Here is a 72,089-nt window from a genome sequence, read left to right on the forward strand (position 1 = left end):
GCCCTGGGAGCATTCTGATGCATATCGAGTGGCCAACTGGGGCCCACACTGCGCAGGCTCCCTAAGACTATGAACCTTTGGCCACTGGCTTTTATTTTGGCCCTGCTGAAGACACAGTTAGACTTTTTCCATGGCAGTATGGAGGGAGATGGGACATTGGAGCCTAGGGGCAACCATCACAAATCGTCTTGCCACATCCACATCACAGTCTCCCCTGAAAGGATCCTTGAAATGCTTTTCTCGCGATCCTGTGAAAGACCCTAATTTCTACCAACAACTTTGTGTTAGAGGCCTTTGCTCCACTATGGCCTCATCTTAACTAGTTACACCTGCAAAAAACCCATTTCCAAATAAAGTCACACTCAGAGATACCGGGGGTTAAGACATCAACACATGAATTTTGGGCGAACACAGCTCAAACCAAAACAGAGAGTGTACTGGGGACGAGGTGGGAAAAGCCTCTAGGGGAGGCAACCTTTATTTCAAGAGCTGAGTGGACAGCCTTTTAGGGGGAAGAGGTGGGCAGGCCTCAGCTGTAGGTACACATTTTATTACCTGAGGAGCAATTTCCAAAGCAAGGTGTGAGAACCACTAATGGTGGACCAGATTTGGAAAGCACTTGAACAAACTTTATTTTGTCGCGTATTTGTTTAGATGGGTAGAGAAGAAAATGTAACTAGCCCGTAACTCATGGATCTTTTGTCAATGAAGAGGATGTGAATAAAGTTGGTAAGTTTTATATATATATATATATATGTATGTATGTATGTATGTATATGTATATATATGTATATGTATATTTTATATATATATTTATATTTATATATTTTTTAATCCTCACCCAAGGATATTTTTTTCCATTGCTTTTCAGAGAGAGTGGGAGACACAGAGAGAGAAACTGACTTGAGAGACACACATCGATTGGTTGCCTCCTGCATGCACCCAACTGGGGGCTGGGGATGGAGCCTGAAACTGAGATATGTGCCCTTGACCAGAATCGAACCTGAGTCCCTTCAGTCCTTAGGCGAGTGCTCTAATCACTGAACCAAACTGGCTAGGACAAAAAGTAAACATATTTTAAGAAAAATATGAATAGCACCAATCTTACATGGATAAAAATCCACGTAGATGTGGTAAAAATTCACATAGAAGTGGTATCTGAATGACCAAAGTTTGGGAAATTGTTGCTATGGACTGAGTATTTGTGTGTCCCCAAAACTCATAACAATGTGATGCTACTTGGAGGTGGGCCTTTTGGAGGTGATTAGGGTTAGATGAGGTCAGGAGGGCGAAGCCCCCATGATAGAACTAGTGGCCTTATAAGAAGAGATATGAGAGAGATCTCTCCCTTTCCACCAAGTGAGGACACAGCAAAAACGTACCATCTGTGAATCAGGAAGAGGCTTCTCACCAAAACTCAACTGTACTGGCACCCTGATCTCAGACTTCCAGACTCCAGAACTGTGAGAAATACATTTCTGTTGTTTAAGCTACCCAGTCTATGGTATTTTGTTATGGCAGCCCAAACAGACCAAGACACTGTCCTTATGTACAATTTTAAGCAGATTTGCCTTCTTAAAAGATGGATCTGGGAACATAGTGGGAGATGGATGGGAGGAGAGAAAAGGCAGATGAGAGAACAGTAAGACTTTGGTCCCACTTTTAGGCCAGTGTGAAGGCACCATCACAGTGGGATCTCCCACTTCCCAGAATCAGGTGTAAGTTGGGTCTGGTTCTTCCTCAGAGCCCTACACCCTCCCCTTACCTAACGCCACAGCAAAGCCCCTCACTAGTCCAACATTTTCAGGAATTAAAGACAGCTCCTTAGTTTGGTGTATAACCTGGGGCCCTGGCCTCCTCTCCAATCTCATCTTCCACAACACTGTTCACTATGTCCAAGTGTAATAACAGCGTTCAGAAGAGGCCCACCAATGTCTACCAAGTATGTGGATACTTCTATGCATTTCTGACTGGGAAATTTCCTTCAACTGAGCTCTGCCCCACTTGAGCAATTCCTCACACAACATGATCCTTTTTTGGAAAACCACAGTGCTAATCCTAAACACAGGGTTTTGGGGTTTGGTTTTGATATGTTGAGTCGAGTCTTCCTGTTTTCTTTCATGTATATGAATCCTATCTTCAAGTACCCAAATTTGCTAGCTTAAAGAAAAAATTATTATTCGAACAATTAAAGAAGAAAATTGTTCAGTGACACTTGTTAAGGCATGGTAAAGTAGATTTTATTCAAGTGGGGCCATAACGATGGGTACAGGGACCACTGCAATGGGTAAGACCCCATTATTTCTTGTAGTGGGGAGAGAGATCAAACTCAATTCTCAATAAAGCATGGACAAGTTGGAATGTATAGCCACAACACAAGGTGGGTGTCCATGGATGGAAAATGGTTAAGAGGAAACATCAGCTAAATATCAGGGATTCTGACTAAACCAACCTAACAGGATTCTTGCTGAAGGCAGGCCAGCATGAGCAGATACCACCTGAGGGGTGTGGGTAATGAGGAACCTGATTGGACAGATCATATATGGGGGATGGGGGAATTCTAGCTAAACCAACTTAGTATTCTTGCTAAAATTGGACAATGCAGAGACAAACTCACAAGTCCATAAATCAAGGCCTAGCTGAAATTCAGGGGAGCAGAATAGAGTTTAGTCAAGGAGAGAATCTTTGTCACTTATTTATGGTTTCTTTGTCAAATAAAATCAAAGGATGTGAGTTATGAATCTACTTTTTAAAAAAATTTTTACTAGAACTTTTTAGAAACAAGAGTCCTAAAGAAAATCAAAAATTGGTAAAAATTATAAGAGTTGGGCAAAGCTTGGGACCAACCATTATGAACATTAGCACTTGGGAGCACTCAATTCTCATATCCACAGTTATCATGAGACATATCTTAGGGATCCATCATCATATACAGGGTGTCCCAAAAAAATGTATACACACTAACAGCTGATAGCTCAATTTTGAAAATGAAATGTATTTTAATAAACACTGCCTTTATAATTATTCAAAATGTGTGTATACATTTTGGGGGAACACCCTATATATGTTGGTCTATTTTTCTACAGTTACTAAATGTATAGTCCAAGAACCCTCAAAAAAACCAGAAAGTGATATTAATTGAGGAAGAATGAACTCTAAGAATCCTATCACTCACTATAACCTACTTTACTTTCCTCTTCATGCGAAATAAATTCCAAGGTTAAAAAAATTTAACAGTGGGTTAGAAACTAGGTTTGGATATTATTCTAACTTCTGTTAGAGGAATGCAGGAACTTCACCCTTGGGCAAGTTCCTTAGCTTATCTGTGTCTCAGTTTCATTCTTTTCAGACTGCAGGGTAATAAAGAGTAATGCCTCCCTCGCCTTATCATGAATCAGAAGGCAGGCTTTTGTCCTTTTGCAAAATGGGGTGCCTCTTTCCTCAGAAGTGTGGGAGTCATTATCAGGGTGTATATCTTAAATAGATAATTTTATTAATATCAGCATATTGTATACAAAGAAAAATGATTAAATTCTGGAGTGGATCAATCTTGAAATGCATTTATAGCATATTTCTACCTTTTTGGTCCAAACAAAAAAGTACTGCTTGAACCACTGAAATATTATTTTTTGCCTCATCAGATTATAAACTCCTTGACAGAAGACAGATTCTAAATTTCATTCATATTTCTCATTCATTAGTAATTGCTCACTGAATTGAAACACTTGCCATTTTTTCTCACTTACTTTATCTAGAGCATTTCCCAATGTGTTTCATTCACCATTGTACTCAACACATTTGTTGTATGAATAGAAAGTTGGCATTCCCTTTGTTAGGCACTGTTTCTAATTTCTTGTTTTATTAACTAATGCTGCAATGTGCTATCTTATGCATCAATATTTTCCCAGACATGTGGCTACCTAGTTACAGTTTAATTACTACGATTAGAATTCTGAAAAAGAAAAAAAAGGAAAGCAATATATACAAGGAAAATGAATATATACAAATCAAACCATATGGTTAGAAAAGTACTATAAGTAAAATATCCATAAACGTTAATAGTGGTTATTCCTTGATAGTGAAATTATCGATAATTTTCACATATTACTCATTTTCAGAAAAAAACACACACCCTACTTTTAAAAAAAACCCACGATTCTCAATCCTTGAAAAAGAATCCAGTATTTCTTTGCATGCAGCAATGTTTCTTTCTCATTATTTTTTGCTGTCAATTCTCAAAAACCACCAGCAGGCGCCCTAATTAAGACAGAAAGAGGGGGAACTGGTCCTTCGCTCCCGGACTGGGGTCTCAGATCTTAAGGAGCAGTCATCGCCCCCATAGGATAAACTGGGCGAATTACAGGCGCACGGCCGAAACCTCCCGGGGACCCGGAATCCCGCTTGCGGGGAGGTCACAAAACCCCAAACCTGAGACTCCGGGCGCTTTTTATTAAGGAGGCCGGGCTTCTCCCCAGTGGGCCCGCTGCTGGGCCACCCCCCGCCCCCCGAGGGACGATCAGGACACGGCCTGGCCAGAGACCCGGGCAGGGGGCGCGGCCAAGAGCCCCGGGCCTGCGGGGCCAGGCGGCGGCCCCGGCAGCCCCACCCGCCCCCGCTCCGAGCCGGGTCCTCCGTGCCGGGTCCTCCGTGCCCGCAGCCCAAGGCGTCTGCCCAGTCCCAGGCCGCGCCAGGCCCCGCCCACTACTCCGGGCTCCACCCACTGCTACTGGCTCCACCCCAGCCTCCTCGGCGCTGCCTCCAGCTCCCAGCCCCTCCCGCGGTCCCCGCCGCCTCAGCCCCCGCCGCGGCGGGCGTCTGCAACTTCTCCTGCCCCGCCGGCTCCACCCCCCACTGTTCCAGGCCTCCCTACAGACTCGGCGCTTCCAGCCGCCAGCCCCGGCCCGGCCGCCGCAGGTCCCGCCCCCAGCCCCGCCCCCGTGCGCGCTCGGCTCGGCAGCCGGCGGGACGCAGCGGCAGCGGCGGCGGCGGCAGCGCTGCTCTCGCTTCTTTGTGCTCGTGTGGCGGCGCCTGCTTCTGAGGTCCTCACCGGCGCGTCTCCTCGGCCCGCCAGCGCAAGCTCTTCCGTGACTGACCATGGCGGCGGCGGGAGCGTGTCCGGGCGTGGAAGCGGGCTTCTCTAGCGAGGAGTTGCTGTCGCTCCGCTTCCCGCTGCACCGCGCCTGCCGCGACGGGGACCTGGCCGCGCTCTGCTCGCTGCTGCAGCAGACGCCGCGCGCCCACTTGGCCGCTGAGGACTCCTTCTACGGCTGGACGCCCGTGCACTGGGCCGCGCACTTCGGCAAGGTGGGCGCGGGCGCTTTAAGGCGCCATTTTCGCGGCTTTCCTGTGGGGGGTCGGGGAAGATGGGGGCTGAGGCGAAGCGCTGGGGGCGCGAGGCGTGCCGGGAGCGCGGGGAGGGGCGTGGTCGGCAGCTCCGGCGCCCCTAGGGCCCGGGGAGTGCTCCGAGCGCGGGGCGGAAGCGGGCCCGGAGGCGCCCGCGGCGCTCCGTTCGGCAGCGTAAGTTTCAACCCGGGGCGGCCTCCTGGAGGCGCTGCCCCTGGCCGAGTAAGGATTTGTGCCTGCGGTTGCGAGGGAGATTCGGGCCCACCTCTGGTTGCCTGTGGTGAAGGCCCAGGCCTTTCGCTGCTGGCCAGCTTGGGTGTTGGTGAGGAGACGAGGCCCTCGTGGGGACACGCGGGCTGCCCGAGTCCCGGTGCCTCTGGGGAGAACCGTGGGGCCGCCGGGGCGCGAGCGCTGTGTGACTGCGGGCCCTAGAGGTCTTCTCGCTCCGGCTCTGACCCAGGGGAGGGTTACAGGCTCCGGCAGCGAAACCGTGCGAAATGCGGCGGATCGGTGGGCCGGGTTAACCTCCTTGAATGCCAAGGGTCGTCGGCGCCGAGCTGCGTCCGCGGGAGTCGAAAGGAGCCTGCGGTCTGCGGCCGTCGGAGCTCTCGCCCCGCGTGCTGGGAGGCACACCTCCTCCCCTCCCCCTGCTCCTCGGCTCGGGTCTGCGCCCTGGCCCGCGTGAACGATCGTGTGCACGAATTATCTGGAGACATCTGTTAGCTGAAGGTTGTATTTCAGGTGATTTCGGTGGTGGGATAACCTGATTGAATTGTAAAGTCATCAGACCGTTGTGTAAGGTGAATGGTGATACTCCTTGAAAAAACTGGTTTTAGGGTACAGTGTCCGTATGCTTCTGAGACTCTTAGCTTGTCCAGGTTTAGTAAAATCAGTGATGGTTGTATTATTTTGCATGTAAATTACTGTAAAGGTGTTAAGTTAGGTAAAATTATCTTCCTGTGATAACTTGAGAACAGATTGCTACTTTAAATTTTTTAAAGATTAGATAATATTTTCCTCGTCTGCGCTGTAAATGGGGTTATTTGATTAGAGAAGTAGTCATGAAGTGAAATTTTTCGGTGCATTTTAAAAGTAACTGATGAAGATTTATATGCCAAAATTCAGGGACATTTAAAAATGTTTCCCTCTGAAATGAGGTTAGATAGAAATGAACGTTTTTTGCAGAAATAGGTGCAAGATAATTCGAAATAAGTTATTTTATTTTAAGAGGACCTGAACATCTTAATACTTGCATTACCAGTTGCTGAATAGTGAAGTTGCTTTACTTTGCTCTTCTTGGTGCTGCATTCAGTAATACAGTTGTGTCTTTGGGGAACAGTTTCTGGTTCCTCTCATACACTGGAAAAGTCGGGGTTTTTTTATTGAAAGAAATGAAAGGGAGTTATGATTAGTGGGGCTATGAGGCAAGTAGCTTAATCACCAGTAAGATCCCATGGCACCAGTCTCTAAAGTTGTGTTACTATAGTACCAGTTGCTGAAAATGAGCACTTAAGGGAAATCAGCTTCTTAAACAGAAGCAGTAGAACCCTCTTTCCTGCCCTTCTCTTTCTATCCTTGAATGTAGATTTCCCAAGGCACTCAGTAACCTGAGGCATTATCTCCCTCCTGAGTGCATCTTGCTCTGGTTTATTTTTACATTAAACTGTAGATAACTCTCAAAGCATTGGTTCTCGACATATTTTTGTCCCTCTGTGTTTTGGGGAAAGGCACACTTGTAACAGGCAAGGACAGCTTTTTCGAAAAGCCTTCCCTGTTGATGCCTATCCTCCTTACTCTGGTAAAGTGACGTAGTATTGTAGGACAATCCAGTACATTCTGTAGAGTGCCTAACCCTCATTAAAAATGGTCATTTAGAATACTTATTTACCAACCCAAGGGTGCCTTCAGTTATCTCTAGGGATTACTAATGGCCATAACTGCTTTAAAATGGTAAGTTTCATGTCATGTGTATTTTATGACAATAAAACCGACTTTTTGAAAGTGTCTACTTTTATAGAATATGAGTAGTAGATTAACCTCAGACAGCACATGTTGTGACTAGAGGCAGTTACTCTAGTGTTTTCACCCATCTTTAATCGTTATGACTGTATAGTCTTCAATACAGAAGGGCCATAGAAAGCAGCATTCAGTCTTTGAGAAAAAGCTGTTACAACATATTAGACCAGGATTTAGTGCTATAGGTTCCCAATCCAGTCCCCCCTAAACACCTCCACGCCACTTGAAAATAGCCCTCTTTTTTTATATACATTTAATCCTACACAGTTCTTGGCCCAAGCAAGAGCCAATTTAACATTTAGCATATTATGAAGTATTTCCAACTTTCAAGTTTGTTTTCCTAGAAATGTGCCAATTGTGCACAGGTTACCTAACCTTTTATGAGGCTTATTTGTTCCCAGAGCACTACACATTTAAAATCTCTAATTATACCTTGCTTTTACAAGCTTTATTATTGAACAGTACTTTTTCAGAATTCCAAATCCAGTTTCCTAAATTGAACTGATAGGTAACAGATCTAAGTCCAGGGAGCTCTCAATTGATGTTAAGATGAACTGCTTTTGGCATGCCAATTGAGAAGAAGGGAGATTGGGGGGGGTATATCCATGATGAGAGAGTTATTGATCAGCTGCCTCCTGCATGCCTCCCCCTCTGGGGATTGATTGAGCCTGCAACCTGGGCATGTGCCCTGACCAGGAATCATAGGTCGATGCTCAACCGCTGAGCCATGCCAGCCGGTCTTATCCTTATTTCATTTTTGTTGGATTTAACGACTGTTCATTTTATCACTAGTATTGGCACTTTTCTTTTTTACTGAGTACATTAATAAAGGCAGTATATTAAAATATACCAAAGTTGTCTCTTTATCAGCCACAATTCCAATATTCAGGTTCCTTGAAGAGAGCGATCATATTTTAAATCAGTGAACTCCCGCCCGGCCGGGCGTGGCTCAGTGGTTAAGCATCGACCTAGGATCCAGGCGATCGGGGTTCGATTCCCTGTCAGGGCACATGCCCGGTTTGCCGGCTGTGGCCGATCAATGACTCTCTCATCATTGATGTTTCTGTCTCTCTCTCTCTCCCTCTCCTCTCCTCTCTCTGAAATCAATAAAGATATATTAAAAAAAAAAAAAATCAGTGAACTCCTAACTGTAAGAGTTCATCTCACAAAAATGTTGATTTTGGTAATAGCTGAAAGAGGATAAGAGACATGGGGTGAGATGGGAATGTAGCTATTTGTTCTTCATTTGAGGTCTTTCCTCTGGAAGAGAAAGAATTTTGGCAGTTAGAGCTTTTTCACTAATTGTGCATGGTGCTTCCTGAGCGGAAATGGGGCAGTCTGGAGTCCAGCATCTGAGGACACACCAGGTGGAAGAGTGTAAGTCTTGAGAACAACAGGCCTTCTTGGGCAGTGCTTGGCATGTGGTAGTCATTTGTTAAATGTTGAGTGTGATGAATTCTTTACCCAGAGAATAGTATAATATGGAACCTGGCTGCAAAGTCTTAGCTTGACTCCTGTGTTCCTTTTAGTCACCTGCTAGATACAGAGCTCAACTGTGCTTTCCCTTTTTTGCATTGTTGTTTTTTGGGGGGTTTCCCCCCATACAATCAGTTTGAAAAGACAAGTCCTACCCTCTCACTTTCTCTACACATCTTTTCCCTGAGAAAATAATCTGAAGGGTGGACCTCAATTGATTATTTATCAAATGCTGCATTGTATAAAGGTGTACAGTTGTGCAGACTGCAGAAAACAGCCTTTGACTATGAAGAGTTTACTATGGCTACCTAAACTTTTTTTAACCTACCAATCACTAACATTTTTATTCTTTAGAATAGTTTGTGAAAGTGGCAAAACCTAGTTTTGAGAGAAGTCTGAATAATCTTATTTTGTCTTTTTTCAACTGTAGGAAAAACAAAATATTTAAGTTTGGGTAGTGTCAGTCCTTTTTACTTTATATTTCCATGTGCCAATTTTTTAATAAAGAAAAATGTTCTTTTAAATGCCTTTTAAAATTTGTATAGTATTGGGAAGGAACGACTTACTTTGTTCCCTTGAACAAAAAAATATTGGCAACAAAAAATGCCACTTAATCTCCATTGTAGAATTAGATTATTTGTGTAACATTTAATAGTATACCGACATTTATGCATGTTTTATTTCTCCTGCTGTTTTCAAAGTTGGAGTGCTTAATACAGTTGGTGAGAGCTGGTGCTACACTTGATGTCTCCACTACTCGTTATGCACAGACCCCAGCCCACATTGCTGCTTTCGGGGGACATCCTCAGTGCCTCATCTGGTTGATTCAAGCAGGAGCCAGCATTAACAAACCGGTAAGGGAGTGCCAATGATTGACTTGGTTTGTTTTCTTTTTCCAGTTATAATTACATGATGTTGAGTTTTAAATTGAGGCCTTAATTAGAGTTTGATATTTTTACCTGTGGGCTAATTAGAATTTATGTTTATTGAGCTACTTGTGGATAATAGGCCTTTCATATAGCAATACTTTGTTTTATAGAGTACTCTCACCTGTTACATGACTTACTGTTGATCCGCAGTGACCCATAGTGATTTGCCCAAGGTTACAGCTGTGACTGAAGGAGTCTGGACTTAAGCCCAGCTTTCCTGGCTCTCCTGCTCACAGCTGCCTTAGCCTCATTTCCACTGATAACTGTGAAAACATATCCATGCTAGCAAAAAAATGGCTGTTAATTCATCTCTGCGGTTAAGTTAGTCTTAGCAGAATGACCAGTATGAGTTAATGTTGCTTTAGATACAAGTTGGGGATGATGTTGATGGAGATAAGGAGTCATTAGGAAGTGACTCCTGAACACCAAAAGCAAGGATTTTGTATGTAAGCTTACAAACACGAACATGAGAGTGCCAGTGTTTAATGGTGTGTTTTCAGTATTCTTTTTGCATGAGTGAGGGGGAAAAACACCCATAAGAAGAGTGCTTAGCTTATTGGGAACTCGCTTGAACCAGGCGCTTGGTTGTAGAATACTCCATGGTAGTCTGACAGGAGCGTCCCCAGTCTTAGCACCTTGCCCCAGGATGGATTTGTCGAAGGGACTTGTGCCACAGGCTTTGCAGCTATTCTGTATGTCTTCCTGGTTTTTTCCCCCTTTATCCTATTTTTATATTCTTTTCCTACTAATAATCATCAAGGGCCTACTGTGTGCAAAGGAACTTTCATTTCGTCTTTTCTGCTTTTTCTTTTCCTAAGTTCATCCCTTGATGATAACCAGGTATAAAGTAGTTGTGAGCTCCTCTCCTAAAGATAACACAGCTACCCGACCTACAAAACAAGTAATTGAGGAGGTGTTTTAGCAGTGATTTAACACAAGGATCGATGGGAAAGGGGAGCAAGGAATAAAAGGGTAATTTTTTCTCTGCACTAGACTTTTAGTAGAGAGGACGGTAAAATCCTTTACCTGTTTCTGTTACTCAGCTGGAACTCAGGAAGTGGCACAATTTTTAGGCTTACTGTGCTACCTACCCCTTTCTCTTCCTTCCATCTCTGCACATGGATGCCTTTATACAGACCTCTGTGCCACTTTGTTACTTTTTTTTGTTTTTTAAGAATTTTTAAAAATATGTTTTTATTGATTTTAGAGAGGGGAAGGGAGAAAAACATCAATATCGATTGGCTGCCTGCTGCACTGCATGCGCGCACACACAGACACACACACACACACACCCTTTTGCTGAAACCTGGGCAAATGCCTCGACTGGAATCAAACCAGCAACCTCCTGGTGCATGTGTCAACACTGAACCACACTGGCAGGGCGACTCTGTTACTTTTATCCACCTATTCGGGCGTTATAAGTTGGCAACTGTACACCATTGCTATGGGCATTGCTTGTCTGTCCACTTGTTTCATTACTGATCCTGCTTTCTCTTCTCCTCTCTCTTTCTCCCAGTAGAAGGGGCACTGGGGCTTGATTCCACCCTCTACTTCCTCATCTCTCTTGCCTAGGGCAAGTCATTTACTTTGTGGCTCAACCTTCTTGTCAATAAAATATGGACAATCCATGAATGGCAGTAATTAATGTTTAATATTAATATGGAATTTAAGTACAGAATATTCTGCATGTTAATTTTCATTAAATTGTTATGTTGCATCTAATTTACAGCTAAAGAAATTGTCTAACGCTGCTTTTCAAACCTTTTTAAAATAAACTTCCTGCCTGGCCGGGCGTGGCTCAGCGGTTGAGCGTTGACCTAGGATCCAGGCGATCGGGGTTCGATTCCTGGTCAGGGCACATGCCCCGGTTGCGGGCTCGATCAATGACTCTCTCATCATTGATGTTTCTATCTCTCTCTCCCTCTCCTTTCCTCTTTCTGAAATCAATAAAGATATATTTAAAATAAAGTTCCTTTTCCTATAACTTTTTTAGCAGCTCAGTATTTGTCATGGGTAAAAGTTGATGCCCCTCACCCCCTCCTCTGAGCTGCTCTAGATAGTATTGTGTGGAAATAACTCCTGAACTTTACTCCCAGGGCTAGAGTCTCTAGATCCCACTCTCTCCTTTAGCCCTCCCTGTGTTTTCATTGTTCATGTGGCTCAATATCTCCAAGTCCTCTCATGCACGTGGGTGTCACTTGGATTTCTTAAGCATCCTGGCATTGCTCCTGAAAGGATCTCAATTGGCTGTGGTCTCCTGCTGAGCTTTGGTCTGAATCTCAGATGTCATCTTGATCTGTTAGGTAACAGTGGGACTGCTATGATAGGCACCCAGTGACCCTTGAGGTCCCAGTAGCCCTTTTGCTGGCTCCTCCAACACACTGTTGACTCACCTTGAGGTAGATAGTTTTTCTCATTTTCCAGATAAACTATTATAAAGTGAGATCCAGGTTTTCTTAGGCTTTTATTTGTTTGTGTGTGTGTAACTTTTTTGAACCTAGCATAGTATTAATAACATTTTGTTAGTTTTAACTCATCTTCTGGTTTTGATCTTTCGACATGTTAATGACTAACCATTTTCTCAAGTTTAGTAGGTAATAACTCAGCCATCTTTAAGGTCAGCATAAGGGGTTTCTGAAACTTAGATGTACTGTCTGGAGGCTTAGTGTTCTAAGTTTACATAAAGGAAGTGAAGTTAGTTTTCAAGTGATTTATTTTGTAAGTCTAGAGCAGCGATTTTCAACCATTTTCATCTCACAGCACACATAAACTAATTGGTAAAATTCTGCGGCACACCAAAAATTTTTTTTTGCCAATCTAACCAGATGGCTGTTTTCATTTTTTTACTTGACAATCTAAGGGAAAAGAGGCTAGCCCCTCTGACTTGTCAGATATTGCATATTTTAAAAATTCTTGTGGCACATAGGTTAAAAATCACTGGTCTATCATGACTACCTATGGTTGTCATTTTTTGTGTTTGCAAGTCATCTCTTTAATACCCCTTCTAGAATTTTGCTGGCATTTGCTTATATAATTTTTTGTAACTAGATTAGAAATAAGATTTTTCTTTATTAAAATTCAAGGTAACTTGTTTGTCTACAGATTTCTGGTAACCTCTCCCACTTTCCTTTATTACTCAGAGTTTGCTAACAATACTTTCAGAATCAGACTACAAACTATTTGGTATTTTTGAAATGTGACTGATCTGAAATGTAACCTTAAAATGGCTCTTTACTCTTACTCTCTTGGCTGCAGTTTTCTTTAAATAGTGTTTATTCTGCCCTTCCCACTTTAATGATGTTCTCCTTGTATAACACAGAACAGGGGCAGGGTAGTTTTGCTTTTTCTCTGTATTCTGTTACTGTCCCATCCCACCATTTTCTGAAAATAGTAGTGAAAACCCTTACTTCTCCTTCTTCTTCTAAAGGTAGCGTTAAAAAAAAAACACTTTATTTTTCTTGAGAGTTTTTGTTGTTTTGCTTTGTTGTTTGTTTGTTTGCAAAAACTTATCTAAATCTGAGTTCTACTTTTCCTGGCAATACTTGTCTGTAATTTTTATTTGTCCTTATGTAGCCCCACCCACTTTGGGGGAGGATAGGGATATGTTTTTGTTCTTAAAAATCTGAGTTCAGTCAATAGTTACTTTTATAACCACATGGTTTTCTGTGTTTCTTCAAAAACGGGATTATTCTGTTTAGTACTTTATGGCATTTTTGAGCATATTTTAAAATAAATGTGCACACTTTTTCCTCCACTAAACTATCAGGTCTTTTATATTATATTTTTCTGTAAAATAACGTACCACTCTTTTTTTTAATTTTAGCCCCCACCTCAGTTTTTCCCCCTGTGAATTAATATGCGTTGGTGAGGAGCTCAAATATTGACCAAATTTATGAATGAACTGTTTTTTAAGTACTGTACCAGATACTATGCACAGTTGCCCCACTCCTGGTTTATATCTTTATCCCTTGATTATGTGGTACGGTTTTTCTGCCAAGTTCAGCTTCCAGTGACATTGAAGTGTTATTGATTCAGGAACTGTTCCTTAGCCACTTGAAATTTCCCAGGCAAAAAGTCCTCAATCAGTTTTTCTAGCAGAAATAACTTCTCTTGATTGCTGTATCTTTCTTTACCTCATTTATGTGAGAGCCTGTAAATGAAGTTGTGCTTCAGATTTTTCCATTCATGCACTGTAAACTAATTCATCTTTTTGAGGGGTGACTACATTAGTGTTCAGAGTTGTTTCCCAGAGTCTCCTCACTTCCTCTGCCTCTTCCAGCATTGTATTCTGCAGCATAAATCTGATTCGAATGCAGCCTTTCTAAAAGTCCTTGAACAGAGTTGCCCATCACAGACAGTCTGAGTTATATGCGAACTGTCTGTGTTTGACCCTCGTGTTCTCCCTTCCCATCATTTCTTGACCCTTTAACTTCAACCATGTTCTCTAAAGTGTAGTCCTAATTCAAGTTCAAGATTAAAAAAATCCAAGGGAGGAACTGGTGATGTCTTGAATCTAGCTAGTGGTGTGGTTAGTATTGATAAACTAGACCAGACATTAGATATTGGTGCTATTTCTTGGCCTTGATAACTTTTTTGTGACTTGTCAGAAGATAATTATTTCGGATTTTATTTGCAACATATTTGTGCTGAGATCCAGCATGAAATGATTTCTAAACCATCATCTCGAGTGTACATGTTATCATACATGCTATCATTGCTGTAGAGTCCCCACAGATTTTTTTTGTTCTTGATCAAAGCATTCCCTTTCCGTGGGCTGCTTTTGTTTTCTCCTCACGTCTACATTTCTTTGTGTTGTGCTTCAAATTTGGCTTACCATATTGTTTTATTTCAAAGATGAATGAGGTGGTGCTTGGTGCAGGGGAGCACATCTGCAGCTCACCCAGGCCCCCTGCTCCCTGGGAGATGTGGGTGAGCTGCTGTGGCCCCAGGCACTTGGTCTATGTTAATTATTTTTAAATGTGGAAATCTTGTTAGATCTGAATATTTGTGTGTGTTGCTTTTTGTGTTTTCAGGACTGTGAGGGCGAGACTCCCATTCACAAGGCGGCTCGCTCTGGGAGCCTAGACTGCATCAGTGCCCTGGTGGCTAACGGGGCTCACATCGAGTAAGTGTCTTTGTTTATTCTTCCCAACCAAGATGTAGTCAAGGGTGTTGTGTTTAGAAACAGAGTTTAGAGCAAGCAAACGTCCTGAACTTTGCTTTTAATGTTAGTAATATAATTTTGCTTTTTAGATCAGTTGGTGTTGGTGAGCAAAATTGTGTGGGTTAAATTGACCAACAGAAGGAGCCTTAGTTTCCACAGTACTATCAGAATCCTTGCCATGAGAGAGAACATATTAAGATGGAAAGAACAGTTAACTGATTAAATTTGGAACCTAGCATCATGGACTTTGCCACTCAGTTGTATCACTGTGGGCAAGTCTTCAAACTTTTCTTAGCCAAGCTGTAATTTTGAAACAAAGGCCTTGGATTGGACTTGAATATTTCCAGGCCTCTTGGCTCAAAAAAATCTTGCAGACAATTCCCTTTTCTAAATTTTTATTTCCTCATCTTAGATGTGAGAACATTGTTTTAAAGCCTATTATAACTTTTGATGATTTATAACTCCTTGTAAAATGTAACTACTTACGTTAAAGACTTCAAACTCTCTCTGAGCTTTTGATATGATGGCATTATTTTAGAATATCCTTGTTTTAGCCCAGTTTACATCAACTAGCTTATTTATAGTTTGGTAAAACAATATTAATATTTGAGTGTATTAATTTTTAAATGTTATTTTGTATGCAAATCATTAGCTAGTCATGGCATACATTTATTTTAGGTAGTAAATTCATTTGTATTTACTTTCTCTTAAAGATTTATATTATAAAAATTTTTCTTCTGCAGTTCACAGCATTAACAAAATGGATGCGGTTTTCACCCTTAAATGTTGAGTGTAAGCTATAGAGCTGTAATAACCAAAATAACTATGATATATCAGCCTTTTTGTTTTACTTTTAGTTTCTTGACTATTTCATAAAAATTAATTATAAGCCACTTTATTCTAATTGGAAATGTGAAATTTTAGACTTTGGGAGAAGTAAAACCCACAAAACTAACTTAGTTTAACCCTTTGGTTTCCACTTCATTGTTTGACTCTGTATCATAATAAATATTGAAAATGGACCCTGGAGAGCAAAACCATATAGGTTAATGCAAGACCTGTGTAATACCAGGGGCTGTCATTAGGCTCTTAGTATCTTAGCTTCTGTTTCATTAAGTATTATTGTTAAGAATAGTCATTAGTTTGGGCTTGGATCATTTACTTATGTAGTGATTTATTTTTGTAAATATGACTTGTATTAACTGTTACATTGCAGGGAACCTTGTGATTTCATATGTAGTTATGACTTCAGGTAATGTAAAAACAATTAAATATTATACAATGTTAAAACATTGAGAATTCTCAATGGATTGCTTCAAAGCAAAGATATATATGCAGTTTTCTTAGTTGTATTTAGATTAAAAACTCATCTTTAGTAACAGAAACTTTGCTTATAAAATACAGAGTCATATAAAATAATTGATTAAATTGCTTGTCATTTATTGAAATAATTAGAAGTTGATCTTTTTAATGACTTATTTTTCTAAACAATTTTCTTAATTGGTCCTGAACATTTTATTACTAAAATGTTAGTTTTATTCATTTTAATGACTAGCTTAATCCTTTAAGCCAATAAATATCTATTGCTATGTCCTTTTAATAGGTGTCTTTTAAAAATGAGATCATTTTATTTACAATTCTGTCCTTGGTTACAGGACCCTCGAGTATCTCTTTTCCACCAAGTGTGACTGAGCATGGCCTCAAGTGCCAGTCTGTTTTTTCTTCTCAGTATAAGAGCCACTCCCTCGAGACCCTGCATTATGGTGATTTCCCTTGACTGAACTTTCATATATTTTTTAGAAGAAATATTTAGCATGAGCCACCTAGCCAAAAGCAATTCTTAAAATTATAAGTCTTTGGCCTGGAGATGGAGCACAAGTAATCATTATTTATTGCAATTATATGTGGGGTTATTTAGTTTTAACACCTAGATAAATTGTCAGTTTTACTAGTAAGCTAAATTGTAAATTGCTTTTTGATATTTTTTTCTGCACATTTTTATAGTTTTAACAGTTTTAGTCTACCAACAGGTAATAGTTTGATTCCCCCAAATTATGATACTTAGATCTATTTTACTTGTTTCCTATAATACTGTTCATATGGTAAAGTGTAGTCCTAGCAAATAAAATGCCTTTTTCTATTTTAAGATCAAGGGATACATAATTAATTTACTTAAAGTTACTTTTCTTTTTTCAGCTCAGAACAGGCCAGATTATTACATTCCATAATACTTAGGAGATAATATAAATTTTTCCTTTTCCCATGAATAGATTAAAATTGTCTCATATCAGTATTTTATCACACTTGGTGGGATTTAATAATTTTGTTATTAATTTCTGCTTTGCTTTTTATATATCAGCTGCATAAAGTGGCCAAAGTCTTAAGTTGCTGCTTTTTGGTCATTGGGTAGATAGTGGTTAGGGCAGCTGTACCACACATCTGTAGCTAGAATGGTTTGTTATGTAACTTAACTTGTCAATGTAGGCTGCATCTGTAAGATAACGCATGTGAACTGCTGTGCATCGTATTACATTTTCTAGCACCACACGTGAGTATATTGATGGAGTTTCTTTTTCTTCTCTTATTTTACATCTTGAGTTTTGGTGCCAAGTTTTCTTTTTCATGTGAGGTTTTGTTTCTACTTGTTATATATGATGGTCATTATTATTTGTCATTGTTTAGACCTAAAAATAAAAATACACAATATTAAACATTAGTTCTATGACCAGACTAAGTGTGTACTTTAAATGATCTACACTTGTACAGATGCTTCTCATTCTCATTTTTTCTCAAGTATGACAAGTATGGAGTTTTCATTAAGTTGGTAGTCATCCTTAATTTTGCTTGTATGGCAGTTCAGTTTTTCAGTGCAGCAAATAGTTGAATGCTGCCTGATCCATATTTAGGATTTTTTGAGTGGAACAAGGGCCTACACTTGGCATGGAAAAGTTATTGCCTCATTTTTCTTTTGTGATCAAATTAGTAACAATATAAGATTTTCTTAATGTGATTTCAGAAAGAGATGCTTGAAAACTTAATATCTGCTGATAATTAAGACCTTTTTACTAACAATTTAAAGTGCAGATTTTGAGCCTTGTATTATCTTTTAGTATTTTTGCACCTATTAATTTTGGTTACTTTATATTTTCTTGAGAGATTGAAGTGGAGAATGTTTCCATATCAACCAGATATTAAAGTAGCTTTTCTTATGCCTTGGAGTAAAAAGAAGGGGGTGTGGGTTTAGCAGGATTTAGAGTAAAACCAGAATTACTTGCATTTCAGGCAAATTTGCTAGTCCATTTTAATACTACATTATACAGGTGCCAGTGTTTAGGTTATGACAAAGTCTCACAGCTTTTTATAAGAGAGCATTTCTGTAGAAGCCATTGATTCTGTCATAACCAGATCTTCAAATGGGCTATGTATATTTTAACATAATTATTTTGATCCCAAGAAGAACTTAACTGTAATTATCAGATAAGTGAAGAAGCTTCTATAGCCTTAAATAAACAAGTTTTCAGTGACTCACTCTAAAAAATCTTTCTTGCCTAATTTAGAAAACAGGCACAGTTCGCTATAATAACAAAAATGATCGTAATAGACTTCAGTGTTGCCAAAAAAAGTATGTTGCTGAACTTTTAGGAATTTTTCATTGAAATGCAGTTGGTTTAGTTCGGTTCATAGTTGGTGGCCATATTTTTATGACTCACATTTATTTATCCATAGAACCCTCTGGAAGCAAAATTTTTATTAGGGCAAATCATGTGATGAGTGCAAGAAATTTGTTCACAACTTTTACCCTTGGCAAAATAATCCAGGTTTACTTTATTAGCCATTCATTCATGTTTGAAATTTGTGGGGGTTTTTTTTTTTGTGTACTTTTGGTGGTTTCTTTTGTTCACTTATTCTTCAGAATAATCCAACTATGAAATATATTAGAATTATAACTCTAATTAGTAGTTTCTGATTTTGGATCCTCTGCATTCCAGTCATTCTACCTAGTGTTGCGTCCCTTACCTATTTGTCGCTGTGGCAAACTTGTCTGATCTTACTATTTCCTAGGTCTTTTTTTCTTTTATTAAAGTGTTTCGAGCAAGGTGGAGGAATGAACTTGCTGAGATAGCTATTAAAATTGTGCCTGCTGGGCAGGAGCAGTTGGTGGGCTGACAATATTGTAGAGTTGTTGACAAATTTAGTTTAGAATTTTGATTATTTTTCATGCTTGAGTAATATATAGGTTTTAGTAGTTGTTTAACCACTGCTTTTATAAATAGTGCTTTCACATAAAACCAAATTCAAAATATATTTCTAAATTCAAATATATTTTTCCGTTGCTAAAATATAGTGGGAGCATGTTAAATATTTCATCAGAGTATTTGAATAATACTCTTATATTTTAATGTATGCAAACATAATTGGGGTTCAGTTGCAGTGTAAAAACTGTCCTCAACAATGTTGAACTTAAAATGAAAACTTGGCACCAAATTAATTCAGGTAGAAACTTTAAAAAATAGTTTCTTCCTATTGTTACTTAAAGAATATATTTAAGAAAGTCTTCATAATTATTTAAGAGTTTGGATACCAAAGGGTTAAAAATACACATTTTTCTTTTACGGAAGAAATTTTATGATGTTTGCTAATGTTTTGTTTGTACAAATGGACATTTAGTAATGTTTTTAATCTTTTTTTTTTTAATGATTCCATGTATTTGCTTATTTCCATCTAGGAATAGTTACTAATGTATTTGAGATACAGCATACCAAATTTTAAAGTAACCAGAATCGTGAGTTAATGGTTTTTAGTCCATACTGTTAAATTTTGTTGAAATATTGACATAATTAAATTGGCTTCATGCTAAAAATTATTAGAAGTGATTGAGAAGGCAGTGTTATAGAACAATAGCTTTTGGTCAAGGAGGTCACATGACTGGCTTACGCTCAATAAATGTGCTTCTGCACTTCATGTATGTATATGTATTTTTAATCCAAATGTTGCCTGCAAATATGTGATCCCTTGTTATTTATAAGTTTCCTGTTTTATGAACCATTGCCCGTTTTAAATCACACAGAAGATTCTGAATCTGTAAAAACTACACATGTCAATGTTTTACAGCTACGTAATTCGAATTGACTTGATTTTTTCAAGTAATCCTAGAAAGGGGGAGCATTCCATATAGAAACTGCTGAAACTGCCACAGGTGCTTCTCCGAAAACCTTACAGTTGTGGCATTGAATGTTCAGTATGGCTTCCTTTCTTCACACGAGGCATACTGTTGAGGTATTTGTTGCGGTGATTGGTTTTAATGCTAATCTAGGAATTCAGATATAGATTCTTTAGATTTGCATGCTTTGCTTACCCTAATTTATGATATCTACCTTTTTATTTGTAAACTAACAATAGTTAAGTTGAGATCAGAATTTTAACAGAAATATTATTTATATAAAAATTGTGGTTATCTTTCATTGTCACATGGCATTAACAGAAAGAAAACATCCTGAAGGTGATGTGACAACTCAGATTCTAAAAATTATATTTCAGGTATTTCCTGATCCGTGGTTTTTCAAATTAAAAATAAAAACTGTTCTTATTAGAATGGCTTCTCATATATTCTAATTTTGTGACACTATAAGTGGAAAATAGATGGGGGATTGGCTGGCAGCAGAGTGGAATTTGTTTTAAAGTTCTTTGGAGAGGCATTCTTAGGTATAATAAACTTTATTCTATTTGGAATTTTATTACAGAAAATACAGTATTTTAGCATTTATGTTTTTAACTTTATTAAAGTTTAAAAAATACCAGTTTGATTTTTTTCCAGTTATTTAGCAGAGCAAATAATTCATAGTTACAGACTATTCCATGTCTTTCCATGTTTTCATATTCCAGTTTTGAAAGAATACTAGGAACCATTGGAAGAAAGTGGGTGGTCTACCCAAAGATAGTTTTTCATGTTCTTACTATTTCAGGAACTAGAACCTACAGATCACTTCCATAATAAATAGTAGCATATTGATTTTACTAGCCTAAAAAATCTGATCATGTCAACTTTCACTTCAACAAATCAGACCTGATTGGAACATCAAGTTGACAAATACCTGATTTCTTTAAATCTCTGCCCATTTTCAAAGATTTTTAAAGTGAATATTAGGACCAGAGAGGGTGAACTAGAGCTGTAGAGCAACTTAGTCCCATGTGGGACATCTCTTGTTTTCAGAAACGGACAAAGGAAAATTTTAGATTAGGCATAGTCTGTGTGCCCAAGTGTGTCAATTAAAGGCACTAAATTCAAAAGTGTATGTTTTAAAAATATTTTGTCTAATGTGTACACTTTCATTACTACAATTTTCATGCAAAATAACGTTTTTTGAGAGTAATTTTGAACATTTTCTTCCAGATACTATAAATTTCTCTTTGGACTAGTGTGTGTCAAGACTGCAGTTCATGTTAACGTTTGTCTTTACCAGTACCTCACTTGAGGTTAATAGGAGTGGCCAGCAGTTAGTGCAGTGTGACCTTATCACACACACAGTGAACACCTATGGATTGATTGAAAGATAAAGGCTTGACTGTTTAAAAAGTTTCAGCAGAACTAAGTACCATATTTGAATGTGAAATTATCACAGAACCTGTAAATCCTAAATCAAATTCACGTGCCCAGCTCCTGTTGAATTTTAGGAAAATAACGAGATAGCTTAGGTTTAACACCTACTTAAACTGGGAACACTAAATAGAGTTTGAAGGGTTAATGAATTGATGATACATTTTAACCAGGATTACTGTTTCAGCTCTTAAAACAGAATTTTAAAACATCAACAATGAAACATGCTTATCAAATAGGATAGCTTATATGAAAAAAGAATTTTAAGATTTGAGCTGCTTTTGTTAAACAATAAAGTGTTTTGAGAATGCTACCATGTAATGATTAGTCTAGTTTTTACCTGGAAATCCACGTGATTTTCAGGCTCTATAGTTCATATGAAAGTCCTCTCTACTTATTAAACTTTAAAAAGTGGCTTTTGAGGAATTAAGACCTATAAAGACAGTTTTTACATTATTCATATTAGAGACACTGCCTAACTGAATTGTAAGACACTTAGAATATTTAATAGGAAACACTCAAATGGAATAGAATAGTTATATTCTGCATGCTCTGTCAAGGTCTTTTAGTTTACATCCTTCTAAAGTTTGCCTTTAGATATTTTTCTTGGTATTTAACGTTTTGCTATTTAACAGATTCAACAACTTTTTAAAAGTTATCTTTTTGTTTGAATTGAATAGTTCATAAAAATACTAGAAAGACTTTTTCAAGAACTCATAGACAGCTGTTAATAGAGAGTACTAGTTACCAGTTTCGTCTATTGGCTGAATGTTAACAAACCCAGCCTGATGCTTGTTTTTGAATGGCCCATAAACTAAGAATGATTTTTACATATTTAAATGGTTGACCAGAAAACAAAAGAAGAATATTTTGTGGCTCATAAAGTCATACGAAATTCTAATTTCAATACTCACTAAGGTTTTTTATAGTACATGTTAAGCTCATTTGTTTATATATATTGTCTGAGGCTGCTTTCAGGCTACAATAACAGGGTAGTTATAATTGAAACTGTGGCTTCTAAGGCCTAAAATAATTATTTTCTAGCCCTTTACAGAAAAGGTTCTCCCTCTGAATTAGATGATCCCTAACATTCCTTTCCAGCCAATTTCTATATTGTCCATTCTGTGATTGAGCACCACTTGGAAGTTTTTAAATGTGAGCAGAGCAGAATTAGGGAGTTTAAACATTTCACCAGGGTAGAAAATGGAGGAATGAATGTAGGGAAGTCGGAGAGGAGATGGCAAGGAGAACATTTAGAGGCAGAAGAGGGGAATGGTAGTTTTGGTTGTTGTGTATCAGTGTTATTAACAGATCTTTTGCTTGAGAGGAATATAAAGGCTATTAAAGTAAACTATATAGTGTGTATATTCAGTCCTTAGTAACCTGGGAAATAATATACTATAGTTGAAATCTTCTATAGCTCCCTAGAAGTAGAGAAAGGATACTTCTATTCTGATAATACTATAGGAATATTGCCAATATTATTATCTCCTGATTAATTCTCCCACAGTTGTTGAATGTTCCAGATTCTGATATCTGTCCATATACTTTATAGAATGTTTAGTCTTCCCTTTTGGATCACTCTAATTTCCGGTACCCCAAAATTATGTAAAGAATCAGTTTGACTTGTGATTGTTCTCCCTTCCTTGGTTGGTCCATGCATAGGAAGTATATAGTATGAGTTGACTCTAGTTCTTTTGAATTTTGAAGATAATACCTCACACAACCTAGAAATTTGGTTGACTCTCAGTTGAGTGACGTGCAAGTGTTTGACTACTTTTGGGAAGGAAGGAGGCAGGGTAAGGTGATGTCTGGGTCTTAGATCTAGGCAGATAATTCCACACTCTCTACAGTCTGTGGATATTGGCATTAATTTGTTGCTTATTTTTCTTTAAGGTTATATTTCCTTTGAAGAAAAGCAAACTGCTATTCTAACCCATATTCAGTCTACTGTTCAATTTCTGAATGAAGAGTAAAGGAATTGGGTGTATTTGAATGTTAATCTTTTCAATAACTTCAGAACGTTGCCATGCTCCTTAAACAAGTTTTCCATGGTGAACTGGCATTTATGGTGGTAAATGCCATTTAAAAAAATCTGTGTGCTGTTCTTTTTTATTCTCTGATCCACTAAGGAGTAATCTTTACTGTCACCTTTATTTGTTTCAATTTTAAGCAACAACTTCTCATTTCTGTATTTGATTTTGGAGAGCAAGACATATTTAGCTGTAGAAACGATCATTGTGTAAAGTTTGTTTATGTTCTGGGTCTTCATCTTTTCAAATTTTGAAGAGCTAGAATTTTTTAAAAAAATTTCAGGTAGCAACTTTTACTTTTGTGTCTTCATTCTTGCAAAAGACCTTTTTGGACCGTCTTCACTTACGGTATCTTCTGAAAATGAAATTACACCATTTAAAAATCAGCCAGCTGTACACTCACTTTAATGTTACATTTGAATAACAAGCTGATATTAAAAATCAATGATCATTTTGTATACATGTAATTTGCTCTGCCCAAACTTTGGTGTTTGCTTTCCATTTAATTTATTATGTATTAAAATAAAAATATTAAGAATTCTAGAATAATCAGAATTCACACCCGTGAGGTAAAATTTAAAAATGTCAATTTTAGTCCTCAGTAGCTGCACACAACTGCCTTATATGTTTAAGAAAATATTGTTGGTTTCTGGGACTCTTAAATTTTGTCTTTTATATCTGATAAATTTTGTCTCTCTTATATCTGATAAAATTGAGTTTGGGCTTCTGCCTTTCTTCAAAATGTATGATATATTTCTTTATCTCATTTTCTAAGAAGTGAAGACACGTTTAGTGATTGTCCAAGAATATATATAGAGAGAGATTTTTCATTCCTGAGGTGGAGCTTTATGAGTATAATGGCTGGAAATATGAATTCAAGGCCTGTTATATTTAAAAATGAAAAATGCTTATTTGTCCCCAATTCTCCAGATTTCTCTCTGGGAAAAAAAATTATTTTCTTATTTATTTTTGTATTAATACTAACCTAGGAAACAAGAATCAAGGGTTCTGCATTGGTTATTTCACTTACACAAAATAAAGCCTTATTTGGCCGTTCCTTTGCTCTGTTCATAGCATAGCTTGCTGAGTAAGTATGGGAGGTATCTTTGCTGTTTGGTACTTCAGCAGTTTCAGTTTATCAACCTGTAGCTAACAACCTGTTCTGCTTTTTTTACAGATTTATTTCACAGAGCAGTGTATTTTCTTGTCCTCCAGGGGAACTTCAACATGGAATTGCTTTTGTTCTCTAAATTTTTATTGTTTTCGAATTATGATCTACAAGTTCAACTGGTTCTTTTATATTCATCTTACTCAGATCTTTCACTTAGGATCCGCCACCACTTCCTCCTTTAATTTGGATCTTAGCTACTGTAGAAGGCATCAGACCTTTACTTGTTAGTGCTGTTAGCCACGCAAAATGTTGATTCTGTTCTGTAGTAGGGCTCTCAGCCTAGGCCATGAGTTCCTAGAATAGTATTTGGCTTTCACAGGAAACATCCACTCAAATGCTCTAGAATGCCAATTCCTGCAAATTTTCCTAAGTAAGGCCAAAAAAAAAAAAAAACCCCCTCAGCTTTTCATATCTCCAGTCTAATGATAAATTATTTTAATGTCAGGACATCCTTCTGAACTTCCACTTATAGTGTCACATGTTAGCATAAAATCTGGCTTGTCCGTAAGCCATTGCACACCTTTGTTTTTAGGAAGCCAATTGTTATGAATGCCATGGACAATTTCAGTACATGTTTGTTTGTTAATGATTTTACTCAAGCTAAAGGAATGGATTATTAAAATTAAGTGCAGATAATATAGAATTCAGGTTAAGTCTGAAGTTAGCATAAATTTAAGTTCTTCAGACTAACAAAAAAATGATTTTGAGAAGTTAAATAGGAAGTTGCCTTTTTTTAAAGTTTACTATATTGATTTTTAAATTATCTCCCAAATCTTGCTTAGTAATCAAATGTGCATAAGAGAGAAGTTAGTTACAGAGCTAGGATGAGTAATTCCTTCTTTAATGAAGACTTGCTGTAAATCTGTATACTCTTTCATATCACCTTCAGATAGTTAGTCAGTTCGGCAGGAGCAGAGACCAGATGAAAATGCTAATGGGATGTAATTCAGTGTTTTTGTGTCATACAGCCTGAGAAATGCCAGTGGCCTGACAGCAGCAGACATTGCTCAAACCCAGGGTTTCCAAGAATGTACCCAGTTTCTCTTGAACCTCCAGAATTGTCATCTGAACCGTTTCTATAATAATGGCACCTTAAATGGGGGCCATCAGAATATATTTCCTAATCATGTTAGTGTGGGAACAAATCGCAAGAGATGCTTGGAAGATTCGGAACCCTTTGGAGTGAAGAAAGCTAGAACTGAAGGTGAGACCACTTTGTAGGGTGGGAAAGAGCAGACTTTTTTTTTTTAACGTGTTTTCTTTTTTATGGCTGAAAGCACCTCAAGATGAGACCTTCACTTAAGGTGGCACTGTGCCTGGAGGATTCTGGTGCAGTGATGGTGGAGTTTTTCCTGTGTTACTACTTTGAAGATTGGCCATTTACAGAAAGGGAGGATATCAGGGGGCATTGTTGACAGCTCACATGTGAACGTGTGTATATAACTGTTCTGCACACCGTGGTTTACCTGCCATGAATTAGAAAGAGTTTTCTTGTTTGTTGTACCTGTTGGAAATATAACTATTAAAAAAATTTTGCCCCTGTGCCTGATTTTTTTGTTTCATGTAAATGTCCCTGAGCTTACAACAATTGTTTGTCTGGTAGTAAAACATAGTTTCACATCTGGGAATGTAGGTGTTTGCTGTACTGTTCCACTTGCACTGTAATTTGGCCTCAGCTGGTCTCAGTGCCCCACAGTGTAGTGTGTATCATAAGACCTGGTATGTCACTTTGACATTGAGGACTTAAATCTCTAAGGTAAGTCAAGTTCTAGGTGTTATTCTGTTTTTTTTTATCTTTAGTTTTGAAGTTTGCAAATAATCAAAATCAGCTAGTAACTCTAAGTTGGGGAAAAAACCTCCCTTTTATCTAGGAAAAAGTTATATATATGTATATCTCTGTGTAAAATATCTTAATAGCTTAGCAGGACAAATTAATAGCTTGGCAAGAATATTTAGCAAACTTAGAAGGAAATTTAGAGGTGACAGTGAAAAGTAATTCTGAAGTTACACGCTCAGATAAGATTTGCTAAAAATACAAAGTTGTGCCCTTTGGCTTTAAAAAAAAAAAAAATCAACTATGCAAGTATAGTATTAGAAAACCCTGGCTGGCTAGAGGTTTTAGCTGATTTTAAATTTGATGTGGGTCAACATCTCTCTTCAGTGCTTTGTCTCTTTTTTTTTTTTTTTTTAATATATCTTTATTGATTTCAGAGAGAGGAAAGGAGAGGCAGAGAGAGAGATAGAAACATCAATGATGAGAGAGTCACTGATCGAGCCCACAACCCGGGCATGTGCCCTGACCGGGAATCGAACCCCAATCGCCTGGATCCTAGGTCGATGCTCATCCACTGAGCCACGCCTGGCCGAGCAGTGCTTTGTCTCTTTAACCAGAGTATATCCAGACAAAAACATTTTTGTTATGACAATAAAAATTATAGTATCTACGTAACTTAAAATCTTGGTCCCTATAAAAACTTGTGATTATGTGACTTTTTTGTAGAAATGAATGTATAAACTTAAGTGTAATAGTTTATCAAATTCATAGTGTTCATAAGTTATGAGCCCAGTAATCTAGAAGGTGCTATAATAAAGCACATAAGGAGGTATGTCTACACTTTAAAAGTGGTGTTTTTTAATGAAGTGTTGCTCAGCATTATCATTTATTTGTAACATGTTTCAGTATATTTTTTCTAATGTATTTTAAAATCTCTTAAAAATATTTTAAAAAACAATTAGTTTTTGTTTAATGCCTGATTAATATTTTGGAGTGGTATTAAGTGTTAGCTTCATTGTGCCCTCATGCAAGAATTGTATGAGTCTGTGACCATGAGTGTAGGCTTGTAGGATAAATCTTAAATTCTGTTTGTTTTTAAAAGGATTGTCACTTAAATTCTAATAAGATGCAGAAATGTACCTAGAGAGTTTTTAAAACTAGTTTCTGAAGGTTTTACAGTGAGCTGATTTGGCTAGTATCTCTGTTTTAAGCATCCTAGGTTTCCTAAATTCTTTTACTATATAAATTTGATTTGAAGCATCATGCAGGTTTTCAGGGCATTTTATTTTCCTTCTCAAGATAAGGATTCATTTTGGTGAACCAGGGTTAGCGATTCACATCTTGCACACTAAACTCACCATGCAGCCTTCCCAAATTGCCATTCCTAACACTCGGCCTGAGGATGTCAGTTCCGAAGACAGTGTGCTTGACGCCTGGCATTTAAGTTTGCAGGTAATAATTATGCAAACCTAAGGTTGAGCACTGTTCCACATGTACATGAAGTGATAATACTCGTCACCATCACCGGAGGAATCATTGCTTGACACCAGGTGAACTTTCATAGCTCCTCTTCCAGTGTTCATCATTTGTCTACTGAGCATTATTTTAATTATTTACTCCTTAAATTTTATAATACTCCAGTCCTTGGCAGTGGTAGTCCTAAAATTGTTCTGCATGTCACTTAAGAGAGTGTGTGTATAAGTTCATATTTGTAAGCACACCTGTCGCCACTCCTCTCTTTGGGAAAGGAAGAATTGATTTTTTTCGTTTTACCATTTACTTGCTGTAAACAGTGTATTGGGGCAGTAATTCTTAATCACTAAAACAAGATTCCCCCTTCCCCCCAACTACCTGAATGTTCTAAGTGAAGTTGTTCTTGGATTTAATAGCTCTAGTTATATCCATTCTTTGACCAGGTTTTTAGCATGTAATTTTAGATTGGTTGCCTTAGTTCATTTAATTTCTGGCATTTTGTTTTGATTTGCTATTTAAATATTTGAGCTTAAGTCTCTGCTCATTCTGAATTTTTTTTTTTTTTTTAAATCCTCACCTGAGTATATACTTAGAGGAAGGGAGAAACACTGATCAATTGCCTTCCATAGGCTCCCTGACTAGGGATTGAAGTCTCAACCTACGTGCCCTGACCTGGAATCAAACTGGCAACTGTTCAGTACATGGGGCAGTGTTCAGCCAACTGAGCCATTCCAGCCAGGCCTCAATTCATTCTTTAAATAAGTTTTTGGTTCTCATGACAAAAGTATTTTTTCCCCTAATGTAACATATGCATATAAAATATTTTTTAAAATAACTTCACATGTAAAAGTATTTGGAAGAGTTTAAAATAATTTCTCTTTTGAAGTACAGGTTTGGCTTTTTTTATGGGTTCCTGAAATAATATCTTGGCTACATAAATGCATAGTTTGAACCACCTCTTAGAGATGTTCCCTGTAAAATTCACTCTTTAATTTTTTTACTTTGGTACCATGAATCTGAAAGTTACCTATTCTCCACAGTAAGGAGTTCAAGAAACCATTTTCAAATATTTTAAGGTAATTGGAGTGATTTTCCCTTGGAAACTATATTGATGTAAAAGAACTAAAAGGAGTAGTAATTCCTTGTCCTTTTTGTACTGCTCAAATATAAACTGTCCTTTGGAAGCAAGTTGTACTACAAAAATTCATACCTTAAAAGATGTTTCATGCAGTCATGTTTATCAAAACACTTTGGTCAGAACATAGACATCGTAGATATGGCCTTAAACTCTGGAGGGTGAAATAAAATCCAAAGTTATTTGAGTGGCTGATTTTGATGAAAAGTGCTTTGGGGTAATATTTCTCAAAATGGGGTTTTGTTTATGATGGTACAAGGAAGTATCTATGTAATTAGGTTTAGGGGTTCCCCTCCCCATTTATAAACCATTTGCTCAATATGGAATAACAGATGGACTTCCGGACTTCAGCTGGAGCTGCTTTATAAAAATCATTTAGTTTTATTAGCATTGTCCTGGACACCTTCCTGAATGGAGCATCTTTCTTGGCTCCGGAGGTCAAGGATGAAGAAGGCTTGGGCAGTGATTCTGCCTGTGGGGGAAGGAAGCTGTTTATTTTGAGCCTATCTTAGGGGATTTTTCTGTCATAAATGTGCAATTTAATGTACTAGAATCTCAACAAATACCTGCTTTGGCAGTCAAAAGGTAAGGGTATTTTACAAAATGTTCAGTAATTTTTCCTTTTAACTAGAAGTAAGGAAAGCAGGAAGGGAAGGTGCTTTTCCAAAACAATCAAAATTTACAATTTTGGAAGAAGACTTTCTGAAATGTTTACAAGCCACCTTTCTCAGATGCAACATGGGATATTTAAATGGTTCCTTTGGCAATGGTGATAGGTATATGTGGGAAGAAAATGCCACAGGTGACGTCTGTGGCTTTCAGAGAAAGGAGTTAAGTCCAGATCCAGTGTTCTTAATATTCTCCAACAGGTCAATTTTAATTTCATGACTTATGCAATTTTAACAGACAAATGCAACCTTAATGCCCCCATCTAACTGAGCACTCCCTATTTGCAAGTGTTGAGAATGAAGATGTGAAGGCATTTGAATGGAATCAATTACCCAGGGTTCTGGGGCTGCTGGATTATCAGCCAAAGTAGTGAAATGTCCTTGCAGATATTTTATGGGAACAACTCTCTAAAAGATTGTGTATCCCCAGGGAAATAAATTCTAGGCTGGCTGAATTAGCATATGCTTACCACATTAAAGAATTTGACTACCCAAATATGAAAGCCTTTGTTCTTGTTTCACTTTTATCTGCTTAATGGAACAGTTTCAGAGGAGAATTCCTAGTGCACTGAATAATCCTCTAGTTAAGGTATTAATTTTTGCTTTAAAATAGGGTTTGTCCAGCTCTATATACATATTTTTTTGAATGTCCCCAAACTTCCTTTGCCTCCGATTCTCTGGCCCCCTAGTGGCAGATCTGCCTTCCTGTCCCACTTCCACTCTTACCTGAAAAGGATTGGAATTCTTTCAATTTTACTGGTTACCCTAGTTAATAATTTTTGCTTTCTTTCTGTGTTTGTGCTTTTTCTGGCTAGAGAGTAGGTTTCATTCATTGATATTGGTACTATTCTACGCACTGGGCTCAAAGAATGAGTTGACAAATATCCTTTTAGGGAGATTGTGGGGGTGGGGATGGTCTCTGTGTCTCTGTCAGGTTTTTTTAAACCTGCTTTTCACAGATCTGAAATTGCAGCTGTAACCTAGTTGCCACTTTCCCCAAGGAACACTGGCACCTGAATTCCAAAACAAAACCAGACACTTGAGTATAGCTACTTAAAGCTGCATTGTATCCCCAGTGATGTTTCTTTTGCAAGGACATTTGTGGTTTTGCCGTGAACGTCTGCACCAGTTCTCGGTATATTACCTGGTTTGGCTTATCAGGCATTGGAGAGTGCAGAAGGGGGGAAGCCAGACCCCATGCCGGCTGCGGGTTTATCTCTCAAAAGACTGGCTAAGAACTCCCTTAAGGTTGTATGGAGTCTGTCAAAGTATCTGGGACACCCCTCACCAATCACCCCTCCCCCCTTTTAAGATCGCTTATTTTAACCACTGATCTCTCCAAAGGACTTCACTGTTTGATAGTGAAGATAGAACCTTGCCTATCACTGATTTGGGCCTGTGGAGGATTACAAAATCATTAAGTAGAAGAGACGGAAATCCGTGGTTTAATGCCTCTGACTTTAATGCCAAAGCACCTCTATTTGTAGAATTGTTTTTGGCCTCATACCTGTGCAGACGTCTGTTTTTTCCCAGCTACACAAAATCACACTGTTCTGTTTTTCCCATATACTAATTCAGAATTTGTTTTTTTTTTTTAAGACTACGTTATCTTTGGTTTCAACAGTTAAGGGAATAATCAGGAATATGCTCATTCCTATATTGAAAATGACTTGTGTGCCTCTAAAACTGGAAGTAATTAAAGCTGCAAAGTTCAAATCTCTGCTTTTAAGTTATTTGAAAAATATTTAGCATTAAAAGTTGTTACTTATTTGTTGTATATATTCTTTGAGCCAAAAATAATGCTGGTTATTATCTGAATAAAGACTCATAAACATGCACAAAGGTGCCTTTACAAGGATGTTAACTTTAATTATGGTATTCACGATAGGAAAGAGAACTGAAGCAGCCCAGACAGCGGGGGAATTTGGTGGGGGTGGAATTACAATACAGCCATACAGTGGGTTTTCACTTTAAAGATTCTTTTGAACTTAGATGATGGGGTGTATTCATGCCATTGTAAACGAATAAAAGCAAAGCATAAAAGTGATTTTTAGGGTATGGTTTTGAAGAAAATACATGCGTAAGACTAGATTTGTCTATCAAAGGAGAGTGGCTGCTCCTGAGAAGTGGGGATTACTAGGGTTTATGGGGAGAAGTGTTTCCGCACAGAGTATGTAATACTTGGAAGAAAAGTGTTTAAATGTGCATATTAGCTTTCCTCCAAGATACAAAGAATGATAATTTCATAAGAAATGTACATATAGCTCCATCTCCAAATGTCTTGGAACTAAGACTTCCATGATTTGTTTTTCCATTTTTATTGTGTCTTGAAGCACAGGAGCTAGTGCCACATGGGGACAGTATTGACAGGCCTGGCCTGTCTTGATTCTTGGCTTTTACATTATTTCTGTTTCTGAAATCAATGATTTTTTTTAAATTTGAGATTCATTTTCATGGTTTTTATGTTGTTACTCAAGAATTCTCGTAGTATTTCTTTATGAAAAACAATTGAATGAACATTTCGAGGCATAGTATAGAATATGCTGAATTTTTTAAAAAATGTTTGTAAATATGTCCAGATTTTAATTTATGTTGTCCAGAGAACAGCCTTAAATGAGAATTTATGCCATCGGGTAAACCTAGAATAGCTATCTTAAATTCCATGACTTTTCATTGAAACTGCACACTTTGGGAAATACTTTATACTGTGGAAAAGTTTCTCAGTGTACTAAGTTCATTCGTCATCTAGATTATGAAATTGATTATTTTGGAATGTTCAGTGCTCTGACAAAAAGAAGTGAGAAACATTTGTCTTAAAGTCTTTTTGTATGTGCAGGGAATCTAAAATTGCCTTTGTTTCCTGTGCAGCTCAAAGCTCGGACTACTCCATGCCACTAGTGAACGGCGAGGCAGAAGACGATGCTGACAAAATGCACGTCGATAGAGAGTTTGCTGTTGTAACAGGTGGGAGTGGACAGTTTCCTGTTAGCTGCAACAACAATCCAATGGTCGAAGACACCACACAGCAGGAGGGTGGTTCTGTTGGACCAAAAGAAATAGAAATATATACTGTTTCAGCAATGCAGACCCCTTGTCGTTGCAAGAATCAGTATGCATATTATTTCTAACAGCTGCTTTCAAACGAGTTTTGCACTTTGTTGTCTAGTGTTTCAAAGAATGTTATACATAATTTGCGTATATTGGGCAAGTTTGTAGATACAAGGATAAGTGTTTTTGGTGCATTCTATGGATATGAAAAATATAAGTGCAATCTTTCTATTTTGATTTTAAACTTGCTTAATGTGCCTTGTTTAATTTTAATAAGGTTTTGCATTTTCAATTTCCTGATGGAGGACTTTGAGCAAATATACCGAGTGAACATCTATTGCTAGTAATTTCAAAGTGATAAACAGCAAGAAGGATGACTCGCCATAAACATTGAGAACTAGTAAACATTGTGGTTTTGACTTGTAACCGGTAGTGCCAATACGGACTCTGTCACTCGACACTCAGTGGTTGCTCTGGTTTCTGTGCCATGCACTCTGGGTCTAGTAAAGTGCTGACCACATGTCTCGCAACACACATTCTATACGCTAACATTAAAATTTTAGTATTGATAGTCATCAGTTTTTAAAAGGCAAAGGCTCAGTTCTTTTAGCTTACAGAATAAAGTTTATCCATTTAGTTAATGCTTTTTTCCTACTGTTCTCTGATTTAAGTGACCATGAAAACATTTTAGGCATTCTTTTGCCATATTAATATATTCAGAAATAGATACTGGCTTTTTAAAAGTTTTATTAGTATGTCTTTATGCTAAATTCTTCACTGGGGATAAAAGATTACATATTTTGTTTCCCAGACTTACATAAAAAAATAATTTCTGTTCAATAAAATGAAATGTGTACATCTTTCCAGAAGCTACAGAATTGTTGTGGGTGGAGTCACCTTTTTGCCAAATAATTAAATGAAACAAAACCCAAAGGCAGCTTTTTAAAAAAATGGCATTGGTACATGCTTTTGAAATGGCAGAAGTAATCACTCTTTAATCTTCAAATGTTAATTCCCTGGGTTTTCAGGTTAAATTTAATACCAAGCTTGAACATAACATTAAAAAAGCCCAGCTCATCCCATATACAGGTACCAAGTGAGCATTCCCATATTTTCCATCATTTCATTTATAACATTATCTGACTGAATAAACAAAAATTTTAAATTGCTAGAGATTACTTGCAGTAGATAAGTAAATGAGTGAGCGGGAAGTGTGAGTCCTGAAAGGCACTTTGGAGCAGAATAAAGGACAGTATTGGAGGTGGCCAGTGATGTGTGAGTCCTGGCCAAGCGTGGTTATGTTTTAGCCAGTCTCTAGCATGTCTGCTATTTTCATGCTCAGTTTTATTAGATTTTTCACAATGATATAAGGTTACCAACTAACCTTGATTTTGACATTGCATAATGGAACTAATTAACTGGGCACTAAAGGAAAGCAGTACACACACAGTGAACATTAAACAAAAAATAAGCCTCAACTCAGATTTCTGAGGAGGTATTCATTTTACCTTTATAGACCCAGTCACCTGAAAATAGAATTTTCATCTTTGTTAGTAGTATACCAGTTATTACTAACTATCAAACTTGCCACCATATCCATGAGTTTTATCACCCAGGAACAGTTTATACTTTTTAAAAAAAAATTAATATAAATATTTTCCGGGAACAACTTTTTTTCTTTTTATTTCATTTCATGTTTAGTTCTTGAAACACTTGTTCTCTAGCTTTGAGTTTTGACTAAATAGAAAAGCTGTCATTTAATTTTTAAAAAAAATTCATAATCCTCTGAAGAATTTATAGCAGTTATTAAACTGTGATTGTCACTTAAATTGCCAGAAAATTGATGATTAATGAAATGTGTAGAAGATATTTTTTTTCATTGAACAAGCTATGATTTTTTGTTGGCAGGGAGATTTTCAGGACACAGAATGCCTGTGTTCGAGTGCAAAGTCAGAGGTCTCTAGATGACAAGCCTGAAAGTAGGCCCTTCGCAGGGAGAATCGCCCCATGTGAGATGTTTAGGTGACTGGATGAGCATAGTGGGTCCTCATCTCAGAACTCGGCTCTTCAGTGTTTATCATCCATCATACCATGCTTTAATAGGGCAGGAGATTGGGATAAAATTTAATACTATCAAGCAAGACATAAATTTAGATCATTATACTGTGCTGTGAATTCCTGTGAACGTGAATATTAACTCTCTAGTTTCATTATACAGAAAAATACCTTGTAATTGCCTATTCCCATGTGCCCAAACGTTTTGTGATTGATTTTTTTTTGGTAAGACATCCTTCTCAATGGATGCAGATTAAACTATCAACATTTTCCAACATAAGTTGTTTTTGAAAGTGGAACCTTGGATGTCATAATCACCTTACTTGCTGAACTCAGAAGAAACCTCAGAACTGCTAGTGGCCCAGGACTGTGTGCACGAGAACCATTAGTTCCTTCCTGTAGTCGCTGTGTTCTGTGCTCTGCGGAGATGCCGTGTGGCATTTGGCAGAAGTACTGTGTAGATGTGAGTGTTACAAGGAAAAGCGGTTCCTTTCATATTCCTGTGTGTGCTTTCCTGACTTGCGAGGTGTGACACTGTCTCACCTCGTCCGAGGAGCTTCCTTAATTCACCTGCTTCACAACCACTTTCCTCCTCTTAAGAGCTGGAGAAGTGTGTGTTTTACTTCTGCCCTTTGTGGGAATCCTAACACTGAGTTCTGCTGGACTTTTTCAGGGTTGATTTTAAAAACCATTCTCTGAAAATAGTCTTAAAATGGGAAGTTTTTTGATGGTTTTTTGGTACCATTGGTATTTTTCATGTAGAATATTTGTCAACTTAAGTTTTTTTATTTTTGGCTCCCCAACATTGCTGAAATTTATAAATGTTTCCTTTCTTACCAGGAAAATGCTACTGTTGTGTTTTGTTTTTAAATCTATGTACAGATTTTTCTTTGCAAAAGGAACTGGTTTGTTTAAAAGAAAAGAAACTAAGTCCTTTAAAATTGTAGCAGCAATGCAGCAATTTATAGTTTCTCCTCCCTTCTGGTTCTGAATTTTGGTGACAGGTGTATTTCTCAATGCAGATATGAAAAACAGTAGCTCCGTATCGAATACATTGACAAACGGATGTGTCATCAATGGACATTTGGACTTCCCTTCCACGACTCAGCTCAATGGGATGGAAAGCAGGAATGACCAGTGCTTAACAGGATCTAATGGAATTAGCAATGGATTAGTTCCAGGACGGCCATTTCCGAGTAGCCAGGGTTCTCTCTATGTTAATGGGACCGAGGAGCCAGAAAAGACCATGAGCATTAACCCTGAGATGTGCGGTTCTCTGCACCTGAATGGCAGTCCAAGTAGCTGCATAGCTAATAGACCTTCCTGGGTGGAAGATATTGGGGAAAATTTGCACTATGGACATTACCACGGGTTTGGGGACACTGCTGAAAGCATCCCTGAGCTTAATAGTGTAATAGAGCATTCCAATTCTGTGAAGGTGGAAGAAAGATACGACAGTGCCGTCTTGGGTACCATGAACCTCTACCATGGCTCTTAAAAGACAAGTGGTCTGGCTCTGTCTGGAAGCATTAATTCTTCCTAGAAACCAACTCAGAATACTAATGTAGCATCCACTTAAAGGAATGCCATAATTTGTCCTATTTTTTTATACTTTAACTTTCTGAAAAAGTAAACTTGTATTTGACGAATTCCTCGTGAGTCCTAGTGAATGCACGAGTGGAGCTTATTTAGTGCATAGGTGTTTCTTGGATAGCAGACCTCTTAAAAGATGCACTTTGAGAATTTAATTTTTCTGCTGCCAGTCTCAGTATTTCTTTTGAATACTGTCACCATAAATTGGCATTTTTCCTTTTGTCAAATTAAATTGTATCTGATGAAGATAAATTGGAGGCAGTCAGTGAGGTGCTTGGTGATTTAACCCTTTGCACACGGGCATCATTTTGAAAGTTTGCTTTTCCTCCTTCCTGCAGAATTTTTGACAGAACACAGCTCTTTCCCTATGCAAGGTCCAGCCTTACAAAGATGACTTGGAGTGATTTGTATGAAGAAAAGAATATTTGTGCTTTTCGAAGTCCTTTCATTGAAACTTTGCAGCTTGCCTTGTGAAGGTTTACTTGTAGACACACACAGTGGTTTGGATGCATAAGTTATGTCCCTTCTTTCATGATGTAACTCACTCCCTGGATTTCATTGAAAATACACGCACAGGGACTGACTTCCGATTGTTTTTATTACACATTTCCTACTTTGTCTCTAGAATTTTTACCACAGATAACGGTTTCCTTTATATGTAGTGGAAGTTACTATTTGTAGGAACTGTCAGGTCAAAATATTTAACTGACTATTCTGACTTATATTTTCTTTTTTCCTTGTTTTTGTTTTTTGGGGGGTTTCTGCTTTACAATATATACCACTATGTATATTCAGTAAACTGAGAGAATTTTGAACCTCTCTTAATAAAACTGTTAAGTTTATGGTTTTATAGAAATTAGCTTTTGTTTCAGTGACACTGTGGTTACACTGTGCAAATATTGTAATGAGTTTTTACTTTTCTGATTTTTGTAATAAAAATTGGTGAAAATAGAGAAGATGTCAAATGAACAGGCCAATGTTCTAGAGTGTTACTAACATTTTGTTTTTAAACTGTCCTTTACAAATTGAATAAAAAAAAAACCTCTCACACTCGATTTGTTCCTACGGTGTGGTTTCTTTCCAGGTGGTGGGGGGGGTGTCCGTGGAAGGAGTGGGAAGGGGGAGGTAGAAGTTTATTATTGCCTTTCATTTTGCTTGTGAGATTTTACATTACTCTTCTGATTCCCACCGTATAGTACTTTTTACCACCTTTGGTTTATACTGCAGTTTTATGGACACTTTGTCTTCCTGGATGCGGGCTGAGGGAAGGGCAGGTAATAAAGTGCTGTCAGCTAACAGTATTGTCCTTGCGTTATTTTCATAAGTGACAGCAACCACACTTAACTTACTTGGGTCAGCAGATATTATGAATATAAGCCTTTTTAAAATTTAACTTACAGTTAATAGCCATTCTGGCATGTGTATACATGTTATTTAAAACACTTGTTATTGTATGCGTATTATTGTAAAACTTGAGAGGCCAAAATGAAAAAGCATTAGGCTCTGGAAGTGTCACAAAAATGACTCTCATGAGAACAGGAAAATCTGCTGTGTCACCACTGCCTTCTCCCATGCCCACGGTGGGCGTCAGTAGTCAAGCTCCAAACCCAGATGCCTGGGAAACCTTTTTAACAGACTGACCCGAGAAGCCCCCCAAACAAGAGAGATGAAACCTAATGTCTTTTATTCCCTCTTGACAATTTTGTATTTCAGAGACTTCCTAGGTGATATTTGCTGGTGAGTGAATCTCTTAAAAAATATGCTGAAGGTCAGAACATTTGGTTTGCTTTGGAAGTTGAACAATGACTGCTTCTTGGGGGTAAAAATATTGCGTGGAATCTATAGTAGGGCAATATCCACACTTCGGTGGGTATTATGCAAAGTTTGTCATATTGTAGTTGAGTCATTGACACTAGTACATTCAGTTCTTGTTGAGAGATACATAAGGAAATTATGATGGAATTATATCATGCCTGGAATTTGCTTCTTCATAATGGAGGAAAGTGAGTGGAGACAAAGCTCAAACGAGATTGGGTGTGAGCTGATGTTGACACTAGGGACATGAAGGTTCTTTCTACTTCGTATATATTGGGCGGGGGGATTTTAGATAGGACTTTAAGAAGAAGAAAAAATGTTCTATATTTTAAAAAATTGTGGACATCATTTTAACACTGATTAAAAATAAGCTTATATTTTGCAATGTTTAACTCACCAAAACTAAGTTCATGCTGAAATACTACAATAGTTCACTGATTCCTAACTTTTTGGTCTGAAGACCCTTTTAGATATGTTTTTGTTTTTGCTTTCTAATTCTCACCCGAGGATATGTTTTTATTTATTTTAGAGAGACAAACATGAATGTGAGAGGGAAACATCAATCGGTTGCCTCGTACAGTGCCCCAACCAGGGATCGAACCTGCAACCTAGGTATACACCCTGACTGGGAATTGAACCTGCAACCTTTTGGTGTACTGGACGACTCTCCAGCCAGCTGAGCCACCTGGCCGGGGTAGATGCTTATATTCTTAAATACTAGTGGCAAACAGTTGGAAAATGAGATTAAAAGTCCATTTATGTAACTCCCAAACTGAAATACCTAGGAATATATCTTAAAAGGTGTTTAAGACCACTACACTAAAAACTAAAACATTGCTGAGAGAAAAAAGGCCCAAATAAATGTTCTGGTTGAGGTCCTTAAAGAAAATCTGGCCTCACCTGGCTGGCATGGCTCAGTGGTTGAATGTCAACCCATGATTCAGTTCCTGGTCAGGGCACATGTCTGGGTTGCAGGCTCATCCCCAGTAAGGCGCGAGCAGGAGGCAGCTGATTAATTACGACTCATCATTGATGTTTCTATTTCTCTCCCTTTCTCTCTGAAATCAAAAACATTTTAAAAATATAAGAAAGAAAATCTGGCCTCATAGAGATAATTGAGAAAAGGAGGGATATTTTAATAGCCTTTGGAATTAGTTAATCATAGGTATTTGATGAAACACCAAAACCACAGTGGTAGTTCCTTAAAGTTAATTGCAAAGTTGAATCAGAAACCAGTGTCAATGAATGTGCTGTACTCAGTTACGTAGAATCTGTGTATCTTGCACTTTGAATGGACTGCTACCCCATGCTTGTTTTTTTTTTTTTTTTTCCATTGCTTTTCAGAGAGAGAGAAACATTGATGTGAGAGACATCAATTGGTTGCTACCTGCACAAGCCCCAGCTGGGGCTGAGAATCAAGACTGGAACTGAGGTACGTGCCCTTGACCGGAATCGAACCCGAGACCCTTTAGTCCAAGGGCCAGCACTCTCACCGCTGAGAAAACTGGCGAGGGTCCATGCTTGATTTTATAACATTATGCATTAGCTATTTGGAAAATATTCTTTGAGTTCTGCAGATCTTCCAAAGGTTGAAACATCCCATTTATTTAATATTAAAAATCACATACCACTGACAATTTCATAAAAATCAGACATTCTTGAGCACATGGTGGTGGATACAAGTTTTGCAACACTCTAATTTTTGCTTGAAAGCTCAAGTTTTATCAAAGACCACAAATACTGTCAGTTGCTTTCCTTGAAGTGGCAGGCTCACTTGGCTAGTCTTTTAAAATCATATCTGCAAAACACTCAAATCTTAATAAGCATAGTTTGTCAATCATTCTTTCAAATAAAAATGATGTTTTCAGGAAAGAAAACTAGTTACATTGTAGCACAACAGCCAGACAAGTGTTTATCCTGGAGACAACCATTGAACTTGGGTGTTCAACAGAAGCCTTTCAGTGTACTTCCCATTTATCACACAGAATGTACTCAGTGGCTGAGATTTAATACAATTATTTTTACTGCATCAAGGACGTTATTAAGCGAAAAAAATCTTTTACTGCACAGCAGAGGGAGGAATATCGTGGTAACCAGGACAGTTGCTAAGGTTTTGAGCCATCAGTGCAAGTGTCAACATAGGGAAGAAGGCAAATCGCATATTGGTGATATACTTGTAACCTGTTGGGTCCCCTAAAACGTCCCGAGACCCCAAGGGTCTGCAGATCACAATTGAGAACTTGAATAACTGCCTTTAGTGTTTGGAGCAATGAGAGCTCAGTGATGGATAAATGCTGGGACTCTAGAGGGGTGTTCATTGAAATACTCTTTCAGCTTTTCTCTAGATTGATTTTTTTAAATTTTTATGAAGACAGGTTCCTCCCTGTCTATAACAGTTTATATTAAACTATAGGTATGTATGATGATAGATAGAGGACCAGCCCCAGATTCTTTTAGGCAGAGGAAGATGAAAGTTTCTTCCTGAGTCTTGTTTCTTAAAAATAACCACCTTAAAACAATATCCCAAAAAGGTATTTTGGGGGGATGGCAAACTGGTTCCCCCAAATGAATGAAATTGACTCAGGCATGTAGGATGTTTATGGCGTCTTTTCCCCTGTTACGAATAATGCAGGAATGAACATCTCTGTGCAAACCTCTCTTTGGTTTTATAGGGTGCGGAAGTAAGATTTGATTAGGTCTTAAAAACCCAGGTTTTAAAAAGTTAGACTAACTGCTTTGGTGGATACTCCTGCAGTTAGGAGTTCAAAATTTAGATGGTGATTTTATAAGTGAGAATGAGATTAAGAAAGAGAAGCTGCAAAGACTGAATGGGGTAAAGAGGCTTGAAGGCGCAGACAAGGAAGGAGAAATGGCATCCTTGGGACATCTGTATCCCTCTGGGAGCCATCAGCAGACAAACCACACAGTAATTTAGAGGGAAGTTTAATGTAAAAAGACAAACTATAATGGGAGGATAATTAGATACCTGGGAAGAAAATTCTGAATGTGCCAGGGCTGAGGGTGAGGACTTGGGAAGTGTAACCTTAGAAAGGGGTCCCTTGACCAAGCTGCAGTCTGAGCCTCAAGGGGGAGCTGTGGTCACAGCCCAGTGGATGGTGAAGTGCCCTGAGTGCCTGGACCGGGGTGGGTCCACAGACCCAGCAAGCAGGGAGCACGTTTCTGTGATGAAGTCAAGCTGAGGCTGGTGGGGGCACCCAGAGGTCACTACTGTCAGCATGAGGTTCACAGCGAGGTGGTCACCAGGCCCTGGCGTCAGTATCCCTGAGGGGGTGACTGTGAGTCAGAACACCCCCTGACTCACAGATGACTGTGGCAGATGACTGCCACAGTGCTATCACCAGTGAATTTTACTTGAATGTTTTTAGAAACGTCTACAAAAATTGCAGCTCAGATACATGAGTGAGTGGGACCCATTCCCTTTCTGGGATATCCCACCACCACCACCAGCACCGAGTGTGCAATAGGGGCGAGAAAGTGCAAACCACATCCCGCCCAGGAAGAGACCCCGCGCTCCTGCTGTGCCCCCTCAGTGCCCTCCATGCCCACGGTGAAGAAGGAATGCTTAGAGTTCAACCCGTTATCACAGAGCAGTGCCCAAGGGTGAATTTGGATTTAAGAAGCCCTGAGTTGCCCAGCCGGGCGTGGCTCAGCGGTTAAGCATCCACCTAGGATCTAGGCGATCAGGGTTTGATTCCCGGTCAGGGCACATGCCCAGGTTGTGGGCTCGATCAATGACTCTCTCATTACTGATGTTTCTCTCTCTCTCTCTCTCCCTCTCCTTTCCTCTCTCTGAAATCAATAAAGATATATTTAAAAAAAAAAAAAAAGCCATGAGTTAACAACTGGCACATCATCCACCCTGGACATGCCTTTGTCAATTCTTTACAAACAATTGTTTCTTTGTTTAAAAAGTATAAGAGCTGCCTGCTTTGGTCATTTCTTTGAGTCTCTTATTTCTATGAATTTCATGTGTACAAAATTAAATTTATTTTTTCTCTTGTTAATCTTAGGTCGATTTAATTATTAGGCCAAAGAATCTAGAAGGAAAGAAGGAAACACTTCCCTCCCCCTATGGATGCTGCCACCTTTAGGATAGGTCGCCCCTGGGAAGGGGGGGGGGGGGTAATGGGTGGGGGAAGGGCACAAAGGAAACATCAGTGTGTGTGTTCATTTTATTGCTGGGGTGTTTTTTTAGGAAGACCTGAAACAAATACATTTAAATAAAAACATTTTAAGGACAAAATAAGAAAGATTGGATTAGAACAACTCTGCTTGGTTCATCTAAGTCCCTCCCAGCTTTCTACAATTCCACTCCCCCAGCACCTCCCTGAGCTTCAAGATTACGATGCAGTCAGAAAACAACTCTGGTTTTTCTGTTTCACCATTTATGACTGCCACGGTGCTATCACCAGTGAATTTTACTTGAATGTTTTTAGAAACATCTACAAAAATTGCAGCTCAGATGCATGAGTGAGTCAGACCCATTCCCTTTCTGCTAAAAAATTTCATTACCGTCATTTGCTGGTACGGCTTTTCTGACAGTTCATATACTTCAAGATAATCTAACCAATTTTGCAAGCAAAACAGCATGGACCGCTACGTCAAATAGCACATTAAGTCTCCAATACATAACAGTGGCATTATTTCCTCATTGCAGTGGTTTTGCAATTCTCTCCAGAAGAGAAAGGGCCGAGAGTGCCGGGCCTCCAGCAGAACAAGACCTCTTCATTCCGGGCCGAACGGGATCCTCCCACCACGGGCCGGGAACCAGGACTGAAATTGCAGCTATTGAAGTGTGCCCGCCAGGTTCCATAACAAGAACAAAAATGTTAATATATGTGCCGGTAATGACACCCATTAGCAATCTCTACCTGCTGTGAGCATCTGGGTATGACAATGGCGCGATTCCACCACAAAGGGAATGGATGTGGCATTTTCTACATCGAAGGCCAGCCCCCGTAAGGAAGAGGTAATGCCAGACCCGAGGTCAGGTGACTAGACTGGAGACGCAGGGACACACTCAGTGAGACTCTCATCTTGGATGGTGAGGCGAATAGACATCAGCCACACGAGCCCCAGCAAATTCTCGCAGCGACAACATAAAGGAAACAGCGCCAGGCCGACGGCCACCAGCGGGCAGTCTGGCCAGAGCCTCGCCCCGGGCACTGCCTGCTCATCCGGTGGACAGCCCCGCCGGGTGCACGTGCCTCGCGTTAATTTTTGCTGTTACAGTCATTGGCACGGTGTCCCTGCGAGCCGACTGGCGCACTGGGTGAGGCCCTCACCTGCACTCGACCTTCACCGCCCAGAAACGTGCGATCCCCCCCGAGCGTCCCAGCCCGTCGGCCAGAACAAGCCCCTCTGGGTCTCAGATGGATTTTAATTTGAGACACAGATTTGTTGAGGTGACATCTGCCAAGTATAGTGTTTGTGTAGAAACCGCTCTGCCGCATGCGATGAGGGCCCGGGAGGCCTCTCCGAGACGGGGGCTCATGAACCCCTGGTTGCTCTCAGGGGGCCCCTGGGACAGGGAGGTGTGCGGCCGTCACCCCCCGGAGCTCCAGCCGAGAGCGGCACAGAACTTCATTGCCTCGAGCGGGAGGGATTGGTGCCGGCATCGGTGGCTAACGGCCGGGTCTGTACCCACAGGAGGAGGCAGAGGAATATGCTGGGGAGACAGGCAAGCCCAGGGGAGTTTATTTTGTCCTGATCGAGGGAAAACATTTTCTACCTAAGAGTCACCTGTGCAAGTCTGGCGGCTGCCAGGCTTGCTAAGGGACTTCTCGGTGTCAGATTTTGTGGCTTAGGTGACATCACTGGGCTAATAGGCAGGAGGTAGTGCCAGGTCGCCAAGCACCAGCAGGTGCACTGATGGGAATGGGGTTGTTGAGGTTGTCAAAACAAAGACAGTCTGATAAACCCACAGCCGGGAGTCTAGGGAGGCATGTAATGAATGTGGTGCCTAGAACAGAAAACAGACATTAGCTAAAAATTAAGAAAATCTGAATAAAGTGTGGACCTTCGTTATAACACGCATAAGCATTGGCTCCTTCATTGTGGCACATGTACCATCCTAATGTAAGATGTTAATAATAGTGGTGTATGTGGGAACTCAGCACTATCTCTGCAATTTTTCTGTAAATGTAAAACTATTGAAAGACTATTTTAAGTGGGTTCTGTAAAAATTGCCAACATTTGCATGACATGCCCCAGATGGCACAGAACTAACCCTCGGGGAGAAGGGTTCGAGGTGTGGGAGTCCACCTGTGGATCCTGTTATGTAGGGGGAAGTAAAAAGTAGGAATGATTATAAGACATCTGGAAAGTGGAACTAAGGATGGCGGGTCTGTGCACTTTACCTGGTCACCAGGTGCATGCATAAATTTGTTAAACATAAAAAATTGTTAGCTACATCGCTTCTTGGCCTTTTGGCTAAGGTCAAGTGTAAAAATTGTTAGATACGTGTTTAGAAGTTTGCTGACATGTGGCATTGACAAGTGTGCAACATGGGCAGTTGAGGGGGCCTGGGAAGTTTTATTACTTCAAGGCGGCATGTCACCAATTAACATGTTCAGAACCTTCTACGGCAGTCCACCTCCAGGAAGAATTTTCTGCAGAAATATTCACTATTACATACACAATATGAAATGACGGAGACCTTGGCCACAGTGTTTGTTGTTACAAAACTTTGGAAGCAACCTAAATGTCATCAGTGGGGAATGGTTCAACTGTTTCGATGCCACAGGATATGGGAAACCAAGGAGAAGAAACACAGGACAATCCCCAAGTTCTGACAGGCAGACACCTCCGGCAGCCCAGCAGGTGAAAGGACCATGACTGTAGCAGAATCCCATATGTGTTTTATTGATTTATTGATTTATTGATTTATTTTCCATTGCTTTTTTCAGAGAGAGTGGAATGGGGAGAGAGAGGGAGAGAAACATCGATGTGAGAGGGACACATCGATTGGTTGCCTCCTGCACTTGCCCCACCCTGGGCTGGGGGGCGAGCCTGCAACCGAGGTATGTGCCCTTGGCCAGAATTGAACACGGGACCTTTCAGTCCTCGGGCCGATGTTATAACTACTGAGCCAAACTGGCTAGGGCCCCGTATGTGTTTTAAAAGAAAAAAGACCAACTCCCAAGCTCTATATCTATGTATGAATGTGTACGAGAGGTGTAGACACCACTCCGCTGGGAGGGGTTAGCTCTGGGGCGAGGGGTACCGGTGGAGAGAGGGTGAAGAAGGATTTTCATTTGGGAGCTAGACTGCCTAGGTTCAAATGCTGCTCCTCCTCAGCACTGTGCAACCCGGGCAAAATACCTAGCCCTCTCTGTGCCTCCATTTCCACATCTGTAACATGGGATCTATCACAGTGCCTACCTCACAATTATAGGATTGCAGTGAGGATTAAATGAACTCATCCTTGTAAATAATTCCCAGTCCCTCCCATGCCCTGGGAAGAAAATGGACCGGGGAGTGAGAGGGGGGCAGGTAGATGGTTGGGCAGCCCCGTGACAGAATCATTAGGTCACTGAGGCAGTGTAACCCAGGGGGACGGGTGCTAGGGATGATCCAGGTCACTCAATCAACCTGGATTATTTGGGGTCCAAATATTGTTTCTGTTTTAATGTGTGAAAAGAGAACCTGAATTACTCAGTAATGTAAGTCAGAACCTTGCCAAATTTCCACCTACTTTACACCCATTAGAAGTAGCCTCTGAGATGAGAGCCCTTAACCCAACAAGGCAGAGGGTCTGCAGTGGGAGCCCAGCAGGCCTGGGCCTCACGGTCACTCCTGCCATTAATACGGTCAAACCCAGCAAGACGGAAACCCCACTCCCATCACCACCTGGTGAAGAAAGCGGAAAATTGGTTTTAACAAATACAGTTTAAACTATTTGATCCAAACAATTTCTATTGAAGATGAACTGAACAGCATTCATTTTGACATAGGTATTTCATCTTTCTATCGCTATATGGAGTGTCCACATAAAAGAAAGAAGCCTGGCTGGCTGCTCCCCTGCTGGGACACTGAATGAGAGAGCTCCAACACGAGGGCTACATTTTTTAAAGTATAGAGTTCAGATCAGAATAGAAAAATCAAAAACAACCCTATGGTGTTGAACTGGACTTGGAGACATTGGTGTGAACTCAGGTTTTTCAATATAGATAGATACAAAAACAAATCTAGATGTAAATGTGTGCGCACACACATGCACACGCACACACACACATGCACACGCACACATGATGGGGTACACAGAAACGGTGGGTCCCCTGGTAGGACGCAAGTGGGAGGAAGGAAAGAAAACATGGTTCAAACAGATCGCTCGAAGAAACCGGCACAGATGCTGGCTTTGGCACTCTCTGGGCAACCCCTGTTTTCTGTCATGACTAATAATAGTCCCATTGTTGCAAAGCCAGTCCAAATCCTACCAAGTTAAAAAGGGGCCCCTCACCGACTTGATGGGCGTAGGTGGTGGCCCAAGTCCGCCCACACCAAGAGATCAGCTCGGGCAGGAAAGCCCCTGCGTGCCTCGGTGGCCGCGTGGGCAGGGTGCTCAGGCCAGGCGTCCCGGCGACGTCCTGCTGCTGAGACACAAGGCGGAGGCGACGGGCCTTGGCCCCGTTTTGCCCTCTCCCAGGGCCCTTTGTGTTGTTCTCCCCCTTGGTCCCTGACTGAGGCTCAGCCCGAGCTTTTCTGTCCCTAAGGGGGAGGCTTCAAGTCCTTTAAGGCCTCACCTAAGAGGGGGAAAGGAAAACACACTTCCCCTCAGGATGGGATGTAGCCAAACCGTGAAATCGCCTCTGGCGTGTTGTGCTAGCCAGGTTCTGTGGCTTCTCTCTTTTTTTCAAAAGACCTAATTTTATTATACTTTTTTGGTTCCATCTGGATCCCTAGCAGAGGGATGGGCTCGTGCTCTGCCTCAGAAAGGGAAGGAGGGCAGATAATCCCATTTACTGCATAAATAATGAAGCTATTTATATCGTTGAGTGTCTGGCTTTTCCCATATTTGGTATTATTTCCTGGGGAAGGGAAACATAATTTTCCTCCTACCTTCTAAATTATTCTAGCTGGATTAATCATCAAATGAACGCGAGACAGAGTAACAGGAGTGACCAAATGTATTAAGTATATACATGGGAGGGAGGATGGTTCCATAAGAACCTGAGACCCAAAGACAGATCAAGCAGTTGAGGCTTATAGGCCACATTGGGCTAAGGCCAAAGTGGGGGGGTGAAGGACTTCAAAGGGCAAGAGGACAATTCACATGGAGATGGAAAAGCAAATGTTTGGTAAGTGACTGTTTGCAGGGCAATCTTGAAGAAAGGGACACAGCAAGCTCTTCGATCAAATGGGCCTTGCCAGGCCCTCCCTGTCTATCACTCTAGTTCATACTGACCTATAGTTATCTATGATGATAGCTCCCTTCCTGGAGCAATTCCTCTATCTGAATTATTTTCGGCAATTAGGGGGAAGGTCAAAGTTTCTTTCTGAGTCTTTTGTTTCTTAAAAATAACTAACTTGCCCGGCTCAGCGGTTGAGCATCGACCTAGGATCCAGGAGATTGCGGTTTGATTCCCAGTTGGGGCGCATGCCGGGGATGCGGGCTCCATCCCCAGTTTGGATTGACTGCATTGATGTTTCTCTCTCTCTCTCCCTCTCCCTTTCTCTCTCTGAAATCAATAAAGATGTATTTTTTAAAAATAATAACCAACTTAAAATAATCTATATCCCCCAAAATAATCTATATCACCCTATATTTTAGGGTGGCAAACTCTGGTTCTTCTCATCTCCAAAAGAAAGACAGCATTTAAATTTCAGCACACTCATTTTTTAAAATGTCTGTGTGGAAGGGGTGAGGAACGGCAGGGGGAGGGGAGTAATTTTGGTTGAAACTGTAGAAAGCTGTGATAAGCAAAGGCTAGTTTTGTGCTTGTAGGTTCTCAAAGAGCGTGGAACTGATTCTTCCTTTCTTAGCTACCAGTAGACTGAATATTCTACCATGCACCTGTTTGGCATTTGCTGTTGAAAATTAAGTGACACAGGTAATGTGTATATCACAAATACTTAAGTCTTAAAAGATGCTAATGCCCTGGCCGGTTTGGCTCCGTGGTTAGAGCGTCAGCCATCTGACTGAAGGGTCTCGGGTTCGATTCTGGCCAAGGGCACGTACCTTGGTTGCAGGCGTGATCCCCAGCTCTGTTGGGGCACCTGCCGGAGACAACCAAGTGATATTTCTCTCTCTCTTGCTCTCTCTCTCTCTCTCTCTCTCTCCCCCACTCTCTCTGGAAGCAACAGGAAAAAGTCCTCGGGCGAGGCAAGGACTGAAAAAAAAAAAGGCTAAGGAGTTTCCTCATTCCTCCCCAAACACATAAGGGCTCATCTGTCTAGTTGAAAAAAATATATGGCCAAGTCACAAAAGAGACCCCTTTTAAAGAGGTGCTGAAAACTAGCACAGAGAGAGAGGGAACAAGATGACAGGAAAATTAGCATTCCATAGGAAGTCTGGGACCAGAGGAACCAGGAGCAGTTTTGCCTCCAGGAGCACAGAGTCAAGGGCAGACCCAGCAGCTGGGGTGTCCTCAGACCCGGCAGCTGGGGTGTCCTCAGACCCGGCAGCTGGGGTGTCCTCAGACCCAGCAGCTGGGGTGAACGGTGCTGCCCGGGAAGCCTCGGGGAAACTGCGTTCTCCGCTTTATTCCAAATGCCCACCGAGACCCAGTTTGCCTTTAATAGCATCATTTTATTCAAATTACTTTAGCTATCAATCTTGGAAACCAACTTTGATTAAGTTGGCTCCTTGACTGTGTGCGCATTTTGAAAGTTGAAATGGTGATATTTTAAGTATTAGTGGCTATTTTTGAAACAGGAAAGGCAGTAATTCATTCACCTTGAGAGAGACAGCTCATGGAGAAGAAGTCGGAACATGCTAGAAGAGAATTTAAAGTGCGGTTAAAATGGAACCATCAGATCTGCCCAAGTTACATATGTTGTCATACAGGAAGCCGTCGGCTATGTTCCTCCCGCCCAGGTTTAATCTCTGTACCTTGTGAAGGATGGAAAAAATTCTCTGAGACTGATTTTATTTATGGACTGTGACAGTGTGTTTCTGCCAAAATCAGGAGTGCATCCTTAAAATGATAAGACAACTCAATTGATCAATCTGCATAGTGAATAAAAGTATGTAAATTTTTAAAAAGCAAGAACTGTCGGTAGGTCCTGCCAGATTTGACCAGAATGAGAAGATCAGATAACATGGGGTGGGGGTAAGTGAGAGGCCATCTGTAGAATGCAAGAAAATATTTTCAAACCATGTACCTGATAAAGGTTTCATTTCCAAAATATGTAAGGAACTCCTACAACTCAATAGCCAAAAAATAATAATGATAAATTTTAAAACCGGGTAAAGGACCTGAATAGACATTTCTCCAGGGAAGACATACACATGGCCAACAGGTACATGAAAAGACGCGCAACTTTTTTCACTAATTGTCAGGGAAATGTAAATCAAAACCCCACTGAGGTATCACCTCACACTGTTAGGATGACTATTATAAAAAAAAAGAAAAAAGGTAAGTGTTGGCAAGGATGTGGGGAAGTTGGAGCCCTCTACACTGCTGACAGGAATGTAAATTGACGCGGGTACTATAAAAAACAGTATGGAGGGCCTACAAAAAATTAAAAATAGAACTACCTTATGATCCAGCAATCCTACTTCCCAGCTATTCAAAGGAAAGGAAATTAATTTCAAAAAGATATCTGCACTCCATATTCATTTCAGTGGCAGCCAAATGTTCAACAAGTGAATGGGTTAAAAAATGTGGCATGTAAATACAAAGAAACACTCTTCGGCCTTACAGAAGAAGGAAATCCTACCATTGCGACCATATAGATGGACCCGGGGGACATCATGCGAAGTGAAATAAGCCGGTCACAAGAGGACAAACACTGCATGTTGTTTCTCTTATATGAGGCCCCCAAAAGAGTCAAACATATAGAAATAGACAATAGGATTACCAGGGGATAGGAGAAAGAGAGTAATAGGGAGTGGCTGGTCAATGGGTATGCAATTAGTTATACAAGGTAAGCAATTTCCATAGTGCCTACAGTTAACAGTAAGGTATTGTGCACCTTAAAAAGGAGCTCTCATGTTACGTGTTATTACCAAAAACAACAACAAAGACACACAAGGAAACTTTTTGAGATGACAGATGTGTTTATTACCTTGGTTGTGGTGATGGTAACACAAGTGTATATATGTATGTGTCCAAACTCACCAAATTTATATATTAATTATGTGCAGTTTTTTAATACTACATACCTCAATAAAGCTGTAAAAAATAAAGTTAACTTTTAGCCATTTAAAAAAACAAAACTAATGCTCACTTGGCTTTTCTTTGGCAATATTTACATACACAATTCTCTCGCTTAATTGCTTTGCTTTGTCTGAAGCAATATTACGTATTGGGCATTTCTAAATTGTTTCTGCCTTTGACGCCTTCAGTATTTCATCACTTAGGGTCATATTTGTTGTTGGTTCGTGGAAAATGCTTTTCATTATATTATGTAAGTTCAATTTCTATTTACATCAAGTTGTGATTAGGAAATCTATTGAATTTTATCAGGTGCATTTTGGTCCCAGAGTGATAAAATCAGGTGGTTTTTCCTCTTTGGTATGTTGTATGGAATGAATTGTGTTGATGGATCTCTTAATGATAAAGCTTCCCCATGTTCTTAGAATAAGCCCTACTTCACCACAGTGCATGTTTTAATATATTGCTGGGTACAGTGTGCTAATATTTTATTTGGTATGTTCGTATCTGTCCTCATAAGAGAGGACTGTCTGTAACTGTGCATATGGGAAGAGCCATCTTTATTAGGTTTCTCGTGAAGGTTTTATGAAATGATTAATTCTTTATATTCCCCTCTGTTCTAGAAGAGTTTGTGTAAATAAGAATCACATGTGCCCTGGATATTGGGTAAAATTACTTGAAAAGTCATCTGGTTTTGGCAGCTTTTTACCTTTTTAAGTAGCGAGCGTGCAAGTCACAGGATTGGTTTATCCAGACTTACTCTCGCTTTGTGGGTGAATTTACCTACAAAATCATCCACTTCATTTAAGCTTTTTAGTTTACTAACAAAACTCACGGATAGTTCTCACAACTCTTTTCCTCTCCTTTGTCGCCGTCACTCCACCTCCTTTCTCGTTCTGAAATCTGTCTACATCCCCTCACCTTCCCTGACCATATAGGGCTTGCCAGGAGCTTGTCTTCCCTAAATATGTCTTTAAAATACCAGCTTTTGGTGTTTATTAGTTCAAGTTCCTGTGTTCTACTTTATTAACTGTGTCACTTTTGACTCTACCCTTCTCTGCTTGTTCTTTGGTTTCTTATATTGAACATTTAACTTATTTCAAACTTTCTTGCTCAACAATAAAAGCAGTTAAGGGTAGAGCTATAACGTTTTCTCTTACTATGTCTTTAACTTCATTATAAAGGTTTGAAGATGAAATACACTTATTTTATTGATTTCTGTGTAACTCTAGTCACCTGTAAGTCATTTGCCTTTTGATCTGGGCTTCATTTTCTAAAGCGCTTTTCAAATTTCCAAGTGAATAAATGTTTTGGCTTCTTAGTGTCAGTTTCCAGATGAGTGTGCTAAGAGCTCTGTTTTTCACAATGTATGAAAAACTTCTTTGGTATAAAATAAAGATAAAATTGGGGGGAAATTTTATTGTCATAAGGAAAAAAGGTATAATATACACATTCATGTACACATATGCACACGCACACACGCAAGCACACACATGCACACATGCACACACATTACTTCTCATTTGACTCCTGAATGTCTGTTGATTCGCTTCCTTCTTGACCGGTCAGTTCCTGGGAGAGGGGTATTAAAGCTTTTCTCTGGGACCGGGATTGTGACAAACGCTCCTTGTATGTTGGGGGGTGCTTCATGTATGTATGTGGCTTGGTACATTGACTCTTCACCTTTTTTGTTGCTGTTGTTAAGCCTCACCTGAGGATATTTTTTACCATTGCTTTTCAGAGAGAATGGAAGGGAGAGAGAGAGAGAGAGAGAGGGAGAGAGAGAGAGAAACACCAATGTGAGAGAGACACATCAATCGGTTGCCTCCTCCATGTGCCCTGGCCGGGGTGGGGAGCAAACCCGCACTGAGGTACATGCCCTTAACCTGGAATTGAACCGATGACCCTTCCATACATCAGTGGACGTTCTAATCACTGAGCCACACCAGCCAGGGCGACTGTTCACCTTTTTAAGTGGATCATTCATTTTAACTTTGCAACATACCCCTTTGCCCAGGTGATGCCTGGGTGCTACATGATTCTCTCCAGATCCCTGTCCCCTGTCCCCTGCTCACTGCCCTGGAAGGCTCTGACCCGCCATGGACATCCTCCTCAGGCTCCTGAACCCTGGCCAGGGGTCCATCTCAGAGGGTGGAGGGCCTAGCAGACTGGAGGGAGGAGGCCCATCTTTATTCCCAGCTCCTTTCCTCTAGGTTTGCCTTGGGTTAGCTCTACTCATGGTGACCTTTTCCACTGACTCTCTCCCTCTGAACGTGGTAATGCTTCCTTCCCCACCCTTTTGAAACTAGAACAGTCCTGCGGTTGCCAGCCACCGAGTGCTACCTGTGGGTACTCAAGACCCTGCCACCCCTTTGGAAACTGTCATCTTCCTAAGCCCTCCCCCAGCTACCCAAAGGTACCATCTATTTCCTCTTCCCTCTTCTTTGGGCCTTAAATTTCACTTTGTCTGCTTTTCTGTTATTTTGCATGTGCCTGTTCTTTTTTTAAAAACATATGTTTTTGAAATTTTTCTTGGTTGTTTCATAAAAATAATATAATTGAGTTTCATTTTTTTAAACTCTAATCTGAGTGATTGGGAGGGAGCACCAGGGTCATGTTCTATTTCTTGAGCAGGACTATGGTTTCACAAGTACGTTCACTTTTTAATTGTTCTTCAAACTGCTATATAATAGTGATCAGTGCACTTTCCTGTGTATGTTCTAACTCAATGAAAACATAAAAACAGAACAAAGCCGGTGCAGTTTTTCCCTGATGTTGACCTGTCCCCAGAGAGAGCAGCAAAAAAGCTCAATCCTTCTTGGTGTTATAATAGGGTCCCATTGTTTCCTCAGTGTGAGGACAGAATGCTGCTCATAGAAGAAATACTCTTTCTTCATAAAGGTACAAACAGCACTTGTGAAATGTCTTTATTTCATCACTTAGTGGAAGAGCCAGCAGGCCCTTAGACAGAGCTGGAGTGAAGGCAGAGGTGGAACTGGAGAACCCGTCTTCTCCTCTTCATGGGACCAGACCCAGCCTGCTCCCACTGTGCCTGGAAGAGCAGACCGCCAAGGTGCAACGGAAGCCTGCGTGGAATATCAAGGTGCATCCAGGGAAGCCTAGCTGGACAGCAGGCTCCATGCAACACAAGTCAGACCTGAGCATCAGGGTCCGTCCAATGGAAGCCCGAGGGCTCCTTGAAGTGGCATGACATGGAGAAGGTCCAAGCAAGGTGACAGTGCTCCCTGTGAAGTTTCCTGAGGGGAGGAATGGAGCTGTTGGCCTGAGAGACTTGTAATGTGGGGCCTAGGTATGAACCCAATGGCAGAGGAGCCAGCTTGGTATGGAGGGAGCATCCCTGGTTCCATATATATATATTTTTTAATATATCTTTATTGATTTCAGAGAGAGGAAAGGAGAGGCAGAGAGAGAGAGAGAAACATCAATGATGACAGAGTCATTGATCAGCTGCCTCCTACAGGCCCCGGACTGGGGATCGAGCCCGCAACCCGGGCATGTGCCCTGACTGGGAATCGAACCCTGATCGCCTGGATCCTAGGTCGATGCTCAACCACTGAGCCATGCCTGGATCAGTGGATCTCCCACCCTGCGCAGAACAGAAAGAGTCTTTTTTCGTAAGGCTCTGGGAATCAACAGACTTCACCAGAGGTGTCTCCCTTCACGCCAATGGACTCATAAGCCTCCTTCTCTTCTCTAGATGGAAAAAGTGGGGCACCTAAGTCACTGTGTATCAGGAGCACCCCCAGTGACCGCCCCCCCCAGAAGCCAAAGCCTCAGGTGCTGGTGGGATCTTCTCTAAGCTGAGGCGGTAGGTCAGCCTTTTCCTTCCCTAAAGTAACTGTTCACTCCTCAACAAGCTGGGTGGGAAAAGGTGAGAGAAGGCGTAACATATCCAAAGGAAATCTTTCCAGGACCCCCTTTATCCCATGTCTGTGAGCACCAGTTATCTGCTTAGGATTCTGAATTGTTTACCAGCCCCAAACCCCTTCCTGAGCTTCAGGTCCAAATATTCATCTCTTTTCTAGAAGACTCCACTTGGGTAACTCTTTTCACCCTCAAAACCAGTCATTCTCCTTTGTCCCCTATCCTGGCCAGTGGGAACCCCAGCCACCCAGCTCCCAAAGCTGGAGGATGTGAGTAGCCCTTGACTCTTCCCTCTTCCTCAACTCCAAGAGCCACAGGCCAAATCGTAGTGTTTGTAACTCAAGTGCACCTGAAATCTGTCCTCTCTCCATCCCCACTAATGCTGCCTCCATTCAGGCTTTTATTTCCTCTTCTTGGACCGGAACTATCTCTTTTGTTTGTATACTTCTCATTTCCACACCATTGACAGATTTCTTTCTAAAACACAGGTCTGGCTGTAATAGTAGTAGATTAAGACATTTTAATGAAAAGTGGGTTCAGATCCCCTTATTGTGAAACCTGAGGGGATGTGTTGTCCTGACTCACCTCTGCTTCACCCAGGGAAGGGTGAGGAAGGGACATGAGAAGGAGAGGGCCTCAGAGCTGCCTAGATAGGTTGGACAGCAGAAAGGCTATGGCTCAGGCTTTGAGAGCCACATTGCCTGGGCTCACACCTCAGTCTTCCCAGCTGTGAAATGGGGAAACAGTATCTACTTCACAGATTAGTGTAAGAATTAAATTAGTCAATGCATAGAATATCCTTAAAAGGTTCTAGGCCCATGGAAAGCACTACGTAGGTATTAGTTATTACCACCTGTATCAGTTTCCTGGGGCCACCATAACAAATATAAACTGAGAGCTAAAAAAACAGAAACTATTGACTCACAGTTCTGGAGACCAAAAGCCTGAGATGGAGATGTTGGCAGGGTTGGCACCTTGTGAGGACTGTGAGGGAAGAATCTGTTCCAGGCCTCTCTTTGGCTTATAAATCTCTGCCTTCATTTTCACATGGTGTTCTTCCTCTGTGTATGTACCTTACTATGTGTCCAAGCTTCCCCTTTTTATAAGGACACAGCTGTAATGGATTTTGGCCCACCCTAATGACCTCATCTTAACTCAGTCATGTTCAGAGACTCTATTTCCAAATAAGGTTACTTTCACAGGTTCCAGTGGGTTAGGACATCAGCCTCTTTTAGGTGGGACATAATTTAGCCCCTAATAAGTAGACATGAGAATATCTGGTTGGCAGTGAATAAATGAGTATTCTAGTCTAGGACTCAAGAATATCTAAAAAGATAGGTAGATTTAGATGTATTAGATTCTAGGCAATAATGGGAGTGATTTTTATCTAGGGAGGCTGTGTAGAAAAAAATAGGAAAAGTTGTCATTTGAAGGATGGCCAGAGAAAGAGGAGCCTGAGGAGAAGACTGACAAGCTGTGTGCATATGTGTTGGATGAAAACCGAGGGCAGGATGGACTGGAAACTGTGGAAGAGAGATTTCAAGAAGGATGGTGTGCTCGACAATGCCCAAAGCTTCTGAGAGATCAGGTAGGATAAGAGCTGGGAAAGTGTCCAACTCAACTTGGAAGCAAAGAGAACACTTGTGAGAACGGGGCTGCAGAAGGATGGTGGCCAAGGCCAGGGAGCAAGGTTGATGAGCCCATGCAGGGAAACAGGCGATGCGTCAGGCAGTTCCCGCTAATATTAGTTCTAGGGGAGGTGGGTGGAATCACCGGGGTGAGGGCGATGGAGGAGCTGGTGTTTCAGGATGGGAGGGACCTGGGCATGCTTTTCTCCTGAGGGGAAAGGCAGAAGGGAGGAAGGACTCCAAGCCACTCAGGAGACAAAAAGAACAACTGACGGATTGGAGTCCTTAGAAAAAACAAACATAGATCTAAGTCCAATAACCATTGTTTTTAATGAGGTACCCAATGTTTTGATGCAAAGAAATAAAACTAAGAGAAATGGAATGAATAGAAATTTAGTACCTATGCAGTTATGGAGATATTTTGGCTGGAGGCACTCTCAAATTACTTCAAGGTTATACTGAAGCCGAACATAGATATTATTTAAATTTACAGTAGGTCGCTAAATTAGCCAAAGGTATTGTGTTGGAGAGGGAGATGTGTTGGAACGAGAACCTCAGTGCCTTGTGCCCTGTGGACATGAGATAAATACTGGCTTCTGGCTGGTCAGTTTAAAAAACTTGCTAGTGTTTGGTATGCAGCATGACCACATTTGTGGGTGCAATCCTAAAATATAACTTCCTGTATATTTTATAACCAAAATCCCATCTTGCTTTGGAGGTCCCATTCTGCAATGAAGCATAAGGATGAATGAATGGATGGATGGATGGATAGATAGATGATAGATAGATAGATAGATAGATAGATAGATAGATAGATAGATAGATAGATAGATATAGATAAATAGGGAATTAGGTATATAGAAATACGTAGAGTTAGATAGACTTAACATAAAGCCTGTTATAGTTTGTGGATTGAGTGAAATATGGCCTGCAAGTTTAATTTTTCTTACTGAAGTTCAAAGTGCTCTCTTGTAAGAATGATAGACTCTTTAATTGTCCCTGTGTTTGGTGTCCCAGATATTTGTATTTTACATTTTATGTCTGTTTTTCTATCTACCTATCTATCTTTCTTCTGAAGCACTGGAGAGTGAGTTGCAGACATAGCTTATCCCTGAATTCGGACTTTCTTTTATGTAACCTCAGCATAATTATCAAAGTCAGGAAGTTTAACACTGACATAAAACTATTACCTAATATGTAGTTCATATTGCTATAAAGAACATATGGGGACAACTGGGCTCAAAAAAACTGAAAGGGAGGTAGCAATTTTGAAAATGGCCTAATCCAGGATTATGCATTGTTAATTGCTGAGTTTTGTGTTGTTTGTTGCTGTTTTGCTGTGTGTTTGTTTTAGTCACTGTCAATCTGGAATGTCCTTCAGCCTTTCTTTGTCCCTGAGACATTGATATTTTTCATGAATACAGACCAATTATTTTGTAGAAGGTTCCTAAATTTGGGTTTGTCTGATTTCCCTCATGATTAGGTTCAGGTTATGTATTTTGGGCTGAAATACCCCAAAAAGGATACTGTGTTCTTCTCAGTACATTGTTATCAAGAGACATCAGTGATGTTGACCTGCTCGTTACTGGTGATCTTAACTTTGACCACTTGGTTAAGATGACGTTGGCTGATTATTTCCACTGTAGAGTTACTGCTTTTCCCTTTGTGATTAGTGAATAACTTGTGGGTGTGGAAGGGATTCCTGTGGAACCGTGTAAACATATTGTTCCTCATCACACTTCATGGAGTAGTTTTAGCATCTATTGATGATTCTTGCCTGCATTAAATATCCACATGATGTTTGCAAAACAGTGATTTCTAACTTTATCAGTTCTTCTAAATTTATTAGTTGGCATTTTACTGTAAGTAATCTCCCTCCCTTCTTTCATTTCCTTTCTTTCTTTCTTTCTTTCTTGATCTTTATCTCACTCTTTCTTTTTAAGGTAGACTCATGGATTCTTATTTTATTCAATAGGTTATAATCCATTAGTGTTACTGTTCATTTTTATGTAGCTAATTGTTCCAGCTTTTGCGAGTAACAGCCTCTTTAGGCTGACCTTTGTGCCCTTTTTAAATATCCCTTTCATTTTTTGGAACACTTTCTTCACTTTTTTGCCTAATACGTTCTAGGCTTATCTTGTGCTTTTCCTGTCCCTTCCCTGGAATCTGCTATTTCTCCAAGGAGAAATGAATACCATTCAGCATGGAATGGTATTTAGAACTCAAGATCTTCATGAGAAGTATATGTGTTGCTTCTGGGCTGTCATTGTTTCTAGGCCCTTTCACTGGAAAAGGCTCCTTCTGATTCGTATTCTAAGGGCTCGTAATGAATTCCCGTGAACTAGGATACAGGTTCTTTCTTGCTTTCTCCCATCCCGTAATTTTATCTCCCTCTCTAACATTGAGAACATTGGCTTCTAATAAAATCAATATGTTGGCTCATTTCTTTGATCCTACGACATACCCAAAGCGGTCTCAGAACCACCACACCCACTTGTCCCGTGAGAAATGAACCTGCGAAGCCTTCACGGTTTGCTTCAGCTCTTTCCCCCTTCAGACTAAGACTCTGAAGGTAGGTAGGTTGGCTGTTTTCCTGTCACTGTGTACTCACTTGGAGTACAGTAAGGCTTACTGCTTCTGTTCGCGCTCAGCCTAGTGTTTTACCCCCATCCTTGACTATTTAATTTTATTTTCTTGAGCATATATATCATTAACTATAATTCAAAATTTAAAACTATATAAGAAGACATATTCCTCTATCCCTTCCGCCCCCTTCCCACCCACCTCTACATGTAAATGATTTCCCTTGTTTTGGTTTGTCCACCCCATGTTTCTTTCTGCCAAAAATCAGCAGGCTTTTAAACTCCAGAGCGGCAGCTCCGACAAAGGAATGAGTTTGCGCCCCTATGGACATGGCTGCTCCCATCCGCACTGCTGTTGGGTAGGATACATTCACTCCTTCATCTGCCACAACAAACACTGCTTTTATGACGATTAAAAATCTCCTTAAGTTTCTGCCTTTTGCCCAATAATGGATAGATTAAACAGCATCTCCCTAGGGCAGAAGGGCAGGTGTTCAGTGGACGCCTGATATGGTTGTGGAAATGACTCTTCACTGAGCTTTCTAAAGGCGCCCTCTACCCGGGGGAACCTAACCTGGAAGATAGCATGTGCACACATATACACACGCAACACACACAATGCACTATGAAGACACACACAACACACAATACACACACAATACACAGACACACACCACACATGCCACACACCACACACACAAACACAAGGCACACCACACACAAACACAGCATACACAACACACAAGACACAACACACACAGAGACACACACAAACACATCATACAAATACACACATAACACACAAGACATGTAACACATAAGACATACAGTACACACACAATACATAACACAAATGCAGCACACAAATATACACATCACACACAGGCACAAACAGACACACAACACACACACACTAAAGAAGCAGTTGTTTCCATCTGGTGCTACCAGCTGGGAGGCTTCTGAGAGCCCGCAATCATGACAATGATTAGTTGAAATGGCATCAACATTATCTTGAATTACCTTGTCTTCAAAAGTAAATGTCCTATTAAGCTCTTGATCCACATGGAGGACCTATAATTTGGAACAAGTAAATTTATCTGTCTTTTTCTACAAATCATTATTTCCGTTCTTCATTGTAAGGCTAACAACGTAATTGAGCTGTCAATGTTCCAACTTAGGTAATAGATGTTTCTGGAAAAATGCTTCAAACGTACTATGAAACAGAAGGTGAATCTGAGCCACACTTACCATGTGGTGCTTGGACTCGAAACATGATGTCGCTGGAGCTGCTGTATCTTTGCACTTGGACCTGAGATGAAAATTAGTTTTTAAGTAAATGTTCTTACCTTTTCCCCATCATTTCAGTTCTTGAATCCTCCATCAAACAATTCAAGAGCCTTACCTAAAAGTAGACAAAAGTGTCGTTTCGTAAATAGCAGTATCTTTGTGTCTGTTATATCTCATCTTAGCCAAATGAACCACTTCGTGCCAGACTGCCTCCCCAAACACCGTGTGAAATTATTTGTGTGCCTTTAACATTACCAGGTGGAAAATCACTGAGTGATCTGGAGATCTATGCCAATCAAATGTCCTCTGGTGTGATCTGTGGGGCTGGGCCATGTCCTACTTGTGGGTTGGAGCAGGGACTGGGGTGAGGCAAGAAGCTCTAGATTCTTCCAATTATTCCTAGCTTGTGCCTGAAATAGGTATTTTTTTGTTTTGGTTTAGTATGAAGCTCAAAAGCCAGGATTCTGACACTTTTTTCTCTGATTTAGGTGTGACAAAATGCCTGGTGGCATTGGAGGTTTCTTTTATTGTGGCTTAAATATGGGGAGAAAAGGCAAGGAGTAAAGGGAGAGGGAGCTACCTCAATTGATACTTAATTCTGAGATCCTCCACACCAATTTGGGTAGAATCCTTCTAGCTTCTGCTGGGGGTTGGCGACCTTCAGGGTTCTTTGGCTTGTAGATGCATCTCCACAATATCTTCCTCCATCTTCTTAGGGCATTCTCTCCACGTCTGTGATTTTCCTCTTCTTACAAAGACACCAGTCATATTGGAATAATAGCCCATCCTGTTGACCGCATCTTAACTTAATCACATCTGCCAAGACCCTATTCCCAAAAAAGGTCACACCCATGGGCACAGGGTTTAGGACTTCAGCACATCCTTTTGAGGGCATGAGTCAACCCACAACAAGTTCCAACTCCGGGCTTTTTCAAGTTGTAAGTGAGACACATGAAGTCGAGCTGACCTCAGCTGCAGTTCCACATGGGGTTGTGTTCATAGCAACGATAGCCCGGTGCCCCAGAGTGACTGCTGCCTTCATGGGGTCTCTGCAGAGAATGACAGAGGGGAGTTGTTTCTCGACTATGACCAGCCTTCCCTGCATTCAGACACATCCTTGGATAGAAAACTCCTCTCCTTCCCCAAACCCAGCATCATTGCCACATCTGCCTCATCTTTTCTCCTCCAGAACCCACTTTGTCTTCTTGTGCCAGACATTCTCCTGCCATGTCAACATAAATCTGCTTATCTTTCGACTCCTCCAGGCCCTGCCTTGCCCTTGGTCTCCCACCCTCCCTTGGCCCCGAGGTGGCGAAAAGGAGAAGTCCCACCACGTAGGCCAGATTTTCGGTATGGGCACGGGATCATGAGGAGCAGGTGGCTGTGACTATTCGGGCACCCTTTTGCATCCCTGTCACTCAAGCCACAGAGCCAAATTCCAGTTTGTTTAGTGGGGAGGAGACATTCTCCATGAGGACAGCCCCTTGGGGAGGCCAACATCCGTCACTCCTCAGTTGTGGGATGACCACCCTTCTCTCCTCGCTCTGTCCAAAGAACGGCTCAGCTGTCATCTCGCTTCCTGCTCCCTCTCTCTGGGCTCAAAGTGCCCAGCGGGTCCCTTTCTGGCCAGAATGGCCCTGACACCAGGTTCTCTTCTGTATCCTGTGAGCCTTGGGAGAAGCTGGACATGGCTCAGGGGCAATCACAATTCAGGTCCAGTCGCCACAGATGAAGAGGGCAAAGTCACAGGGAGGCACCCCATAGGGGCTGGTAGCCCCTGAGGTCATGGGGAAGAGAAGACACCAGGGAGCACCTGCTGTCCCAGCGGAGAGGTCGGTGGCCTCCAGGGAGGTGCGAGTGAACAGCAGGGGTGGGGTGGGGGGCAAAGCTTGGTCATGTGAAGGGCTGGGCTGCCTCGGGCTGTAGGGTGAGGGAGACCATATAGGGCTACAGCAGGGGTGCGAGGTGGGGAGCACAGCAGGGGGCCCACCGGAAGTGAGGACAGCAGGGACAGTATTCCCATGTGCATGCCATATACAGTTCAGGAGGTGCCTAAGCCCTAATCCAGCTCAGCAGATGGTAACTGGATGCTTTATGCTGTTTGAGACCCATTCTGGGTACGTGGAGAAAGGGGCTAGGATACCAACATGAACAAGAAACACTTCTGTCCTCAAGAAGTTCCTGCAGCAGGGCCTGGGGCCTGGGGGTGGAGAGCCTGGCAGGGCTCTAAGTGTGTTGTGTCCTTTCTGCTTGCCTGGTCCCTTGCTCCTAGCAGGAGACACTGAGTAACCATCCCTGGATTGATTGATTTTACCCACAGTGAGATGAATTCTCCTTAAGCAATTTGTGCCTGTCAGTGGATCAGCTGTGGGCCATGAAAACTCGATTTGCTAAACCTTTCTTTGAAAGAAATAAAACTGTCTGGCATCGCAGGGTTTGACAAATGACAGAGCAGCCGTGGTGCACTGCTATGCGGTCACAGGGGAGAGGGGACTTTTGTAAGCGAACGCCTGCATCCTCGCTAACCCAGCGGGACTGGCATAAGATGAGGGTTCTGGGCGGCAGAGCCCGCAGCAAGTCCTGGCGGCTCCCCAGAGGGCCCTGCAGGTGCGCACCCTGAACCCCGGTGGCCGGTAGCCCGTCCCAGACTTGTGATGAGACTTAGAGAAGATGACACGGCGGAGGTCCCAGCTCAGGGCCTGGAGGACAAGGGGGTGTCAATTCCCTTCCCTTTCTTTCAGCTCTGTCTTCTTTGCCCAGAGTTTTTGATTCTTATAAGAACTGTCAGGTCTATGTGGTGAGAAATTTGGATTTGGGGAAGGTAATTCTCCCTCTAACCTGTAATAAATATATGAAGAAGAGTTGGACCATTCATCCATGCAACCATTAAAAATGCTGAGGGCCAACTTTGTGTAAGGCACAGTGCAGGAATCCCAAAGATTCGGAATCTAGAGGATTCAATGGGCCCAGCATCTATGGAGCCTACAATTTATCAGGGAGGCCAAAAGGCAGACACCCCTGTAACAGGAGCAGTATGGTGGGAAGAAACCCCTCTGCCTGGAGGGTGGGCACAGCATGGAAAGAAGAACGGGAGGGCTGGTTGGATGGTAACGCTCATTCCAACACAGCTGGGTGTTCCTACAGCTCCTCAGACCCCTGGACAGATGCCCCACCATCACTAGACACAGCTCCCGTCCATCAGGAGACCCGCACACTAGGCACAACACCTGTCCTTGCAGGCCTCTCAGGGGCCCAGAAGAACCGGTTCCTTTTTTTGTAAGCAGCAGACCGGCCTTGGGACTCAGGGAGTAAAAGGCAGGTGACCAGAGGTAAGCCTCGCTGGGCTAATTTCTGTTCCCAACTGCGATGGCTCTGTGGATGGTGACAGCAGTAAGAAAGGACATCATGCTGAGCTGTCACTGTCTAAAGCTTTCATCCTCAGACAGTGTATTTTCGACTGCGTTTAATTTTTAATGAGGTGTTGAGTGAGATTCATGTTTGATCAGTGAATTGGCTTGAAGTATAAATATGTTTATGCAATTAGTCATAAGCTATCAAACCTGCTCCTGCTCCCTCTCAACCTGAAAGTTTTCCTTCAGGAAACTACCAGGAAAAAATCCAAAGGTCTGGGGACCCTGAAGTTCTCTGTGACATCCTCCTATGGAGCCTTCATGATGCTGACCGGAGGGCGAGCTTGGCAGGACCCTTCAAGGTTATGGCAGATGAGAAGGGAGCCTAAGGCATGCACATGACTCCATGTTTTCCCAGACTTAGCGTGGATCCTGAAATATTTACCCAACACCTTGAGTCCCCACTGCCCCAAGTATGGGGAGCAGCAGAATGCAGGAGCTGGAATGCCCCTGTGGAGCTCACGGTCTAGGAGGCCCTTGCAGAATGTCCCATCAGTGTACATACAGGGAGTATCTTCGAACCAGGGCCCTGAAGCATTTACGAAAAGAAGCTACTATGTCTCTTACCTGAGGCCGGCTTCCCTTTGTGCAGTGGGGAGAGGAACGACCTGGGAAGCCCTCACGCAGAGAGGAGTGACCTGTTGGAGGGCAGGACTATTAGCTGAAGTCTCCTTCCTGGAGGCCTCCTGGAGGGAGGGCCGGGGCGGCCTTGATGGTTGTTGGTTAATCTTCTACCAGCTGGGAACTGTTCTAAATGGAGAGAAACGGACGCCTGGAGGAGGAGCTGGCCCTGTGTCCCTCCAGCACGTACTGAACGAAGTAGCTTCATGCTGGTGAGGAATCTCGTCCCCAGGCCTGTCTGCCTGGAGGGGTGTGATGAACGCCTGCACTTGAGCCTTTAGCAATTGACTCCCCGGGTTGCTCCCAGGGCCTTTGCATTTTCTAAGAGGCCATGTTAACCCAACACAACTGCAGGTGGTGAATGCCAGGGCTGGGCCACCTGGACACAGGAGAGATGTTGATGGGGACCTCCTTGGAGGAGAGGGCAGTTTAAGATGCAAGTGAGGGGAAGACATATCAGCCTGGCCGCCTTTGGTTAGTTTCCACCCCCTCGATGTGCTCAACGAGCCTCAGGATTTCAGTCACCTCCCTTTAAATAGATTCATCAGTAAACCCCACATTGCCAAATTCACCATCTGCAAATTGAACCCTTATTTTCTATTGGGGGGCATAATATGAGGAGGCTATTGGTTAATTTTTGTAGATAGCTCATTGCTTCTACAAGTAGCCAATTTCGAAAGCCATTGTCCTGCGTCGTACATTAAGCTTGCCCGTCAACGTCTGGCCCAAAAGACTGAACCTCCATTGGCTGGGGCCTCGCGGTCATAGGGATGAGTAACTGGAGGCAATCCCAGCTGGCACAAAGATTCATTTAGGAGAACCAACCACTTGAAAACAGCTGGGCACACTGGGAGCCCCCTTCAGGTGGCTGAGATTGGAAAATCCCAAATGTCCCTTCGCCTCACGCATTATTGCTAAAGAGCATGGATTTGCCCCCCACCCCCGCCCCCACCCTCATAAAAGAGCGTGGATCCCACACTGGATGGGGCTGCCTTCAATCTGAGCTCCATCCCTCACCACTGCAGCTGGTGTCTCAGAATCCAGGGCTCAGCTTCCTAGTCCTGACATGGAGAAAATAATACTCACCCACCACAACTGTTGGTGGGTTACATTGCTCAACACATGCTGGTCTCCACCCCGCTATCATAATCAGCCTGTTGGAGGAAATTGTCCTGCTAACTTCAGGTAATCCCCCCTTTAAATGGATTAATCAATAGACACCACCTTGTGGCACTCGCCGTCAACAAACCGGACCCTCAAACTGAACGCCCAAAATGCAGGCAGATGCAACAGTTGTGACAATGAGGGCTTAGAAGGAAGATGCACAATCCCCCCACGTCCTTTTACAGTCCTCATAATAAATATCTTTATACATCTATCCTATTGGTTTTGTTTCCGTAGATAACCCTGACTGATATGGTTCCCAAGAAGCAGGCCTCCTGGTCAACTGTGACTTAACCTCAGCCTGGAACCGGATGGGGCCTTGAGTAAGTGATTCAGGTGATTTTGAATGGAAAGTCAGTCATTCGTTCTGTTTTTAGCACCTTGTATGTGTAGGCACACAAGCACAAGAGTAAGTAATGCAGACCTGTCCCATACCTCACGGAGCTTACCTTCCTGTTGGGACACATAGCAAACGGGGTTACAATTCGGTGCTAAGAGGGCAGAGCACAGGGCGCGCGGGGTGGAGTTGTCAGGGGAGATTTTCTGGAGGAGGGAGATCCCCACAGAGGTAATCTGGGCTGGACTCAATTTCCTTTCCTGTGCTTCCTTTGCTGGCCAACCCATCTTCTAAATGAGACCATAATTCCTTCAGTTACTGTAATGCCACTTCTCTTGTGTTAGAAAACAACCAATCCAAGGTTCCAGAATCTATTCCCCTTACAGTGACACTGCCCCATTAATGCTAGATTCAATGGATGGAGGTTTGGTGCTTAGTTTTCAAATTATGATAAATGATCATCTATTATTAAATAACCTTTGATATCTAATAATAGCCGCTGACAATGTTTAAACCAGCAGATTCCTTACACAGGGCACATTTCTTACAACAACAAATAGATATGCATCACCCACCGTATTCATTCATAATCGTGGGTTTTAAGAAATGCAAACAAACTCAGGCTGGCCGAAGCAAGAAAAGGAAACAATGACGTTTAGTACAAGGGCTGTTTCATGAACACAAAAGCTGGAATGCACCGAGGCCTCAGGAACCACCTCAAACGAGAAAGTGCAGAAACCACAAAGTTCTGTTTCTCTGTGTTCATCTCGGCCTTTCTCTGTGCAAATGCTGGCCTTAATCTCTCTCTCCCCATTGACTTTCACTGATCTCTGATTTACATGGACCAGTTCCAACCGCATGTAGAGATCAACAGGCAAAAGGTGAAGTCCTGTCCCAAATTCCCAGCAGCGTCCACATTGGCCCAGTTCCCTGAAGTGGGCATGATCCAGGGCCCACAGGGCTCAGGGACAGAGCTTTCCTACAACAGAAGAAACTCTGGGCAAGGAAGCCGTTCCCCACAGTCCACCACGCTTGAGAAAAAACGTAACTGCATCCCTAGGCAGACTCCACTTTGTAAAGGCGCTTCGCACACCTCTATTCCTGTTCAGTGTGTATTTACCTCATACTTAAACGGTTAACCTCTCAGCAACAACAATCCCTTTTTTCCTAAGATTTGTTAGGTGGATGGTGGGATGGAGAGGGGGGCCAACTCAGTGTAAACTTTTAAATATAGAGGGGGGCAGTCCTTAAAAGCTACTGAGTCACCAAGGTCATTTACAATCCCATCATTCAGTCATCATTCATCTCCCCACAATAACAACCCTGCGGGCAGCAGCTGGACTTTCCAGGCCAGCCTACCATTATCTAAAGTATTTTGTTTGGCATTTCAGACATGCTGCTAACCCTACAAGTACATTTTTGAAAAACAAAATCTTAAGCATTTTTTTACCATTTATGTATTGAAAGCTGTTTTCAAGTGGCATTATAGCTGTAAACATACATAAATAAAGTTATACTGTACATTAGGATCCAGTTGAGATAATATATTTTAGATGTGTGGTAATTTTTTACCACACCTGAAAAAGAAAATAGAAAGCCACATAGCTAAAAAGAAATATCTTGTATTTGTAAATACCATTATGTAGAATGCAACTGAGCATAACAAACTTATTAGTAAGTTTACAAATATTTCATATACCATATAAGAGCCAACACGGAAACTGTATTTCAAGAAATACTAGTAAGCAAAAAGCAAGCCACAGCCCAGCCGGTGTGGCTTAGTAGTTGAGCGTTGACCTAGGATCCAGGAGACCGAGGTTCAATTCCTGGTCAGGGCACATACCCGGGTTGCGGGCTCGATCCCCAGTGGGGGACGTGCAGGAGGCAGCCAATTAATGACTCTCATCATTGATGTTTCTATCTCTCTCTCCCTCTCCCTTCCTCTCTGAAATCAATAAAAACATATTTTTTTAAAAAAAGAATAAGCCACAATATAAAATAATTTAATGTGAAATTCACTTGACAAAGCAAATGTATTACTAAAAACTGGTACAAAGTATAAAGCAAAATAAAGTAAACTTGAATGATTCTTAGAAAAGGTATCCACAGTACATGTAAACAAGAACATACTCTAATAAAAGTGAATATACACTGTACAACAAAATATCACTTTTGAAATAAGTACACTGTCAGGTATCCAGCCAAAGCAAAATTTTCACTAAATACAATACCTGGTGAACAGTAGGGAAAAAGGAGAATTTTGCTTGAAACTAGCCTGAGTCTAGAAGCAATACCACCGTTGCTTTGGAGTCATGTATCCAGGTATTATTCTTAGATGTAGGAAAATCCCAGAGTTTGCTTCTGAATAGCTGCGTGGCCTGTGGGATAAAGGTGCCCATAGATTGTCTTTGCTCTGATGTTTTACAGTGTCTACCTCCACCAGTAGGGGGCAGCAGGACTATCCATATCACCTTCCTGGCCATCTGTTAACCCCCACTGAACTCACATACCAAAAGAAGGAAATTGGAGGCAAAGTGAGTTTATATTTTTGAGAAAAAAAATAGATATGGTTCTTAAGACACAATATCAAACTTCAATTAATCTGGGCATAAGAATTAGGGGATGTCGCTAATAACTCCATAAAACAAAAACACAGCTAATTCTCAATTACTTAGGGGAGATTAAGGGGTTTCCAGGCTCTCTCCCTACTGTGAACCTGGCAGTTCAGCAGAATGGATCACCTCCTCCCCTCTCCCCCAAACCCCCACTCCCAGTATGTGCTGGCCCTAGTGTTAATCAGTGCTAAGCTGTGTTAATGAACTATACCAACACAGACAATCTATATGGTGCTTTAGAAAATCAGAGATATCCCACCGTCCTATGTACAGTTAAGAGGAAAAGAAACTATTCACAATTAAATTAATAAACATTGTTTTCTCAATATTCAGAATTGTTATTTCATACTTGTCAAAAGAGCTCTTTTTGACTTATTTAGAAATAGGTTTTTATCAAATATCATTTCTTTGGATATATAAATGGGAAAACAAAGAAAAACAATTGGTTGAAATTCCTTTTGCTTTGTCAAGTTCAGAGTGTGTCTTCTAAATCACATCCTACCCAGGGATGCGCATGTCCAGCTCCTCACACCACATCTCCACCAGCAGGAGCCCTGTCGAGCACTTATGAAATGAAGGGTGCTCCACCCCGGGCTCCACAGAGGCTCTGTCCTGCAAGATTCTATGTGGATGAGTGGCCAATGCAGTGAGTCAAGACTTCTGCCTGGCCCAGAGTGACTAGACGAAGTGTCCTAAATCCAGAAGTGGTAAGATGCAAAAAAGTGAACATCTTAGAATTGATACCATATAATCTGTAGCACATATCAATATTATGGATATATACACACGCTCTACATGTATATTTACTCAATTTTACATATAATAGAATGTATATAAAAAGATGATAAAAATTACATTAAAATGTTAGTAGTGCTGCTCAGTGGTGTGGCTCAGCAGTTGAGGGTCAACCTATGATCCAGAAGATCACGGTTCGATTCCCGGTCAGGGCACATGCCCAGGTTGCGGGCTCCATCCCCAGTGGGGGGCATGCAGGAGGCAGCCGATCAATCACTTTCTCATCATTGATGTTTCTCTCTGTCTCTCCCTTCCTTTCTCTGAAATCAATAAAGAGATATATATATTTTTAAATGTTAGCAGTGCTTATCTCTAGTGGTGGAATTTGAGTTGATTTAGTGATATTTTCCCCCTTCCTGTTTTACTGTTTCTCAGTTTTCTACATGAAGCTTGAATATTGTTTTTGAGTAAAAATGTTACTTTAAGAAAATAATAAAAAAGTAAAAAACTCTTGTAGATTCAATAGCATTTCACTTAAAATACAATGAAGTTTTGTTTTTCTTGTGGAACTTGAAAAGCTGATTCTGAAATTTATTTGGAGATAATGAAGGGCTAAGTGTAACTGAGACCCTCTGAAAGAAGACTAAGGTCGTGTTATCGTCATAATTAGCTAGTTAATATTAATAAAGGAAAGAAAGCAAAGGGGGGGTCAGGCATTGTAAGCACGGTCACCCAGGAAGCTCCACCAGGAAGCTGCAGCTCCACGCGGCACTGTTCCTCCAAGGGGGTTCACCCCCTCCCCTGGACTCGACTTTCATATGGAGCAGGAACTATGGGCCGTGGCCTTTATTCTGCTGAAGACAAGATTGGACTTTTTCCATGGCCAGGAGGAAGGAAACGGGACATTGGGAACCCAGGGGCTTATTTCCACACCAATAAATACTACTCATCCTCCCATGCGAGTCTCGGAAAATTGATCATTAAGGTCTTTTTGGTTCTGCGAATATTTTATTCCAGAGGTAAGAACATTGGGAATTAAAGGAAATCCACAGTCAAGAAGAAGCACTGGAGAGCTGGGGAGACTTGGTAAGGGGAGCACGTCTTTCTCTCTGGGGCTCCTGATCTCTCAGCCCCGTTTTACTCAGTGGGGCCTCGCTGCCCCTTCAGTTCCTGGGCTGTCGCAGATCCTCCCCCAGGTGGACCCACCCATCCTCCCCCCACCTCCCGCCTAATCCCCACCTGAGGCTGCCCCTCCCCTCGGCCCTGCCCCTTTTTGCCCCTGATTCTAGAGATTCCCCTTGATCTGCTCCTTTTGCACCTGCCCTTGAACTGCCTTCGCTTCTGCGGGACTGTCAGGCAGCGTGTGTGCTGCTGAGAAGAGCACTGTCTGCAGGGAGCCAGCTGCCTCCGCAAAAGACCCAGCAAACTCCGGGAGGCAGGCTGAGAGAACAGGACACAGAGCGGGGGCCGAGGAGCTCCCTACCTGACAGAGGAAGAGAGTCACAGTGAGTTTTACCAAAACAGAAATGAGAAAAGCATAGCAATAGGGTGGAATGACAGGGGACGGGCGGATGGGACTGGAATAGGGAAGAAATGGACAGATGTAAGCGTGGGGGGGATCTCTGGGCAAATAAGAATGAAGATCTCAACAAGCCAGCTGGGTTTAAGCCCACAGCTTAAACTGAGAGGGGGTACCAACCAGACGCTGGTGGCCTGCTGCACTTAGTCCCCATGTGGGGCATGAGTGACTCTGAGCTGACTCTTGGCTGAGGCAGCAATGACCTCTGACGCCCCTGCTTGGCAGGAGGCCCAGGATGCAGGGGTCTCTGCTCAGCGGAGATCCCTGTATTTATTCAAACACCAGGGATGTATAACTGGACTTTGCTATGGTTTGCTGGAGGCCCCGGTATTTACACCAATGTCATGGGCTGTGGAGGGGAAGGTTGTGACGGTCTGTCTCATGAAAAGTGTGAAAGTGTGTTTCCTTCAACACCTTTAGTGTGCAGTGGCCCCATTTATCTGTAAGCAGCTCAGTGAGGCATAGGGTGGAACTCCTGAGGTCTCTGGCCTCCAACAACTTGGGTCAAATGTAAGCTCCACAGCTTTTCAGCTGTGTGGCCTTAGATACAAGTGCAACCTTCCTTCCTGAGTTATTTCTTTCACCTGTAACAGGAAGGAAATTATAACACCCACTTCTAAGGATTGTTGTGGGGATTAAAAGTATTTTCGGAACACTAAGTAAATGTACTTAGCATTCCTAATGCGAGTCACTACCCGGCTAAGTAGAGACGAAGGCCTGCTTCCCTGATGCTGTGTAGTATTTATGTTACTCTTGGTGCTGAGAGCACTTTGTAATTAAAGCACTTAATTAACTAATATCTGTGAGGCAACTGTGATGAATACTATTCCATAGGGTAGATTCAAAGAGAGAGTCAAAGGAGTTACTGGCTTCTTGGGAAGCCGACTGTTAATCACGAAGATATTGCCAGGGTGCATTCGGCTGGTTGTCCTCTGGTTACATGGGTGGATCCCCCAAGCACCCCGCAGCTCAAGGCCAGGATGGAGACCTGCTTCCTTTCACTTCAGAGCAGGGCTTGGAAACCATGACCCACTCACACAAGTCCAGTTTGGGGATCCAAGATTCAGGGCTTTTTAAATTAATGACCTGCCGCTGGCTTACCCTGGGGGATGTCCATCACTTTGGCAGTGTTCGAAATTTGAGACAAGGAAACCTGCCCATGTCTTGGCTACCAAGAGAGGCCCCAGGTACAAGGCCACTCCCTGAGATGTGTAATCGGGGATACAGAGGCAGGGCACCCCATTTCCTGACAAATGTTTAATTACACAAGCTTTTGGTTACTCATAAAGCCATAACACGTTTCTAACAATGACCCTGAGGCACCAAGGTGTCATCTTAGTCATCAAAGCAAGATGAAATTTTATGGAGCTAAGGCCCTTTGTCACCCTCTTTGCAAACTGGCAATGAATGCATGCAATGAAAGCCTTTCTCTTAACTAGAATATTCTATTCGTCCTCATGACACACTCCCCCAGCCATCCTGCACTGTATCAGACAAACACGAGACCAGCCAACCACTGGCACATTCAGGCAAGGCAGCCTGTCCTTTCCAGGCTGTGAAAACGGCTTCTCTTTAACTGGGTGCCAGAATCTAAGCTCCCTGCAGGCAGAGATGTGG

The 72,089-nt window shown here is 41.3% G+C and overlaps 1 protein-coding gene across 1 annotated transcript; it reads left to right on the plus strand.

Moving 5' to 3' along the window:
* Positions 1–4,939: 4,939 nt before the first annotated feature.
* Positions 4,940–37,528, plus strand: ANKRD10 (ankyrin repeat domain 10). Its single transcript, XM_081130009.1, has 6 exons — positions 4,940–5,304; positions 9,537–9,689; positions 14,798–14,889; positions 25,696–25,931; positions 32,646–32,741; positions 35,903–37,528. Exons 1-6 carry the CDS (start codon positions 5,095–5,097, stop codon positions 36,376–36,378), a joined length of 1,263 nt encoding a protein of 420 aa, XP_080986135.1. The 5' UTR covers positions 4,940–5,094; the 3' UTR covers positions 36,379–37,528.
* The last annotated feature ends 34,561 nt before the right edge of the window (positions 37,529–72,089 follow it).

The sequence above is a fragment of the Miniopterus schreibersii genome (genome assembly GCF_964146895.1).
Source record: "Miniopterus schreibersii genome assembly, chromosome: 2".
Taxonomy (NCBI): Eukaryota; Metazoa; Chordata; class Mammalia; order Chiroptera; family Miniopteridae; genus Miniopterus; species Miniopterus schreibersii.

Excerpts from the sequence above, each read along its gene's own strand:
- ANKRD10 (XM_081130009.1), top strand. The coding sequence starts at position 5,095 with ATGGCGGCGGCGGGAGCGTGTCCGGGCGTGGAAGCGGGCTTCTCTAGC. Across the intron at positions 5,305-9,536 it reads GGGCCGCGCACTTCGGCAAG|TTGGAGTGCTTAATACAGTT; the intron begins GTGGGCGCGGGC and ends CTGTTTTCAAAG. Across the intron at positions 32,742-35,902 it reads AGAGTTTGCTGTTGTAACAG|ATATGAAAAACAGTAGCTCC; the intron begins GTGGGAGTGGAC and ends TTCTCAATGCAG.